This window comes from Peromyscus leucopus, chromosome 5 (genome assembly GCF_004664715.2).
Source record: "Peromyscus leucopus breed LL Stock chromosome 5, UCI_PerLeu_2.1, whole genome shotgun sequence".
In the NCBI taxonomy this organism is placed as follows: domain Eukaryota; kingdom Metazoa; phylum Chordata; class Mammalia; order Rodentia; family Cricetidae; genus Peromyscus; species Peromyscus leucopus.
In genome coordinates this window covers 29336971-29409059 of record NC_051067.1, presented here as the reverse complement: position 1 = coordinate 29409059, position 72089 = coordinate 29336971, and the positions used below count along the sequence as shown (strand labels likewise).

The following is a 72089-nucleotide window of genomic DNA, read 5'->3' as shown; positions in this document are numbered from 1 at the left end:
TGAGACTCCTCCAACTGCCAACTTATTGAACATGGTAGATGAGGCCACTCCATTCACGTGCTCTGTTACTATGTACTGGTTGGTCTTCAAGGCAAACAGGAAGGAGTGAGAGCTCATATTTCCTTTTTTTTTTTTTTTTAAATGTAACTATAGTTCTCCACCAAGATAAAATATTTTAAAGCAGTTAGTACAAATCCTCACCATTTTGCATATTGCCTCTAACTTCTCTAGAATACTGCTATTTAGCATAGTTATAATAAGTGTGTAAAAAGCTTTTATGTATTCTTCCATAAGATATCCGGCCATCTTGTATCTCAAAAGACTTCAGAATCACAAGTTTAATCCTAGCATAATAGTCCATGGTCTTGATGTATCTTACTTTACTAAACCACTTCCTTACTGTTCAACATCTGGTTTGAATGCATCTAAGTTTCAACAGATACAACTTCCAAGACAGTAGGATACTGTCAATGGTTGGCTTCTGGAAGTGATTTTAACATTAAAGTGCATCTGTTTATGACTCTGTAGTAAAGAAGCTCTAAAGAAAGACTGCTTCTGAAGTGGATGGCTCCAGGGAATGACACATATTAACAGAGTTTCAGGCAAATCAGGGGGATACATGAAATCCAACAGAATGATATGTATTAGGTGTAGGTGAGAAGAAAATGGCTAAATAAGCATAGAAACACAAAACATTGTGTTTAGTTTGAGTATGAATGAACCAGATCCATTGCTATAGTCTGAGTATGAAATGCCTCCCCCCAACACACCAGACTCATGTGTTTGCTTGGTTCCCAGCTGGTGGCTGCGTTTGGTAAGCGAAGGAAACTTCAGGAGCTAGACTGAACTAGAGGAAGTGGGTCACTGGAATCAGATATCTGGAAAAATATTAACCCTGACCACTTCCTGTGATTTGCTGGTTCCTGGCAGTCATGAAGAGACTAGCTCTCTTCTGCTGCATGCTCTCACTGACAGAATATCCTACCTGAGCCACTGGGACCAGATGACCATGAATTGAAGATTCTAAAACTATGAGTCAGAATAAAACTTTCTTCTCTTGAGTTGCTTTTCTCAGAAATCTTGTCAGAGCAGTAGCATAACTAATGCATACACGATGAAGTCATCTTAGTCCTGTTACAACTAATGTGGAAAGTTCATACTGTGGGAGATAAAGACTCTGATGAGTCCATATCTGATCTTGAAATACCATGTTGCTGGGGGATCACCTCTTCCACATCCTATAGCCCCTATACCGAAGCTCCCCTTCTCAGCTTCTATGTGGGATTATTTCAAGTTCACATTCCGAGATTTGAGCGATGGTGACCAGATTGGGAAGCAGAACAGAAAGTGCTGTGTGAAGCTCCTGCCTCACTTACAGAGAAACAGGGTGCTCACAGAGTGGAGTGTGTTAAGATACCTTACAGAAGAACAGAAAAGGAGAAAAACTAGTGTCGGAGGGTATTTTTTTAGTTAGAGGGGGAAATTAAGGGATACAAAATGCTGTGAATGCCTGAGTTAGATGCTCTCTGAAGAATCTTGCTGCATCTTCAGGGATGAAGCAGCCCTCTTATAAGAATCAGTTTCTCTTTCCTCCTAACTGTTCCAAGGTAAGCAGTGAAACAAACACCACCTTCTGGGATGCTCTGTTTCTGTAGTAGGAATGGCCACCAGTGACACATCACATATTTGGCTCTGTAGAAATGAATGATATGTAAAGATGAACTTCATTGTCCTTCCTCCTTTGCTGACCCTGCTGTGGCTTACAGTACACCTGGAAAATTCACCTAGACTTTCACTCAACAGGATTCTACCCATTAGAAAACATTCCCCACAAACAACTTCTTCATTCCAAGACTGTCTCTGGTTACTTGTGCAGCAAACAAATCCCAAGTCCCATTGCTGAAACAATACAATGTCATCACACATCCCTCAAAAATGTGTCTTGAGTGTGTTTCTAGGATGAAAATGTTTGCCTGCTCTTTGGGATTTTATCTACTTTGTTCAAATGACACATTCAACCAATACGCTAAGAGAACGATCAAGTTCTGTCATTAAATATGTAGACTTGGGGTTGGAGAGATGGCTCAGCTCTTGCAGATGATCTGAGTTTGATTCCCGGTACCCACATCAGGCAGTTCACAACTGCCTGTAACTCCAGCTCCAGGCAAATCTGATGCCTCTGGCTTCCATTCACATGCACATAACAACAACAACAAAGAAAGACAAACACACACAAAATTTTTTAATAATAAAAATAAATACTTGAAATTATGCAGTGCCATATACTTAGGTATGTATCGGCAGTCACCATAACAATCTATCAACACTGTGAGGTTTCTAACAGACTAGCTTTCCCTGTTTCTCAGAGGCAAGCTCCAGTTTTCTAAGAGAAAAGTCAAGTCATTGCATTTCTCTTTTTATTACCACGGTTACTCAACTTTCCGTCACTACACTGAAATACCTACAATAATTAAATGATGAGAGTGAGCTTATCTTGTATTCACAGGCATTGTTGCTCAGTTTACAGTTTCTTCATGTGCAAATTCAACTACCCTCAGACTGAAAACACATTTTTAAAAAAATGTGTCTGTCTTGACCATGTGCAGACTGGTTTCCTTGTCTTTATCCCCTCAACAATGCAGTATAACATCTGTTTGTCTATTGTACTCGGTACCACGTCGAGTCTGGGGGTGGCTGCAAACACATGGAAGTGTTACACTAGACAGGCATGGTGACACACACCTGGACTGCAGCCCTTCTGAAGCTGAGACAGGAAGAGCATTAGTTTGGGGTCAGTCTGAACTTTTAGAGTAAACCTTGTTTCAAAAAAGAAAATAAAAAAGCAAAAAAATAAAGACCAAAAGCCAAACCCTCCTCCCGGAAAAAAAAAACAAAAAAACAACAACAACAAATAAATAAATAAATAACCACACACAAAAAATTTCCTATTATTATTATTATTATTTTAATCACATGCTCCTTGTTTAGGACAGAAGTAGCAACAGGGTACTGGAATGGAGTTTTGTTGTAGAAATCTAGCAGATTCGCTGTATCAAAAGTAAATTATGAGAGTGGATAGTTGTTTTCCAGAAGTACTTTGACATTGAAGAATCATTATGGAAAACAGTGATTTCTTCCCATGATTTGTAGAATTGTTTTTCTGAAGGTGGCATTACAGCCTTTGCATGACTTTGGCCACAAGACACTTTGGGCACCCCTGAAGCTCTTGGATTATTGGGTCCTGCAACTGTACACAATAAGGACTAAAGTAGCAGGGGCATGTGCTGCTTTCCTTTATAGGAACACCTGAATTCGAATAGGGACCTTGGTATGAGGAAATACTTGACCCAAAAAACAAAAAACAACTTTTGTAACAATCACTAAAAACACCTTTGCACAGCTGTTCAAGGCTCAGGTCAGTTCAGTTCATCCGAGGCTAAACCTTCTTGCTGCCACACAAGCCTTAAAATTTCACCTTGGGGTGACCTCTTTCTTCGACCAACTCACACAACACAGAACACCCAGACAGAGTTTGGTAGTAATAGCAAACTACAAGTGTCTCAGATGGCTTCAATGCTACAGGAATTAAAATCTAAAACCTGGAAGTAAACAAAAGGCAGTTCTGTAGTTTTTCTTAGAAACTTCCCTACACATAAATCTGTTCTTACTTAACAAGGTAGTGAACATGACTTTGACTCATAACCAAAGTAGTGGGTTATAGGTAAAGCTCTTTAGGCCCAGCTGAGAACAAAACACAAGGGAATTTAGTTCTCTTTGTTTGGGTTTGCCTGAATGTTGTTTTGGGGCACTGCAGATTTCCACAGTTTTGTTCTCACAGAGTAATTATTTCCAGAAAAGATACTGGCTCAGATGACTGCCACGTTCCTCATGTGGTTTTTGAGTTTTGAGAACAGCAAAACCCAGAGTTCCCTGGCCTTCTGTGCACCCTGGAAACGTGGCAAAGAGAAATCATAACTGGCAAGGAGTTGTCATGTCAAGCTATGACGACGTGTTTCCAGAACAAAATACTTGTTCAGATTCCAAACCCACATGTGTGCAGACTGTAATTTTCTGTGTGGACAGCAACTCTCTTTTACAAACAGGATGAGAGAGGGGGCCACATTGAAGGCTTCCGCCTTTGGAATATTCCCTGTTGGAGGCAAGCCTGCCTTTATAGACAGTTCAGGGGCCTGTCTATGTGCCAGGGCAGGCAGCCGCCTATGCAGTATACAGCAAGTACCTCTGAGTCTTGACTAATTAAAAGACTATGTCAGTGGGTTTCTGTGTTTCCAGCCTCATGCAGACAGGAGAGGGTTGGAGGAATCCCAGGTTCATTGGAAATCATGGAGTCAGCTGCAGGCTAGAACAGTTTGTGGAATTTTGAAGAACCTGGCTTTACCCTGGAGACTTGGCTTTAAACTGCAAAACAGAAGAAATTCAAGGGACCTCTTACCTTAAAATTGAAAAGAAATGGAGCTTGTTAATGTTTCCACGTCAGCATTTTGCAAGTACTCAGAGTAAAAGAAAATGCCGTAACAATAGGGACTGTTAGTACCCAAAGCTTCACTTGCCGCTCTTCCACGTGAGAGCTTCCAGTTCCACAATGTCACTGCTCAGTTTCTGATGATGTGGCCATCCCACAGCCCCATGCTCTGTTTGTATAATTTCCTCCTGTGTAACCCCCTAAAGAAAATAAGGATAACGGAGAGGTCATAGTCAGTTAACTGTGCCTGACTGACCCATGCGTGGGTGGACACACACATGCGCATGAATGCACGCACGCACACGCACACACACACAGGCACGCACGCATGCGCGCGCACACACAGTTCTCACACTGGCTGGCTACCTTCCCCTGTCTACATTTGAGCCTCCTTGTTACCTTCCTGGGTATACTGTTTGGAAACAGTATTCAGTGCATAATCACCCCAGCTCTTTACTTTCCCACCTTTGTTTCCTTTCATGGGTTTTGGGGTTCCTTAGCTTGTCCATGTGCCCAGGAGATGATGTCAGAGAAGTCCACCCTCCATTTCGCCACACCCCCTGCCAGCATCATTGATCTTGTCTGCTGCAGATGGATTCGTCTCCAACCTGGATTCTGAGATTTGTTATTCCTAGTGCTTTTTCTCTCCAGATCTAAGGCAGCCATGCATCTAACCACTTGGTCTGCCTCTGGCTATCTCAGACTCACTTTCTTCTCACACAGGTCATTGTCTTTCTTGCAAGCCAAGTCTCAGCCTTGGCTTGACTTCAAACCTGATCAGAGTCAGACAGTCTTAGACAGACCTGGAATCCAGTCTAACATCATTTCAATAAATAAGCTCCAGCTGCAACAGATCTGTAGAATTTGAAAAGAATTTAGATAGAATTAAGCCAGAAATAGCACAGTTAAATCTGGCCATGTGACATAATTCTGGCAAGCTTGCAGACACGTCTAAGTGCACAGAAGTAGGTGACCCATAGCTAAACACAGGAGACTAGGATTGTGGGCCAGGTTTTTTTTTTGGGGGGGGGAGTGGGGGGAGACAAGGACTTAGCAAGTGTAAACTCAATAAAATATGGCCTGAACATCTCTGTCTCTAGCTTATGTGTCTTGAATAACAATCCTGTGAGTGAACCAACTTCAGACTTTTGGTAAGTAGTCCCTGAAAACCTCACATTGGTTCATGATGATACGATTGTTTCTCTAGTGGACAGTTGCCTTGTTGTGATGGTTGTTGCTACTTATCCCCATAGGCAGGGAATCCTTGGCTGTGAAATGAAAAAAAAAAAAAAAAAAAAAAAAAAGAGTAAGCTTAGCACTAGTGCACTAGTATGCATTCACGTTCTATGCTTTCTGATTGTGGCCACAATGTGAGCAGACACTTTAAGCTCCTGCCTTTTCGATTTTCTCACCGTGATGGACAGTATACTTAAACTGTGAGCAGAAAAAAAAAACCCTTTATCCCTTAAGCTGATTTAGTCAAGGTATTTTATCACAGCAACAGGAAAAGAAAATAATAAAGAAAATTGGTACCAAGAAGTGGAGTCATTACTAAAATAAACTTGACCATATAGCTCATTACTACGATAAACCTAACCATATGGTTCTTGGACCTTTGGAACTGGTTTATGAGAGGAATGCAGAAGAGTTTGGAACTTTGGTAAAGAAAAGTCCTTAAGTGTTGTAAGCAGAGCTTAGTTGAGCCATTCTGATGGGAGCTTGGAAGACAAGAATGCTGAGAGATGAACAGACAGTAGGATCCTGGCTCATTCAGAACAGACAGGAGGACCCTGGATCCTTCAGAGAGAAGCAAAGATGCTAACAGGAGCTAGGCTAAGAGTCATTGGTGTGATATTTTTATCAAGACGCTGGCTTCATTCTGCCCGTGTCTTGAGAATTTGAATGAAATTGAATTTAAAGATAATGGACTAATTTGTTTGGTGGAGGAAAGGTATATGAGCAGCATGAAGTTTTAAACAAGGAGAATAAAGACAACAATAAAGGAGATTAGTGCCATTAAAGAGAAACCTGGTGTTGGACAGTGGGCAGAGGAAGGAAGGCAAGACCCCACCTACAACTTGAGAAAACACGTCAGCTTAAATGGAAGGAGAGAATCCCAACTGAGAGTGTAGTGGGAGGAAAGGAGCTACCCGCGCCCTTTGGAGCCCAGCCAGTTTCACCACAGACTCCAAATAGCAGACACAGAGCTACAGGATCTGAGGTTTGTCCTGCTGGGGTTTGGTCTTACTTTGGTTTCATCATTCCTTGTTATACCCCAACTCCTCTCATTTAGAATCAAAATAGTTATTTTGTGCTATTACATGCTAGAAACATAACTTTTTTTTTATTTTATAGGAGCTCAAATTTAAGACTTTGGATTGTTATAGTGTTGGAATTGTTAAAGGTTATGAGACTATTAAGTTGGACTAAACCAATTTTACATTATAAATGATCATGACTTATGGGGACAATGGGTGGAAGGTTATAGCTTAAGAAATGTATTTGAGTGTCCAGTTGAGAAGGAGTGGAGTTGTGATGATTGATGCGCATTCCCATCCTCTGCTTCCTGGTGGTGGCTGAAATGTGACCAACCTCCTTGGCTTCCTTTGAACTGTGAACTGAAATAGACCTTTCTCCCTTAAGTTGCTTTTGTCAGGGAATTTTATCACAGCAATGGGAAAAGAAACTAAGACACTTGAGATCTTGAAAAGATGCAGAATTAAGTGAAAGAAGATCTGTGTCTGTGTCTGTGTTGGGGTTAAGAAATAGGTTATGGATATTCAGTCTTTTTCTTGTATTTGCTATGTTTAAGTGGATTTGGGGAGGGGACAAGAATGCTGGAAAAGGATCCTGGGATGTTATGTCAAATGTATAATTTAAAAAGTGCAATTTAGTAGTTAAGTATTTGAACATTTAGGACAGGATTTTTATATTGATATTTTAGGAAAATGTGTCATACTTCTAGATTTTTTTTTAAATCACATTTCAGGAAATATTATTGAAGTCATTGGGGAGATTTATTTGTTAATCAGATAGTTTTTTAAAAGTCAAATGATTACATTTATAAAGGCTATTCAAAATGTTTATTATAGAATAATAATATAACTCATAATTAATGAAACAAAAGAATAATCAAAGGCCTCTCTTAAAAATTATTAAACACTATTAGGGGGTTGGGAGAGGGCTGGGTGGGTAAGAGCACTTGCTCTGCAAGCATTAGCATGAAGGCCTGTTTTCCAGTCCGATCTGGTGCCTACAGAGAAGCCAGGCATGGCCCCACATGCCGTAGACGAGGGAGAGAGATAAGTAGACAGGAGTACTTCCCAGGGGTCTAGCAGGCCTGATCCCCAGCAGGTCTTTACATGGCTTTCTCCTCTGCTCCAAGCTCCTCCTGCACTGAGCATGACTCGGTCCCCATGTCCATACCTCTATTCTAATGTGGCCTGAACATCCTGTTTAAAGTAGAACAGAGCCACAAAGAAGTGCAGCCCTTCTGTGAAAGGGAATGACGACTGGGAAGTTACAGAAGGATTCTCCTGGGCTGGCCACCTCGAAAGTCCTCCCTAGAAGCTCGGGTATGGAGGACCTTTCTTTGTAGGTTGGCACTATTAAGCACAGCAGAGCAGGCATGTTTCCACAGTCATGTTAGCGTGATGGCAGACCGTGGGAGTAATACAGTCTACCTTCCTTCATCCATGGGTAAAAGGCCCCAGTTACCCCTGAAACATCAGGGAGCTTTAAATCCTACACATGCTATGTTGTCTCCTGGGGTATATACCTGCAATCAAACTAGTTTATAAACCAGACAAAGAACAAGGTTAGCAGTAACAATGTTGGTCTCTCTGGAACTTTCCATTTAATATTTTCTGTGTAGTGTTGACTCCACATACCTTACACCAAGGAAAATGAAACCATAGGGCAAGGAGCATCACTCTACAGAATAATGCCAGCAACCCTATAAACTGAAGCCACAGCCCCTGGTCAGGCAAGGCTCTGGGCACCCCACCTTCTTTCTCTACCCTAAATCTCATCACCACTTGCTGCACCAGTTTGACCCCAGACCTGCCTGTTCCCGTTTCCCACTGGACTGTAAGCATCACGAGGGTGGAGGCTTTGTAGACGCTGTCTGTATTCCCAATAGCCACAGCAGGGTCTGGTACCCAGAACTAGGAACAGACACGAGAGAGTGAGCCAGGACTCTGCTGTCACAGAGCTTTTAAATCCAGGTCTGAAACATACTGGCCTGGCGACTTCGTACAAATTGCCACCTTCTCAAATCTTCATTTTCTCTCCAAAATCGACATAGCAGGACTGCCGTGAGGACTAACTCAGGTGTAAATGCACATTTACTATCCAGCCCTGCAGAAACATGACAGGTTCATGTCATTTGATGGTAACATTTGCAAAGTACACACTGCTTAAAACGTATTTGGAATGTGGGAATCATCTCCCCTGTTGGCCTCACAGGAAATGAATTTATTGCTATCTCAAGAGAACAAGCATTCCCAGCCTTTGAGGATCTAGACCTGTGGTATGAAGGGAGGAAGTAGGGAAGACAGGCCCCTTGAGGTTGTGTCAAAGCTGGTGAATATCAGGTTGACCCAAAGATTCTGGAGATCTGTCAATGGGCCAGATTAATATTCTTGCCATTTGTCTCATCCTGTAAAAGGCCTGGGGGCAAGTGTGGAGGAGCCTTGGAAGATTGTATTGAAGGAAACTGATTTGATGCAATATATTATTTGTGATAACAGCCTATGAGTAAGCACACCCCTTAAGCAGCCAAAGGGGAGGGAAAAACATAAAGGATCATTTAAGAATTCTCCCCCTGGCTCATATGGGACTGCCCATCTGGAGTATTTTTATTAAAACTTTTTCTTTCACAAATCCCACAGATCAAAAATCTTTCCTCTGTAAATTTCCTCTCTCAAGCACAAAACTTGGCTGTGTTGACAGAGACCAGGTCAGTATGGCAGAGGGCCACGGCCACAACATAGAAGCTGACAACGCTCCTGTAACCAAGGCCACAGTGTCCGACGGAGCAAGTTTCTCAAACCACTCACCCTTGTCACCGTCCTAAGCACCTGTGCCCAAACTAAGGAAACAGGGTTTGTGTGACACACTGTGTCCCCTCAACAGGCTCACCAGACTTCTGTATCAAAGGTGGCTCAGCTCACCAAGTCCTGTGTCCCCAGGGGAAAAGAGCATTCAAATCTCTAAGGCAGGCTCAGAATGTACAAATTGGTCTAAAGGAAGTCAACATTCCTAATTGTTCTGGAACAATTTTGAAGTGACAGATTTTTCATGGCAGGAACTAAGACCAAGAGGTGAGCGCCACCTGGTGGAGAGGTTGCTGGCGGGGGCAGTAGGGTGCACATCCAACATCCCTTCCCAAACTTGGACCCAAACAACACATTGCGAAAGAATGGTTCTCAGCATTCTTTCTTCAGCACTTAAAACAACCACCACAACAAATTTCAAAGCCCAGTGTCAGACCATTTAATTTAAAAACAACACATTCATTTTGATTGTGTTTCTCTCTGCCTTGGCATTGGAGATACTGACATGAGCAGCCTTGGACTCTAAGGTCCTGAGTAGTGAGGAGTCAGAGACAGATAGGAAGCTGAGTGGTAAGTGTTGTGGTTACACACACACACACACACACACACACACACACACACACACACACACACACACACCAACAAGGACAAAATGCTGGCGGTGAAGAGAGAGGGTCTGGGTTTTATAGAACTGTCACCACCATGTACCAAGGTCCCCAGCGCCTCTGACACCAAATGTCCACCTCACCACATAGCCCCCACAGGCTCCTTATGAGTTCCTGCTGATGGCCACATTGACAAAGCCAGTCCTGGAGGGGCCCTCTGCTCTTCTTGGCTGGTCTGGTCTGGGTGTGGACACATGGCTTTTCCTCTTACTTCATCTGAGACAAGATCGGAATTTTCCAATGGGAATGTTTACAGGGCAACTCGAGAACAACACAATCACAAAATGAAACACAGAGGTATATAAGGACCTGCTTGATGAACAAAGGTTACTGAAACTCCAGCTCAGGTTTGCTAGGCAGGGAGAGGCATCTGGGGTGCCAGGCCAGGCTGCAGATGAACGCACATGCAGTAGATGAGAGAGTTGAAGGCCAGCCTGGAAGCTGTTTCCTGGATTCCATCCTGGGATGGGTTCGTAACCTCTATGTCCCTTGTTTGCATGACAGGCCCACTTGCCTGGCCCTGAAACCAGAATCTGTAGTTGTGGACGTTTTTGCTGTTGTGTTTAAGGATAATGGACTTTTTCTGTGCTGCCTCTGAACTTTAGTAAAGGTTTTAAATAGAATCTGTTTTCTAGCTTATCATTTGTTTCTGTTAGCTTCAGAATGGAAAGAATAGAATGCCTCTCCTTTAAGGTGGTATTAATTAGGACTAAGATATGTACTCCGGCCAACTGAGACTGACTAGACAACGCTGAGTTCTAGAAGTTACCATCAGGAATGTAACCACCCAGTGAAAACGTAGAGCAGTGAGCCACCAGTAAGCTATAAGCAGGGGTTCCTCGAGCTAGTTTGGGAACTGGGTCCGAATGCCAACTCTGCCATATTCTAGTTGCACCTTCCTTGGGCAAGGCTCTGCCCAGCTGAGGATCTGAGTGTGCTTCTGTAGCCAAGAACCTTGTGGCAGCTTCTAACAACAGAAGCTTCTTTCTCTCATTCTGGAGAATGGAGTCAGAGAACAGCACCAGAGGTGGCCAGCGCCATTGGCTTCTTATTGTCTTCCCACATCAGAAGAAGGGCCAGAGAACCCTTTGGGACCCCAACTCGTGGCCTGCACACTCCTTAAGGGCCCGCCTCCTAGCCACCACCTTAATGACTTCAGTTTATAGATGTTGAATTGTGGCATTCTTACCCATTAAATGGCGTAAACCACATGGATTGTGATAGGAGATGTACTTGTTATAGTACTTGGCACATGATAAGTTTGCAGTAAATGGTGATAAGTTTTCGACACTGTGGAACACAAATTGCTAAATGGTCTTTCTAATAAAAAACAAAACCCGGAGCCTGTTATTGGGGTAAATGTTGAAAGATCAGAGAGACAAAGGAACAAGCCACTGCCACGTCTTTCCACTAGGCCTCCTTAGCTGAAAGGACTTTCAGTTCCTGTCTCCTTACATCTTATATACCTTTCTCTGCCCAACCATCACTTCCTTCCTAGTGCTGGGATTAATGGCGTGTGTGTACTTCCCAAATACTGGGATTAAAGGTGTGAGATCTCAAGTGCCGGGATTAAAGGTGTGCAACTCCTAAGTATTGGGATTAAAGGTGTATGCCACCACTGCCTGGTTCTGTTTCTCTCCTAGGACTGAGTCAATCTCATGTAGTCCAGGGTGGCTTTGAACTCAAAGAGATCCAGATGGATCTCTGACTCCTGAGTGCTAGGATTAAAGGTATGTGCCACCACTGCCTGGCCTCTACGATTAATCTACTGGCTTGGTCTGTTCTCTGACCTTCAGGCAAATTTTATTAGGGTACACAATATATCACCACAATACTGTATTCTCCTTCACCTAATGCTGTTCCTACAGTTGCCAGATTGACATTCATGTCTCATCTTGGTGCTTTGAGGGAAACACTCTGTTTTATCCTGAAACATACCTGGATAGGGGTGAAAACTAGAGGTAGGTGCTACCACATTCCTAAAATGGCTATGGACTGTCAACATCTTTTTAAATGATTTTTCTTGAGACAAAATACAAAAACCCTCAAAATCCTAACTACCCAGCTCAGGAAGTCACCACAATGTAAACAGCTTGGAATCAGAAGCAAAGACCTGTGACCACAACCCTGCTGAAGCCGCTCTCGGCCCACAGGCACCCCTGGGAGGATGAAGCCTCAAATCAAACTTATCTCTGTGTTTCCTTATCCTGTCACTCTGATACCCTACTGTTGCCTGGTGTCACTCATGAGAAGAGGTTCAGATAGAGGTCTTTTCCAAGGCAGCAGACAGCCCTGAGGCCTTGGCTCATGGCTATAATTCTTAATGTTTTACTTCAGGTTTCTTTGGATATTAGGATATTTGGCTTAAATGGCTTAAGTAGCCTTTACCAGTGACCACCTGAACCTCCTCTCATAGCATGTCACTGACTGAGCTGTGACATACCTCCTAGCATTATATAGCTAGAAGCTGTAACCTCAGTGCCTCAGAATGACACTGTAATTAGAGACAGGGGTTTTAAAGAGATGGTTGATTTATACTGGGGTCATTAAGGTGACTGGTGTCCCTATTAAACAGAGGGCTGTAACCGATATCTAAATTGTTTCAGTATAATAAAAACTCAGGAGTCAGAAATTGAGATAAAGATCTGATAAATCCAAGGACAGTAGAGAGTCAATTGGCTGACCCCCTCTCCTCATTTTCCCCTAGCCACCTCTCCTAGAAATCCTCCCTTCTCTTTTCCTATTCTTTCTAGCAGACCTTCTCAGTCCTCCAAGAACTCTATGGCTAATCCCAGTCAGCCAATTGCTGACTCTGTCCTTTGATTCCAGGTGGCTTTATTGGGATAATAGAATGGCTGTACAAACAATTCTCTCACAGCATTTCCCCCTTTTGTCTAAATAAAAAGGAAATGTTTTAACTCTAACATAGTAAAACTGTATACAGTAAGAACACTTACCAAGTAAGAAATACATTCACAATGTCCAGTCCATTAGTATCTGGCAAATTCAGAGAAAATACTGTATCTTATGTTGGTGAGTCCAAAGTTTTGCACCTAATTTACTTTCTATCATAGCTAAGGAAAAACTGTTGTGGAAATTCTATCACTTCAGCCAGTGTCATTGGGGTAACAAGCCCTAGGGCATGGTCTTGTATGAGTTCATGACTACTTAAGAACTGAAGAGAGGGGTCTCGCTCACTCACTCACTCTCTTGGGTGGTTGGACTAGAAGCAAGCAGAAGCATGGTTTTCAGTTGGTTCTCATTGCCCTTGGGCAGAACAGCAGGACAAGGACAGCTGGATCAGCAGCAGTATCTACTCTGTTCTGTATCATGAGTATACCTTATTTGATTTATTTCCCTAATAAATTTTACCTGGTCCATTATATCAGTGTCTCACATCAGAAAACTGTAACTATAACTATCTAATTTTCAACCCCATCAAAGATCCAAGGAGGATATAATATTACCTGAGTAAACAGGAAGTGCAGAGCAAGCAACTTCCAAAACTAAGAAACAACAGTTACCGCAGAGTTCCTCTGCAATGTTGGGGCATCCATCTTTTTTTTTTTTTTTTTTTTTTTTTTTGGTTTTTGGTTTTTGGTTTTTTGAGACAGGGTTTCTCTGTGTAGCTTTGCGCCTCTCCTGGAACTCACTTGGTAGCCCAGGCTGGCCTCGAACTCACAGAGATTGGGGCATCCATCTTCAGCCTACAGGCCTAAAATAGCTGACAGACTTTTCTGTGAAATAGGAATTTTGAAGGACTGTCCTACCTTGTCTTGGCAAAGTTTGGCAGTCGCCTTCTTTTGTGTTCTGCTTGTCCAATTTGGACAGCATGCTGTCAGCAGTCAAGGCAAGATCATGTTCTTTGTCCATTGGCTAGCTTTGCCACAATTCTCCCACAACAGAGGATTAGGACATAGACACACTTAGAGGGAAATCATGTGAGTACTGAGAAGGCCTTGGCAAGCCTCTCCAAGGAGACAGACCTTGGGACAAGGCAGCCCTGTCCACACTTCGACCTTGAGTTGTCACCCCCTCAGGAAGAAGAAGAAGTAAAGTCCTAGTGTTTGAGATTCCCAGTCTGTGATGCTTCCTCATGACAGTCCAGCCACAATCACATGGAGGAGAACAGGGGAAGAGCACTCTTGGGGTCTGGTAGTTTTGACCACGTGTTGAGGAAATGAAGCAATTAGAATTACCAAGGACTGTGTTTGTGTCCCTTTGGAATTCATGTCAAAAATCTCTAATGGGGCAATGTTGAGGGGTGGAGCATCCAGCGTGAAGCTAAACCGTGGAGGCTGGGTGCTTGTGGACAGGATTTATAAAAGGGCTGGAGGGAGGGGCTGGGGGTCCCTTCTGTCTCTTTTCCTCCCCTGCCTTCCATCACAAGAGGACACAGGGTTTGTTCTTTCCAGAGTATGGGTAACCAGGTGCCATCTTAGAAGCAGAGAATAGCTCTCATCAGGCACCAAACCTATTAGTGCCTTGACCTTGGACTTTCAGCCTCCAGAACTCTGAGAAGAAAGTCGTTTCTATTTGTGAATGACTCAGTCTCACGTGTTTTGTTATCCCAGCACCAATGGACTAGAGAAGCCCAAGCTTAAAGAGCAAGGTTGATTAGAGTGAGCTTCCTATCCTGCTCAGTGGAAACCACCTGGGCTTCTGGGAGGAAACATGGATATCCAGGTCCCATTCCAGAATTACTAATCCAGAATGGCAGGCACTGCCCTCCACTCCCATGCACACCAATGGAGGGTCACATTTTGTGTTTTTGAACAAGTACTCGATGGATTTTTTATCTGCACCGAAGTTTAAGGACACCTGTCTTAGAGAGAAGGCAACAAGTTTTAAGCTTAGGCGTTGTCAGCCCTGCATGGCTTGGAACTGGGACCCTACAGAAACACAAACAGATCACTTACCAGGTGCCCTGTACTGACACTAAAAATATAGCTACAAGGACAGCCTCAGACTCAACCAATTGAATCAAAATATTCAGAAGAAAATAGTCATATCTCAGACCCAGAAGATGGCTGAACTGGCAAAGTAAATGCCACACTGCCTCGGTTCGTCGCAGCACGGGTGTGTGGGTTCATGAGGATCCGTGGAAAGGAAACTCAGGAGGCATCTTAAGAATGTATCTAGCCTTTTAGGCCGGGCGGTGGTAGCGCATGCCTTTAATCCCAGCACTCGGGAGGCAGAGCCAGGCGGATCTCTCTGAGTTCAAGGCCAGCCTGGGCTATCAAGTGAGTTCCAGGAAAGGTGCAAAGCTACACAGAGAAACCCTGTCTTGAAAAACCAAAAAAAAAAAAAAAAAAAAAAAAAAAAAAATGTATCTAGCCTTTCAAGGCTGCGGGGGGGGGGGGGGGGGCCGGGTCCAGCCTTGAAGGACTGAAGCACCTTCCCTTTGCCCAGGGCATTTTTATTTTCTCTCTACTTACAGTTTAGCCAATTAATTTTCATATGCTCAAAACAACCCAAAAGGAGCTCCCAAAGATACAACGCCAAGTGCAAATTCCTCGATTTCTCCGGTACCATGGTTTTCCGGGTTTCCTGAACTAAATTTTGCATAGGCTTTGTATCCTTAGGAGACTCTCAGACAAGATTCACATAGGGCGGCTAGTGAAACAAAAGGTATCAGTTAAACAAAGGATGGATTAGGGCTAGGTGCTATGCTCTGGAGCCAGGCCAGGTGTAGCTCAGCAGGGATGCAGCTGCACCACACAAGCCTGAGGATCCTCTGCAACCATGCCAAAAGACAGGAGTGGTTTATGTCTGTATCTCAGTGCTGGGGAGGCAGAGACAGAAGCATCCCAGGGTCTGGTGACCAGCCAGCCTTGCCGAATCAGTGAACTTTGGGTTCAGAGAGACACCTGTTATTAAAAGATAAATGGAGAGAGATCAAGGAAGACACCTGGCATTGACTTCTGGCCTCCACAAGAATGCAGGTGCTTGTACACAATGGATACATATTTACTCTCTCTCTCTCTCTCTCTCTCTCTCTCTCTCTCTCTCTCTCTGTGTGTGTGTGTGTGTGTGTGTGTGTGTCTATCAGTCTGTCTCTCTCCGTGTCTCTCTCTGTGTCTCTCTCTGTGTCTCTCTATCAGTCTGTCTCTCTCTCTGCCTCTGTCTCTCTATCAGTCTGTCTCTCTCCCTCTCTCTCTCTGTCAGTCTGTCTGTCTCTCTCCCTTGTTCAAACTTTTCTGTTCCCATTATTCCTTAAACAATACTTGGCAAGAGCATCCACATCACATTAACATTGCATCAGATATTATAAGGCACACGGAAATGATTTCAAGTGCAAAGAAGTGTCTGGGAAGATGGCTCCGCCTGTAAAGTACATGCAAGCATGAGGAACTAAGCCCAGATTCCCAGCATCCACTAAAATAGACGGGCATGGCAGCCTGTGTGTGTCTGACCAGTGCTGGAGAGGCAGACACAGGAGGATCCCTGGGACTTGCTGGCCAGCTAGTCTAGCTAGGCAAATCAGTGAGTCCCTGGTTCAGAGACCTTGACTCCAGAAAGAATGTGGAGAGGCTGGTAAGATGGCTCAGTGGGTAAAGGCACTTATGTGTGCAATGGCACTTGTGCACACACACACACACACACACACACACACACACACACACACACACACACACCATGCATGCATGCACACATGCCTACACACACACACTAAACAAATGTAAAAATGATAATAATGACAACAACATACAGAACAATTGAGGATAAACATCTATCACACAAAGTAGGGTCCTGGGAACCAATCCCTCAGAGACACCAAGGGTCAATTGCATTATAAAACCATAGCTGGAAACATTCCTTCAAAACACTGTGAATCTGCCCATGCAGGTTAATTATGCAAATACCTTTGAGACAGAAGCATCCAGCCTGAGGAGAAACATCCAGCCTGAGGATGGAGAAGGAAGGCAGGGGAGAATGAATACTCCAAGTTCTACCCCCAACTACAACGCCCTTCCCTGTGAGATCCCACAAGGCTACATGTCAGGCTTGATTCGAGTAAGTCTTTCTTTAAAAGGATGTTGTTGGTTTTTACAATTCACACACGATGTAAGAGGTTTCATTGTGGCACTTGAGACCTACTCTGTCTGGCTGGCGCTTCCTCCTTGCTCCTCCCACCTAGCCCTTTGTCCCTCCAGCACCCTTTGACCTTCTATTGTCCCCTTCCCACTCCTGTGTCACATGTGCTTGCTGTGTGATGTCCTGTATGCTGTGAAGGTATTGCTATGATTAATTGATGAATGAAACGCTGATTGGCCAGTAGCCAGGCAGGAAGTATAGGCAGGACAAAGAGAGAGGAGAATTCTGGGAAGTGGAAGGCAGAGGCAAGGAGACGCTGCCAGCAGCATGTAAAAAAGTACCTTAAGCCGTGAGCCATGTGGCAAGGTATAGATTAATAGAAATGGGTTAATTTAAGATAAAAGATTTAGATGGCAAGAAGCTTGCCACGGCCATACACTTTATAAGTAATATAAACGTCTGAGTGATTATTTTATAAGTGGGCTGTGGGAATGCAGGGGCTTGGACCCGGAGAGAAGCTCTCCGGCTATATGTGCTCAACTTTCCCAACATCTTCCTCAAAGCCTCTTTCTTCTGTCTAGATCCCCTTCCAGTTCTGTGGCCTCTATGCAAACTCAGCTGCAGAAACACACACACATGAAACTTAAATCTGTGGCCTCTATGCAAACTCAGCCGCATAAACATGTACATGAAAACTAAAAGCTAGGATTCATATGAGAGAAACATGTGGTATTATCTCTCTGAGTCTGGTTTACCTCACTTAATATAATAGTTTCCAGAGCCTCCCATTTTCCTGCAAATTTTATAATTTTACTTTTCTTTATGGTCAAATAAAATTCCACTGTTTCTGTGTTTTCATTATCTACTAATCTATTGATATATATTAAAGCTGGTTCCAGTTTTTTGCTATGGTAAATAGGGTAGCAATATATACGGTTGCTAAATATCTCTGCAGCATAATATAGAGTCCTTTATTTATCTGGGATATATATCCCATCGTTTTTAAAAAACCTTTTGGAGAGATGGCTCAGGGTTCAGAGCACTGGCTGCTCAGAGGACCCACACGGCAGCTCACAACTGCTTGTAATTCCAGTTTCAGGAGAACTGACACCACACCAATGCACATAAAATAAAGTTAAATAAATTATTTAAAAAAAAAAACCCTCAGGACGATTTTCGTGGTGGTTATGTTACTCTAGCTCCCACACCAATGAGTAAAGGTCCCTTCCCCCACATCCTTACCAGCATCTGTTGACACTTGTTTTCTTGACAGCCTTCTGACTGGGTGAGAGAGACCCCAAAGCAATTTTAATTAAATTTATTTTTTATTTTTGTTTTTTTGCTCTATCTTACAAAATACATTTTTCAAAATGTTTTAATTGAAATAAAATTGTTCCTTTCCTCTTCTATTTCTTCCTTCCAATTCCTCCCATATGCCCCCTACTCTCAAGTTAATGGTCTTTTTTCTTTGATTATTATTGTTATATACAGATGTGTGTGTGTGTGTGTGTGTGTGTGTGTGTGTGTGTGTGTGTGTATGAATGCACAAACATATATATAAATACAACCGAGTCTGTTCTTATTGTTTGTGTGTATATGGTTTCAGGACAGACAACTCTGCATTGGACAACCAATCAGAGGACTCATCCCTGGAAGAGATGAATTCTCTTTTTCCTAGCAGTTATTAGTTGTCCATAGTTCCTTGTCTAGGGTAGAACCCCACAAAGTTTCTCGCTGCACATTAACATGTCTGTTGATGTTGCCATTGTTTGGGGCCTGTTTATGCAGCCATTTCTAGGAGACCCTTTTCACAGTAGACTTCTGGTTGATCATTACATCCTTTCTGCCCTCCTCTCTACAGTGTTCCCTGAGCCATAGCTGCAAGAGCTGTGTTGCAGCTGTATCTGTGGGGGCTGGACTCCCCTTGATCCATTGACGGCTGCATTGTGTCCAGTGGTGGTTTTCTGTGGTGGCTTGCATGTGCTGGAAAGAGAGGCTTCTTTGATGAGAGATGGTAGCTACACTTATCCAAGAAAGCTGACTCATACCCGAAGAGCTGGTTTTAATTTGCATTTTCCCAGTAACTAAGGATATTGAACACTTTACTTTTTATATGGGGGGGGAGCATGTTTAACCTTTGACAACTTAAAATATATATATTCTAAATATTAACCACCTTTGAAGTATAGTTAACAATATACTCTCTCGCTCTGTAGTCTGTTTGCTCTGCTAGTTCTGTACAGAAGCCTTTTAAGTTCACGTAATCCCAGTCGCCAATCCGTGGGGTTCTTCCTGTGCTGCTGGGGTCCTATTCAGAAAGTTCTTGCCTATGCCCATATCGTCAAGTATTTTTCTTATATTTTCCTCTAGAAGTGTCAGAATTTTAGATGTAAAATTAAGGTCTTTGATCTACCTTGATTTTTGTGAGGGTGAGAGACATGAATCTAACTAACTTCATTCATTTACAAGTGTATCCAGTTTTGACAGCACCATTAGGCTTTTTTTTTCTTTCTATTTCACATTTTTGAGCCTTTGTCAAAAATTAATTGGCCATAGTTATATGGGCTTCTTTCTGGGTCCCATTTGTCTCATTGCACTACAAGGTCTGTGTTTGTCCCAGTGCCATGCTGCTGCTGTTACTATATTGTAGTTTGAGGAGAGGTATGTACGAAACCTCAGGAAGTGTCTTTCTGCTTAGTAGTTCTTTGGCTGGCTATGATCTATTGTGGGTCTATGTGATTTTTAGAATTGTTTTTCTAATTCTGCGAACAATGACTTTGGAATTTTATCTGTATATTACTGTGATATAGATATTTTCACAATATTAATTACATGATGCAGAAGCATAGACTTTTTTTTCAACATCTAGTGTCTTCTTCAATTTCTTTTCTCGGTGTCTTAAATTTCTCATTGCTGAGGTATTGCACCTCATTGATGAGTTTTTCAGATTTAGTCAACTTGGAGGATATCATTTTCAAGCATGTGTGTGTGTGGTGTCTTTCCTTCAGGAAAGAGCTGGCTGGGTGAGTAGCTGGATCTTTTCTCCAGCGAAAGTTAGGATGAGCAGGAAAGAGGCTAGATAACTGGTCTTTACCAAATCCCATGGCCTGCCCTCCTCTGGGCTTCCAGACAGGTTCTTGTCTGAAGTCTCAGAATCGTCTGTACAAACTTTCCCATGCTGTTGACTTTTTTAACTAAAGAAAGACCCACCGGGAGAAGGAATGTGTGATTTTTTTCTTTTTAGCAGACTTCTTCATAGCTCATGAGGGCCAGGAGTCTGTGTTGGTTATTTTAATTCTGTGCCATATTAGAGATTTATCTGTGGCTGTAAAGCTGTCAGGCTTACAATCTAGGCATCTATTCAGTCTCTTCGTGTTTCATCTGAAAGGAAAATAATGATATTCATTGCTTCCTACCCCGTGGAGCTCACTGAACAGTTCTTGCCATGCATAGCTGCACAGCTCTGGTTACAGCAGTGGTATCTTCCATTCTCCATCAATTTTGTGAATAAAAGCTGGTTTTACAAAGTTAGCATGAGAAAGAGAGCTTCATTCTTGTTTTCCTCTAAGTCTCCAGCTGGGAACGGAGAGTGGTCACATCTTCTTAGTCATCTGTGGCTCCCGCCTTTCTTTTTGAAAAGAACTAAATCCGCCTGCTTAGTTAGGCTCATTGTTCAGTAAAATCATATCTATTTTCTCTGGCTGTTGTTGGTGTGGATTGTTGATGTTGCATGCTGCCTGATGCATTGAAAATCCAGCTATTGAGGCAAGCCTGAGTTTTGCTTAGGCTCTATTGTTCCTTACTATTTCAACAGAGCTCCTGATTGCACTCCTATTAATCATTCTAATATGCTTTCATTATGTGGATACTTGTCATTCTGTGATGGCTTCCAGTGTAACTGAGTTAGGAGCAGCTTCCCTCAGCTTCAACCCGAATCGCTTGTGCATCTAAACAATATACACTGCGGCTCATCTGCCCCATTATGTAGTCTAGAGTGATAAGTTTTTGTACCCCGATAAGCCTCTCCACTGACACAGCAATCCAAATAAAACCAAATCAGACCAAATTAGAAAAAAGCCCTGGTTTAATGGGTAAAGTGTTCCTGGATGATTCTCCTGACCCCTAGAGAGGACACGGGGACAAGAAACCAGAAAACCACGTGTCTGTTTTCTGGGGTGCAGCTTAAATACCCTGTGGGAGCGGTCTTGAGCATCTCTGGGGGAGGAGCTGTGTTTGGTGGGCTTTCAAGAGGCAGGTTTGAGGAAAGAAATGGGTGAGGGGAGTTGAGGTGGATCTTTCACCAGAACATTCCAGATTCTTTGGGTCTATGGATGCCAGGGTGCCAGGGGCTGAGGTGGAGCTTCCACCAGAACATAGAGGTTAGGTCTCTTCACTCACAATCTGTCACACATTCCCTCTGGTTATCACTTTTGTATTAGGTGTTGAACCCACAGGCCTAGAGGAACTCCACACCTCCTTAGGGGAGAGGGCCAAGGGTCATATCCTCAAGCAGACCCCTTGCCAGTCTCCAAAGAGCAGAGAAACCCCCTCTCCTCAAAAGAGAAGTCAAGGTCAGGGGTGCTCCAAGGCTCAGCAATTTCAGAGGACCATCCAGGACTCATTTTCATCTTCCTGCTTCTCTATCCTCCATATTCTAGTTCCATCCTTGTGCTTATGAGATGGCTGCAACAAGGAAAACATCCGGACATCACTGTTTCCCAGAAGCAAGGGAGTATGTCGCATTAGCAGTGAAAAAAAAAAAATATTTCTGAAAACATGATTCCAGCTGTCCCTTGGGTCTTACTGGACAAAAACCATCATGTACGCACATCTAAACCAATCACTAGCAAAGAACATGGAGTTGCCAGGACTGTTTCCAAACGTCAGGACCTCAGGGCATGGAGGTGGCAGTCTCCTTTAAACAAGTCACTGCAGGGAATGTGGAATGGCTAAACAAAGTTATGAGTCTATTAAGAAGCAGAAAAAAAGCCAGGCAGTGGTGGCGCACGCCTTTAATCCCAGCACTTAAGAGGCAGAGGCAGGTGGATCTCTGTGAGTTTGAGGCCAGCCCGGTCTACAGAGCAAGTTGCAGGACAGCCAGGGCTACACACAGAGAGACCCTCTCTCAAAAAACAAAAAACAAACAAACAAAAGAAGCAGAAAAGGTAAGCTCTGTGGCCTGAATGTTTATATCTCCCTGAAATTAATACATTTGAAAACCAAGACCTGCTATAATAGTAGTAAGAGGTAGGACCTCTTGAACATGGTTAGTGCCCTCTTTCATCAAAAGGAGACTATTTGCCTCTGCCACTGTGAGGACACAGCAGGGTGGTGCCATCTGTGTGGTGGAGAGCAGCTCTTACCAGACCCACATCTGCTGGAACTGAATTTAGTACTTGAGGGCTCCATGAGCCATGTGTTTCTGCTGTTTCTTACTTTCCCAGCCCTAGGTGTTTTGTTATAGTATCCAAACAGACCTACATGGAGATAATGGATGTCAGGCCAGCACCAGTGGAATCCGCTGTGATCACTTTCCATCAAACTGGAGTTTAATGTCTTCTAGATAATTGGCAAAAAGAATCCACAAATCTGTGGATTTTTGATTTTTTATTATGATAGTGTGTCTAGTTATTTTATAACTCTAAATCTAAAATCTATTTCTACTGTTTATAAATTGAGTATAAAATGACAAAACTAATGAAAGTAAAATTGTCAAAACTGAAGCAACAAGCCGGGCGGTGGTGGCGCACACCTTTAATTCCAGCACTCGGGAGGCAGAGGCAGGCAGATCTCTGTGAGTTCGAGGCCAGCCTGGGCTACTGAGTGAGTCCCAGGAAAGGCACAGAGCTACACAGAGAAACCCTGTCTTGAAAAACCAAAAAGTAAATAAGTAAATAAATAAATAAATAGTCCCAGGAAAGGCACAGAGCTACACAGAGAAACCCTGTCTTGAAAAACCAAAAAGTAAATAAATAAACAAATAAATAAATAGATAAATAAATAGATAAATAAAATAAAATAAATTTAAAAAAAAAAACAAATAGATTGGCCGGGCGGTGGTGGCGCACGCCTTTAATCCCAGCACTTGGGAGGCAGAGCCAGGAGGATCTCCGTGAGTTCAAGGCCAGCCTGGGCTACCAAGTGAGTTCCAGGAAAGGCACAAAGCTACACAGAAACCCCCCTCAAAAAAAAAAAAAAAAAAAAAAAACCTGAAGCAACAAATGGCCTCATTTTTGCCAAAACCAAGGGCTACTCCTGACACAAATAAGTGCCACAGCAGCAAGCACTGTGGAAACCCATATCTCTGTCCATCCCTAATTCATGTAATTACATATATTATATGACTTTCTTCACCCTTAAACTGTGATGTCAGCAACTGAAGCCACATCTGCCCCTTTCCTCCTCAGCCAACAACAGTGATGCAGTATTACCTGATGCCTACTGACCATGCTCTACGAACTACTGCTTTAGATGGCTTTATACATTAAATCATACCTGTGGTCAGTATGGGAATTTTGTCAAATATAGGCAAAAGATGAAGAGGGGAAAGGGAAACTCAAGGAGAGAGGTGGGAGGGGGTTGTACATTGTGACCAGATAATACACAGAACAAGGAATGTAGTTTTCCACTATGGATAGGCCTATAATCCCTCAGTTTATTCCCAAGTGGGATAGAAATGACCAATTTCAAGGGGTATAGAATACAAATGGTACAAAGAGAGGAGAGGTAATAATGGAATAGGAAGGGTTAAATGGGATGGGGGATGGAAGGACAGTATGAGGGGAGATAATTAACAATATAGACCTTTGATAATGTCATATTGAACATACTACTGAACTTCCTAAAATATATACATGAACATATATGAATGGAGTTTAAATAGAGTTACCCTATAGCAGAGGGAAAAATGACTCCTCATATACCATATACTATAGAAAGCCCAGTGCCAAGTATGGGTTACTTCTTTTTGACTTATTGGTTGCAGGGGGGTCACATAAACCTCCCCAAACATTACAGGCTACTGCCACTGTTTTTGGTTGTCCTCTAGAACTGTATATTACGGTAAGACCTTTGCTAAGAATACTACATACTTGATCATAGGGCACAGAGAAATCAAGCTGGTACTGGCTAGCTTTCTTAGAGTTGGAAGGTTCAATGCATTCTACCAGAGGAGAAAAGTCATCAACAATCTTACTGAGTTGAGAACCCTGTAAACTACAATGACAACTGGCCTGGCAAGGTATATCCACTTGTGTAATAGTGGCATGACCATTATGAGTAACCAACCACTTTCTGATTGGATTCCAGGCCTGATCCAAAGAATGAAATTCATGTCTGGTACTGTTAGCTGGGTCAAAAAGTCCATGGTTGGCTAAATCATAGACTCTAGTGGAAAACCTAACACTGCTAAATGGGCATAGTAATAAACTGTGCCCCAAGTTCTAATCTTTAAGTTCATAGATTAGTATATCTCTCAACCCTCATCAGAAAAGATTCTTTTTGCAGTAGATGGTTATTAATTCAGAGACCTCTCCCTACTAGTCAACTTGAAGAAATTAAGAGACTTTGTGGCATGCTGAGCTCTAACTAGGACATCTCTGTCATGACCTTCCCCATCAAGGCTCAGGGATCATCTCAGAAGAGAGGGTAGAAAGACTGTAAAAGCCAGAGGTAGTGAATATCTGCACTGGAAGAACATTTGCCAGACATGACATGGACACTGCTAACATGAGCTCACAGCAGCTGTGACAACAGCACAAGACCTATACAAGATCAAGACAACCAAAATTCCAGCATGAAGTTCATGAAGTCCCACCCCTAGATGAAGCATTATTGGCAACTGATAAAATTCTAGGGGAGGGAAAGTCAGTTATACAAGCCTGAGAGGCTAGCTATGCTCCAGAAGATGGAACCTCCGTGTGCATGTATATGCTGCACTAAGTGGACAAAACAAATGTGTGTTCTAATGAGATGAGTGTGTTGTCTAAGTTTATTTAAGTAATTAATTCTCAGCTGGAAGTTTGATACTAAATGTTGGTGGCAGAACACCACCAACATTTTTCACAGTTGGTCAATATTTAGATTCCATAATCACCAATGCTGAAAACACTGCTTTGCATAAATACATACAACAAGATATATACTACAAAATGACAACACCATATTTAAGCAATTTCAGAAATTATTGGAAATTCTGTCCTAATCCTAGGCCACATTTTATCTAACAATTATTTTATGAAACTCAAGTCAACAACTCAAATAGCAGTTTTTAAACTCAAACATTTGTATACAGTCCAGTCTAAAGATGTACTAATTTGATATTAATATGCTGAAGAATGCCTGTAGGAAAATATTGGTTTTTACCCATACTTAAACCATTATGTTTTGATAAGAACAAAATCTTTGCATGTATAATAAAAACACTGATCTCCATGACTACAATAGGCTCTAATCTGAGCTGAGATGGTTCAGGCAGTGCTCTTTGGAGTTGAGTGGCTGGAGGGCATGTACAATGTTTTAAGAATCAAGTGAAGTCGTGAGACGAAAGATGAACAAGCCCTGCCAGAAACTCCTCAGACACATTGTAAGTTTGCTTTCTGTTTAATTTGTGTGTACACATGTTCATGTGTGTGTTCAACTGTGTAAGAGTGTGTACACGTGTATGTGGAGGTCAGCAGTCAGTTCCGGGTGTCCTCCTCAATCACTTTCCACCTCATGTGATGAGACAGGGTCTCTCACTGAACCTAGAACTCACTTATTCAACTAAACCACCTGGTCAGTGGGTCCTGTAGACCCTCCTGTCTCCGCCATCACAGTACTGGGATTATAAACACATACCCCTATGCCTAGCTCTTTACATGGGTTTAGGGGGATCAAACCCATGACTTTATGCTTGCATGACAAGTCTAGTACTGACTGAGCCATCTCCCAGCAGAAAGAATACTTGGAGTATCCAAGTTTATTTTTCTTTTATCTTTTGTTTGTTTGTTTTGTTTTGAGACAGGGTTTTACTGTGTAACAGCTCTGGCTGTCCTGTAAGTAGCTCTGTAAACCAGGCTGGCCTTGAACTCACAGAGATACACCAGCTTCTATCTCCCAAGTGCTGGGATTAAAGGTGTGCACCACCGCCAAGCTATCTCAGCTTCTAACTCTTGCTCTCTCAAGAGAATCACCAGATAAAGCCAGACATCTTTGGAAATCACAGCTCTGGATGAACCCCTGTAAAAAGGAGAACTAGGTCACGGTGCTGAGGCCAGAACTCACTACCCATCTTCCATGGTGGAGCTGATCTCTTTTTTCTTTGTTGAGACAGGGTTTCACGGTGAGCTCCAGGATGGCCTGGAACTATGTAGACCAGGCTTGTCTCGAGCTCACAGAGGTCTGACTACCTTTGCCTCTGGAGTGTTGTGATGCAAAAAGGATGCATCATATTATTTGAGACTGTCTCCTTCAGTCATTCATTGATTCTCTGTGGGGTGGTGACCCAGTTCAAGACACTACAAATCAGAAAATACTTCAGATGTTTAACAGCTGCTTGTAACAATTTGACCTTTTATTGATCTTGATTGGAATAAACCATTTAAAAACTCCATGAGATAGCAAATTTTGAAAAAAAGTTATTATTTGTTAATTAAGTATGTCAATATTATGGTTTTTGAAAGAGGTTTACTATTTTAGAAAGTTATACTATAAAATTTACAGGTGTAATGATATGATACCTAGAATTTCCATCAAAATACTTCAAAGAAGCAATAGATGAGCAAAGATGTTGGCCCTGTTAGACTGAGATGTGGCTCAATGAGGAATACATTGAACTGCTCTTACTCTTGATATTTATGAAAATGTAACAAATGTTTTCCTAATGAATCTGTTCCTGAAGGAATAAGCTCTAGGCTCATTAGTTGATTTTCCACTCAATAAATATTTTACCAAGCTTGTGTCCATGACCCACCAGCTCATGCTAGGGCTGACTTGCCTAACATCTACAAAATAAGAATTCAATTCACCACCCTATCCATCGTGAGACATCTCTAAGAGGTGGCTTTTTTATTGCTGTTTGTTTTACCACAAATATCTCAGCATTCAGCTCACGAGCAACAGGAAGGCACATAAGCCATGATACTGATCCATGTAACATCAAATGGTGATTTCACATGAGCCCCAGTAGAGGCCATCTCTGTCATTTGAGATGACACACCCAGTTCTAAGTGCTCTTCTGACTGAATGGGTCATCTTCCGTCTCAAAATCCTTCTTTCTAGCTAGTTAATTCTGACAGCAAGCTTGTCTTTGGTTTAATGTCAGTGCAGATTCACTAAAACACTAGTACTTTTTTAACCAAACATTTTGGCAGGTGGTGTGGGGGGAACAAAAAACAAACAAAAAAGACTTGGGGACAAAATGAAGAGAGAAGACGGTGAGAATATAAGGACAAAATTTTAAAAAATAAAATAATTAAAATAAAAATAAAAAACAACAAAATCATTCTGATTAATAGGTTTGTTAATTTATTAATGGATTAATAAAATAAATAAATTATTAATAAAATTACTCTAGATTTTTTAGACCTGAAAGGCTAGGAGAACTCAAACAAAAAATAATGGGAAAATAGATAAAATTGGATGACAACAGATAATAAAATGAAACAGAAGACAAGATTCTGCAGCAGATTCCACACACACACACACCCAAAAGACACTCATCCTGTGGCCCCGGGGATGCTGAACCATAGGTAGCGCTGAACTCAATATACCCTATATAGTTCTAGATTATATGTAAGTGTGATAAAGTATAAACAGGCACAGTGAGAGGCAGCAAGAATAACAACAGTAAATAGAACAGCTATAACAACAGATTGTACTGAAAAGCTGTTCAAAGCTTCTGAATTGTTCATTTCTGAATTGTCCACTTACTATTTCAGACGGTGGCTGACCCAAAGTCACTGAAACAATAAAAAGTGATAGCAGGTCACTAAAGAGCTGCTGAGAGGTTCCAGACACAAACAGAACAGAGGGATTTGTAACAGAACCCTAAATATAGTGGCCAAATTATGTCCACTGTTGGGGCTCAGGGTTGCTGTGTCATTAGCATTTTTTTCACCCCCAGTGGGGCGATTTAGGAAAGAATTCAAGAAGCAACAGCTAGAGATAGTGGAGAACTCTTAGAGAAGCCTTGTCCTTCCCGGAAAACCCCAAAGGATGCTGGTTTTCTGGAGCTTTGAGGACCTTTATTTCTCTTTCAGGGCCTCCAATGACCTCAGCAGGTAACAGACAATTGGATGCACCTCTGTGTAGGTCCAGGACCTAATGCAGCAAAATCTGTGTTGAATTAACATGGTTACTACAAAGATGGGGGCTTAAAATGGGCAACAGTAAAACCTGAATAAAAAAAATCTGAATAAAAGTTGGTCTGTTCCTTTCCAGCCTGGAGGCTAGCTCGCCAATATGAACTTTTTTTCCATTTGGCATAAAGAATGATGCATTCAGAAAGGTTCTGTCAAGTGGGTCTTGCGGAAATACTGGTGTCGGCATAGCTAACACTGTGCTCACTGTGTGACATGAGCCTGGCAGATATCCTGCTCGCGCTCTGCCCTGAGGTTTTATTAATCATACCTCACAAAGGGCTCCCTATTTGCCAAGAGCTGATGCAAACCCACAGGCCTCAGGAACTCTGTCACGGTAGTGCATTTGTTTTTCTTTTTCCTATAATTACGTTTAAAAGAAATCTAAATCTGTACTTTTTTCATTATAAAAATAACATAGTCATAAAATGTAAAAAGCCAAGGAAGAGAGAAGCCATGCATTCTTTCCTTGCTGCCACAAACAACAGTGAACGTTTTGATACACTTCTTTACCATTTTCAATTTTTTTGAAAAATTATAGAAGCTGTATTTTTGATTCATGAAACATTTCAAATACACAAAAAGTAACAACAATGAACGTTTTGATATACTTCTTTACCATTTTCAATTTTTTTTGAAAAATTATAGAAGTTGTATTTTTGATTCATGAAACATTTCAAATACACAAAAGGTAACATAACAGATATCTATATGCTGTATCTAACTATATCTCACCATTAAAATAAAAATATTACCATTTTACTATATCACTGCCATGCTCTCTTCCCTTTAAAACACGGGACCTGATTGTAGCTCTGTAGGGACTCTCATGTGCAAGGCACTAGGTACCATTTCCAGACTCAGGATAATAAACAAGAACAGGCATAGCAAAGCACCCCCAGGCTGCAAAGCACCCCACCTGCCTGCAAAGGTGACAATTGTGCCATTCAGCATGTCTCAGTGTCCGGCTGCTTTTTCCTGGATTGTGCACGGATCTGACATCTATTGCTATTTCAACTGTCCCTGAGATGCACACAAATGGTAACCCACTGTATTTTCTGCTTTTCCCTCTCAGCGTCATGTTACCTAGACATTGTTGAAATATTCCCAGACTGGAAACCTTCATTCTAACTGCTGCACTGAGTGAGTAAACCAGCTAATTCTCCTCCCCAGGGAGGGTTAGGTTGCTGCTGCTTTGTTGTTACAAACATTTTGCACAAACCCTTTCAGTGACTTCTTGTGGACAGGACTTACTGGACCCTGATATGCATTCTGTCTTCTGTGCCACATCCTCACATTCAGCCAACTGCAGACAGAAAACACCCCAAAGACAACTGCGTCTGTTTGGAGCTTGTCAGTGTGTTTGTTTTTTTTCCTTGCCATTATCCCCTAAACAGTCCAGTACAATAACTATTCACATAGTCGCTATTTACAAAAACTTATATTGAGTTAAGAATTATGGGTAATCTGGGGATGATTGATGAGTAGGGGAGGGTGTGCATAAGATAGGTGTAAATCTTACACCGTTCTGTGTAAGGCACGTGAGCATCTCCAGATGTTGGTGTTTATAGAGAGTCCTGAACCAACTCCTCCACACATGCCGAGAAGCAACAGCACATGCATCTTTGTTCTTAAGAGAAAGTGACAGACTGCTTGCTCTCCAAAGGATTTGCATAATGTATACTCCAATTTTTCAAAGTTTCATTTTCCCTAAGGGAAGGTAAGCTATACAACTTCATCATACTACAACAGGCCATCTACACCATGAACCAACAAAACATGCTTGCCAGGGTGTGAATATTGGTGTCCTTTCAAAATTCATGTGCTGGAACTTAATTATAACGTGGTAGAATTAAGATGTGGAACCTTTAGGAGGTGCTAGGTAAGGAGGCCACACAAATGGGATTAGTGCCTCCCCTACTCCCAGTGCTGGGAATTGACCCCAGGACACTATATATGCTAGGCAAGCACCCTACCACTGAGCTACACCTCAGCCCTGAGATTAGCACCCTCATAAGAGAAGCCATTAATCATTACATTTGCAAGTTCCTTGACCTTGGGCTCGCTTGAACCTCAGAACTGAGCGATAGACTTATGTTGTATATAAATTACCCAGGCTGAGGTATTTTGTCATAGTCACACAGACCATGTTCTTAGTAGAACAGGAAACATCCATATAAAAGTAAGCCATTAAAACTAGTTCCTTTGTAAGGGAAACAGGAAACAGCACTATCATGAAGAAAAGGCATAGAAAAAAGCTGCCCACCTCACCTTGGCACATGGAGGAGAAAAGAAACTCCTGTGAGAATCTGAATCACAAAGACGTCTGATAGGCTGGGCACTGAACTGCTGATCACAGCATTGTTGGTGGTTTGTAGACGAATTTCTGATGGTCTTATTAAATAAAACACACGGAGCCAAATATGGGGTGAAAGCCTTAGAGAGATCAGGGAAATAGGGAAAGCCACCAGCCAACCTTACCTCACCAACTCTGCAGCTTTCAAATGCAAGTTACTTCCTGTCTACCCACGTCTATATGTCTTGCTGTTCTGCCATATGATTTACTCTCTCCATTTAGCTACAACACTTCCTTTTCCTATACAGCTCTATCACTTCCTGTCTGTCTATACAGACCTTCATACCTCCATGGTTAACTAGTTTTGGAATTTAAGGCATGAGCCACCACACCTGGCTCTGTTTCCAGTGTGGCCTTGAACACACAAAGATCCTGCCTGCCGAGTAATAGGATTAAAGGCGTATGCTACAGCTGCCTCACTTCTTTGTTTACTTATAATGGCTGGCCTTTTTCCTCTGATCTCCAGGCAAGCTGTATTTATTAAAGCACAAATAAAATATCACCACATTTCAGCACAAATAAAATATCACCACAGTGGTTGGTTGTGCCAGGGGCTTATAGAAGATTCAAATGTTGATTCTCATTCATTCATTCATTCATTCAGTCAGTCAGTCGGTCATCAAGATGTGGTCTCTCTATGTAGCTCTGACTGTCCTGGAACTTGCTATATAGACTAAGCTGACCTCTGCCTTTCAAGTGCTAGGATTAAAGGGATGTGCCACCACACCCTGGCCCTCAGATGTTGATTCTTTATAGATGACTGGTGGTAGATGTTGAAGTGGAAAGCATGCCTAGCACATAATGACTTCAGTTATTTATAGCCACTACTGAGCCATGTGTCCCTCCATGCTGTATTTATGAGATTTCCTCGAGTCGCTCAAGTTCCTGTTCTACCATCCTACTGACCACCATGAGCTGTGGTTTGAATGTAAGTGTTGTTCCCTAAACATCCATACACCAACAGTTTGTTCCCCAGGGTGGTTTATTCAGAGGTGCTGTGGCTTTTTAAGAGGTAGTGCCTATTGGGAGGACCTTAGGCTACTGAGGATATACCCTCAAAGTGGACTGTGGGTTTCTTATCTCTCAGTCTCTTTCTACTTCCTGGCTTTCACTATTAGCTGGTTGCTTTGGCATACCCTTGCCATCTGGTACCCTCCATCAGAAGCCAAATAAATAAGCCATTCAGTCTGATTTATATCTGTAAATTGTAAACCAGATAACCCTCTTCTCTTTATAAATTAATAGCCTTAGATATCTGAACACTTCATCTCCAGTTGGTTGCATTATTTGGGGAGGTTTAGGAGGCACATGAAATGAGTCTTTTCTGTCCCACCAGCCAGTTCACAAATAATGACAAGGAGACTTCTTATTAATTATGAAAGCTTGGCCTATAGCTTAGACTTGTTCCTAACTAGCTCCTATAACTTAAATTAACCCATATTTTTATTAATCTACATTCTACCATATGGCTTTTACCTCTATCCCATTCTGTGTGTCTGACTCGTTCTGCGTCTGGCTGGCTTCTCTGCCTCTCTTCTTCCCAGAGTCCTCTCTGTGCCTGGAAGTCCCGCCTATACCTCCTGCCTAGCTATTGGCCATTTGGCTTTTGAATAAACCAATCAGAAGGCACCTTGACAAAGACACATCTTCACAGTGTACAAAAAGATTATTCCACAACAGGTACAACCATGTTGGGAGAAGTATGTCCCTGGAGGCTGGCTTCAAGAAAGTATCTGTTCCACTTCCAGGTCACTCTCTCTGCTTCGTGCTTTGGTTCAAGATGTGAGCTCTTCGCTTCCCTGTCCAGCCTCCAAATCTACCTTCTGCCATTCCTTCCTGCTGTGATGGTGATGATGAGGACTCTTGTCCCTCTTGAACTGTAAACCAAATGCACTCTTCCTTTTAGAAGTTATCTTTGGCATTTTTTTTTTAATTATTACAGCAACAGAAAAAAAAATAATACAAAAGTACCTGCCTAATTTTTTTTTTGTAGGACACTTGAGATCGATTGGCAGTGCGATTTCAGAAAGGAAAACGTGAACCAAAAGTGCCTTGAACACGTAACTGAAATGGCCAACACTGCTCCTGCGTTAGTGAGCTTTATATCACTGTCACAGAAGCCCTGAGCTAGTCACTCTAGGAGAGGAGGGTCCTTTGGCTCACTGTGCTGGTCATGGGCAGTTGGTCCTACTGCTTGAGGCCCCTGATGAAGCAATCGTGTCTAGCTGGGAAAAGAGATCGAAAGAGGAAACAGCTGGAGTCTCATAATTCCCTTCAAGGGTGTACCCTCAATGACCTAAAGACTAGGCCCTCCCTCTTAAAGGTGCCACCATCTCCTGCCAGTGCCAGGATGAGAAAGAAACCTTTAACACGAGGGTCTCTGGGTGACATTTATCTACACCACAGCAATTCCCAGAGAAGAAAGGACCTATCGGGACAGGAAGTGAACAGGAAACAGACAAGAGATGAGGTGACATAAACACAGACTTGTGGGAGATGCTGCTAATGTGGACTCTTCTCCACACACAGTCCAGCTGCAGCTTCCTCCTTTTCAAACAGTATTCAGGCTCCCCGTAAGCCCAGCTTGACAGCCCAGTGCTTAAGACATCGATGAAATGCTACTTCCGCAAAGACCCACAGGTGTTAACACAAAAACTTAGCTCTTGTCCCAGTTTAGCAGTTCACTCTGTAGTCAGATATGCATGCCCAGGCCCCGGAACATGGATTCAAGCTCCCCCCAAGTACCACCTCCACCTAGGAAGTGGATACATGATGATGTTTTATTGCTTACAGAACAAAGAAAGTCGTAAATCAGAGTGTTTACAGGATGCAATGATGGGGGCCACATCTGTGTCACAGCAAAGCAGGGGAATGTCTGCAGGTGCTGCATATCACAGCTGTAGTGCTGGGATTCGTAGAAGCTAATGGCCAGCTGAGAATACATTGTAAGATTTGGGTGGTCACTAGGATGTTGGGTCAGACAGAGGTGTGGGCAGTGAATGGCCTTCAAAAGAACTCAAAATAGCCCTAGATAATTTGGCTCTGGTGTGAAACATTTTAGGTCTCCATAATCTTAAAGTTTAGTTATTTGGCCTTGTTAGGTTCTCTCTCTCTCCCTCCCTCCCTCCCTGCCTCCCCCCGCCCTTGCCCCTGCCGTGTGTGTGTGTGTGTGTGTGTGTGTGTGTGTGTGTGTGTGTGTTTCTTTCTTTTGGGAACTTCACAGGTAATGCTACAAAAAAGCCTGATTATATCCAGAGACAGCTGGCGGCTTTTCTCCTGGCCTCTGGGTTCTGCCGAGATGCAGGATGAGACTCTCATTATGAGACAACAACATCAAAAACACTGCGTGGCTTGGGGGTGCCCTAGATATCTGGTCTCCACTGACTATGGATATCTCTGTGCATCTCAGCTGAGCAGTCAAGAGGGGTTCTGGGCAGCCAACCTAGATACAAAGAATCATTCTTGGACTCACCCAAACATTTTATGGCCCGACTTTTCCAGTCAGGAGTGCAGCTGCCTGGAGACACTGGCAATGTTATCAGGGGTTACTTCACCAGCTCGCTCCAGACAACAGGAGATACCTCAGACTGTCTGAGAAGCTAAGTTTCTGAAAAGAGTTGACAGCAATTTTGGGAAAGAATCCACATGGCTGGCCAAGGTCACTCGCTCCCTGAATTGCCTTGCACAGTGTGCAAGGCTGGGTGCAAACACACACCTCCCCTCCTGGTTCCCCAGGGATGTAGGGTAACATTTTGTAGATTCTTCTTTCCATTTACAAAGAGCCTGTGTGCAGGGAAGGAATGAAACCCCAAGCTCTAAGGATTTATGCTGGGGCCAGGATAGGGGGAGGGGAACCTAATCCCAAGACCAGCTGCCCCTGGAAGGCTGTTTGCAGTGCTAGGGAGCCTGTAAGCATCTTTGTTTGCTGGGCAAGGCTGGGAAAATGACTTGCCTGAGCCCTGTAGCCAAAGGCTCCGGGAGAAAGCTGACATTCTTCTTCCTGTTTCCAGGGGAAGGGGAACAAATCCATTCAAGGTTCAGCTTCCACACACTGGCTAAACACTCACTCACAGGCTGGTGCTTTAGCTTGGCTCCTGAGCCACTTAGAACTACTCATTAATTGGCACTGTCTTATCGGGGACAAACAATCCCATAAGTAACGCTCATATCCCATAATAGCAAGTAACTGACAGCTACCCTGTCCGGCGTGTTCCCCCTCCCCCTTTTGGGAAATGACTTCTGGTCACTCGGGGCCTTTCTCGTTTTAAGCAGGCTGAGGCCAAGGTGTGAAGCTCCTCATTCCCAACATACATCCCACTGTGCAGTGTTGGGAAGCGGTTGCTTTGGAGCACGTGGCAAAATGTGTCCCCCAAGGGCCAAATGAACAGGCCTCTGCATCCTGGCCATACTGTCTTTCATTCAAAGCCAGTGGCTTGCGGGGGAGGGGAGTGTCTTGACTCAGGGGACCAGGGGACAACATATGAGCTCTCTTTGTGTGAGGGAGGCCTCAGAGGCTGCTGCCGACCCTGCCGTGGAGATGTGGCTTCTTGAACCTTCCAGGCTGTGCAGGTAGAGGCAAACCAGCTGTTCCTCAGGGCAGCATGCTTTTCCTGGGAAATGTGAGGCACAGCCCTAACAACAGTCATTGAATCTTGATCCCTGTAAGGCCGTTGGGCTGTGAAAATGTTGGGCTTGGAGCACATATGAGTTAGAGTACTTTCTGGAATAAGGAAACAATCTCTTTTAACTCTCCTTTCCCGACCACAGGTGTCTGACAAGTTCAAAAGTCAATATCTCAGCCATATTTTTTTTTTTTTTGGAAGGGGCACAAAATCCACAGTGGAAGTTCCACAATGATGCACAAAAATTCAGTCCTCATCCACAGAGGCTCTCCCTTCCTTCAAGTGGTGTGTGATAACCACAGCAGGAGCTGTGGAGCCAGGAGCCTTGGAAGCCCAGCTCTCCCCCACTGTGAACAAACTGAGTTCTCCAAGCGATTGTCTCCAGATCTGTGATGTGAGGGTCCTCAAATGCATGATTCAGAGAGAGCCAACAGATATGAAAGTATTTCTAAACAGCATGAAGTTGATTGTGATGGCACCAGGCAGCTAACTTTGTGTCCTCTCTGTCCCTGTAAGTAACCCCTGGAAACTCACTGGTTCACCAAGTTGGACTTGGTGATACTGTTGCTCTAGTCTGCCATCATTGAACTTGGGGATACTGCTGCTCTGCTCTCTCATTGTTGGACTTGGTGATACTGTTGCTCTGGTCTGTCATCAGTTCCCTGGGTGGGGTAAGTAGATATCCATTCAGATAGTCCCCAGAAACAGTGTCTCATAGCATTCAGCCGCCTCCAAGGTTCCCCTCCCAGGGACCCTACTCACCCAAAATGGCTCAGGTGTTGCAGTGTGGTTTTTAACCTGGGAAAGAAAAAGGCATGGCCAGCAAATCACTGATGCCAAAACCTGGCAACATTCACAGCATTAGGAGGGCCTAGCGGGTAAGTGCCCCTGAAGGGGACTCACCCTCAGACAATGTCACAGAGTAGAGAATAGGGTGCATATCCATCATCTCTCATTAATCTGGCATCACTCCGCTCAGGCCAGTGTTTGGAAAAGCCTTCCTCTCTGCTCCCAATCTCTCTTCTTCCTTCCTCCACAATGTTCTAGGTCTCTTCTATCCCTCTGATTCCCTGGGGGAATCCTGGCCCCATAGCATGGCTCTAGAGGTCATACCAACTATGTATTTTTGTCCTCAGGGAAGAGCATCGGGAGCAGGAGTTAAGGAAGTTTTCCTGCTGTGTGGAAGCTTCTAGAAGTAAGTTTCTAGACACTATGTCACCAGTTCCTATACCAAGCCCCCTCATCACTAGAACAAAGAAGGGGAAGAGAAAGCCAGCCTCACCATATACCTCAAATGTTTTCTGTGACTGTAGCATCAGACACTGTCCCTTTTGGGCACTTCTGGCAGCAGGAGCTCTTCTGATGTCCATAGAGTTCCAAGACAGAGATGCTATTGAATCCCCTTCCCCTCCCCTGACAGCTCATTGCCAAGGAGAAATGGTAACTCCCCCCCCCCAGACATCTTAAAAATAGCAGAAGGGTCAGGGGAAGGTTAAGTGACCTCCACAGGGCCATGCCAAGCTCAGGAAGTTCTGATGCTGAGACGTGTCGGTCTCCAGAGACCTGGGAGCTTGACACAATGGGGTCCTTTCTAACATCTGCTGCTACAGGCTGATGAGCTAAATCAATCCCGGTTCCTTGTAATCAGCGGAGGCAAATGGCCTGCCCTTCAAACCAGCTGTCGGCAGTGACTATAAATTGGTTCATTTTATGCAGAACGATGCCCTGTGATAGGCTGTCAGCTAAATAAATGCTTTCTTCGATGCCACTTGAAACAGCAAGTCAAAGAGGGACAGTATATGAACGGAAGGAGCCAGAGCACTGAGCAACCATCTCCTCAGTTGTGTGGAAGCTCTATAACAGTTAGACAGGGGCTAAACTTTGAGGTTTAACTCCATCAAGGGCATCATCCTTACAGTGACACCTCACATCTACAGAGCAACTGTGTCCCAGGCTCCAGACGAAGGGGATAGCTGAGCTCTCTGCTTCTTGATGGACCAAGATGGTGCTGCAAGCTCCTATTAACATAAGCCAAGCTTTCCCGGGCTGCCATGATGGACTGTACTACAACCATTAAACTGTCCTGCCTTAGGCTCCTTCTCTTAGGGCTTCTGTCACAGGAGTGAGAAAAGTAATACAGATTGAAGGGAGGAGAGTTTTTATAGCATTTCGTACCAAACAAAAGCAAAGATAATTTGGAGTTATAATCAGAGGTGTAATATTAATGTTATAAACATTTCAAGTTCCCTGACACCAGTGTTGCCGCTGGGTTTCAGGAAACAGCATCACATTCTGTAGCCCAGGCTAACCTAAAATTCACGAAGCATTTTAGGCAGGCCTTGAACTTGCAGCATCTTCCTGACTTAGCCTCCCACATTAGATATGTGTTTATTTGGGGTTTTGGTCAAGTTTCTTAATTCCTCCTGTCCTTCTGTTTTTCCTTAGACCTGTGCCTTACAGAAAGCTGTTCTCTAATTCCACCCTGGATATCTTAGGCGTACAGCACTTCTAGCCTTTGCAGGAGGAGACCACTGAAACTTAATGAAGTTACAGACCACACATCCAAAGGGTCTTCTCTGTAACGAGTTATTAACTACAAAGAGGTAAGATGTAACATCCTTCAAATATAAGGGAGATGAGGACTTTTTAAAAACTTAGTGTAAGTTGTATAAGTTGGCCAAGGGGATCTGAATAAAGATGAGTTAAGATCTGGATAAGAATGACACCTGCGCCCAAGCTAGGATTTGAAAGACACCTGCTTGAGGCTATAATCCCTCCTAATTAAAGATGCTATGGGAGACTCATCATGGGTATGAAATTTCTACAGAGACCTTCATAACGAGGCAGCATCATGTACTTTCAGAGTGATGTATGTGTCACAGTTTTTATGAATGACAGCTATAACTTGAAAGGGAAATAGGAGTGTCTTGACAAGCCTTTGTGCCATGGCCTTAATTTATGCAGAGATAAGTGTGGTTTTGATTTCACATGTAGGGATATATGGAGCAAGAGATTTTCAGAGGCTTTCTACCTGGGGCTGGGAGTGGGGCTGGGGTTGATGGGAAACTCTTGGGCAATGGCCCAACAATTGGTAATAAACATGAAAGTGGAGCATTTGTTGACCAAATTCTCAAGTGTCAACTGCTTGAAGCTGCCCCATCTTTCATTAGGAATGTCCTGGCCAGGGAATTTTTTTGGTGGAGGCAAATCTGTTTCTATATTTTCTGAGCTCCAAAGTAGTTCTCTCAGTTAGCCACAAGGGAGTCCACAAGCAGTCTAGGGAAGAGGATGTCCTCTGGCACTGTAACATCTGGTAAGGAACTGAAGACAGGTAAGGCCACCTCGTGAGGGTGGAATATGCGAGAGGACTTGCATCCTGTCTTAAGGAGGACATGGTAGACTGGTGAGCTTTAGGGTTATTTCTATGTTCCAAAGTGCCATAAACAGACAGATGTGGATGGGCACAGGCTCAGGGGCAGGAAGAGGATTTCTAAGACACGTTGTGTGTGCCCAGCCACATTCACTTAAGTAGCGTAAAACACGGGGTTGACAGGGGCTGTATCTTACGTTAGAAGCCCGTGAATGACTTGTTGCCATAGAAAGTGATCTGAGGGAGGCTGGAGAGATGTCTCAGAGGTTAAGAGCACCGACTGCTCTTCCAGAGGTCCTGAGTTCAATTCCCAGCAACCACATGGTGGCTCACAACCATCTGTAATGAGATCTGTCGCCCTCTTCTTTATACATAATAAATAAATAAATCTTTAAAAAAAAAAAAAAAGAAGAAGAAAGTCATCTGGGAGGCACTTTGGGAGACACAAGAAGAGGGAGTCAGGGCCTCCTCAGGGAGGCTAATAGAAGTGCCTCTTCGTTTTTTAATTATTAAATTAAATTTGATTATTTTTGAGTTAGTTTCATGTAGCCTCAGCACTGAGTTGAACTAGAGATCTAGCTGAGGATAACCTTGAACTTCCGATGCTTCTTACTCCACCTCCTGAAAGCTAGAATTAAAGGCATGCACCACCATGTTAAGGTTGTATGGTGCTGGGCTCCTGGGCTTCCTACATACTAGGTATGCTAGCTAGTTTCTGTTGACTTAACACAAACTAGAGTCACCTGAAAGGAATGACCTCAGTTGAAAAGTAGCCTCTGTCAAATTGGCATGTAGGCAAATCCTTGGGGGCATTTTCTTGATTGATGATTGTAGTGGGAGGGTCCAGCATATTGTGGGTATTGCCACCCCTGGGCAGGTAGTCCTGGGCTGTATAAGAAAGCAAACTGAGCAAACCATGAAAAGGAAGCCAGTAAGCCGGGCGGTGGTGGCGCATGCCTTTAATCCCAGCACTCGGGAGGCAGAGTCAGGCGGATCTCTGAGTTTGAGGCCAGCCTGGGCTACCAAGTGAGTCCCAGGAAAGGTGCAAAGCTACACAGAGAAACCCTGTCTCGAAAAACCAAAAAAAAAAAAAAAAAAAAAGAAAGAAAGAAAGAAAGAAAGAAAGAAAGAAGCCAGTAAGCAGCATTCATTCCTCTATGGTCTCTGCTTCAGTTCCTGCCTCCAGGTTCCTGCTTTGGCTTCCCTTGATGATGGACTATAACTGTAAGATGAAATAAACCTTTTCCTCTCCAAACTGGTTCTGGCAAGCAGCCCCAACTGTGCCATGTCCCTGTTAAATAGGCACCTCAGGTTAGAGTTCAGGGTGGAAGGCAGGGTATACTGAGATTCATACCCTGTAACAGGTAGGAACTGAGGTATACTGGGAGAACATGCCAGATCTGCTTTGACATGTTAAATAGGCACCATTTGTCCCGGGTTTGAAACTTAGCAGTCCCCAGCCTCTATTTTAAAAGTTTGAACAGATGTCAGGGCCTTTTGTGGGAGAAAAGGCAGGCTGTTTTGTAAGTAGCCACAACACTTAGCTGGGTGTAGAATTTGTGAATGATGAATATGTTGCCACTGGAATCTGGAGAGGACTCACTGTGGACTTGCTTTCCCTTAATGAGTGTGTTATACAGGTTACCTTGGTAGAATGTGTCATTAATCTAATGCCACCCCTGTGTCCTGGATGAAGGGGGATGTGGGTAAGATATTGTATAGCAGCAAAGCTGTTCAGGTCCCCGTGGTGTGCTGTGTCCCTCCAGAGAAGACAGATTGTGCCTGGATGGCTGTTGTGGGAAGCTGTGTACAGAACATACTGGCCAATCTATAAATAACCACTTGTGGCTGTGGATGAGGTAAGATGGGCAATTTTAATAGTTCTGGGTACTGGAGGCCGTAGTAGAAGGAACCACAGGATTAAGTGAGCCCCCAGGAGTTCTCATTTATCTTCCTCCAGGTTCAAGAACTAGCAAAGCAAAAATTGGGTCTACTAAACAGATAAGCAGTGGGAAAGTCATTTCCTTTTAATTAGATATTAGGTAATAAGCTTTAATTATTAAAGGTCATTTTAATTAACATTGGGCAATATTAACTACTTTAACTGAGAGTCTGTGGGGCCTAGTTATCAAATTAATTTGTAATTGCCAATGACTTAATTTAATTTGAATTTATCACTCATTGTCTGAAAGTTTCTGTGCTCAATATAGAATATTTTAGGTCTCTGGATACTATATAGGACTATACGAAAATTGTAATTAAATTTATCATACCTATTTTCCCTCTTTCATATCAATTTTTTTGAAGACTACAGGGTGTTAATATTCTGACCTGTCCCCTTGAAATCCCACCCCTTGGGGCCACCCTGCGTCCTGACGTAGAAGCCTCTTCTTAAGGAAAAACTCCTTCTCTTTCTCTCTCTCTTTCTCTCTTCTCTCCATCTCTCTATTATAATAAGCCATTTCTGCGTGGATTGTAGGATCTGGGTTGTGAATGTCTACCCGCTGCCCCACCGCCATGCCTGCATGGAGTGAGCCGCCTGCCAGCCCACCAATGCATCTGCCCAGCATGTCAGCATGTTTCCCTGCATACTCGGGATACCTTCGGGGGGTCCCCACATACTATTTCATAACACAGGGGGCCTCAATGTTTACACTTACTAATATTCTCAGGTGTAACTAATATGAGTCCCAATATTAAGTCTATGACATTTTGTCAATGAAGTCCCTCCTCTTTTTCCTTTTGTAGTAAGCACTGTGTCATTGGGTTCCAAGCCTAGGATCCCTGTATCCACACTGATGCCACCATAAAAGCCATTCTGAAGCTCGTTTTCCTACTCCTCACTGGGACAGGCCAATCAGGCTTATCGACCACTGGTCAGTACTGTCTGGCCAATTGTTGTAGTTCATTTTTTTTTATAAAGAATACAAGTATATTTGCCAGGAAGTTGAAAAGCATGGCATTGGCATGCTTTAGAATAATTCATAGCAACAAAAAGAGTTGTTGGTTAACTTTTGCACCAAATTGACAATATATTTGGTTAAAATCAGCCAACTAACAAAATTTCATCGTCTTAATCAAGACTGTGGCTCAAATTATAGGGTTTCTTTCTGGGTTATAACATGGCCGAGAACATGTATTAGGCCATGTAAATCCAGATAGCTTATTATCCCACAGATCCTGAGGCTCTGTAGCATGATGCTAGAGCTGGGATCTGGTGAAGACCTTGTGGTAAATTGCATCGTGGTGGGAGCTTCTTTGAATGGAACAGATCATAGTGAGACAGGAATCCAGAGAGTCATTGGAGTTCTGGGAGATTTATGTCCCAAGGACAGTTTTCCTAATGACCATTTGTTTTGCTTCTTTTAAAAGTCCCACCACCTCTTAATTCTGGCAGGCTGAGGACCAAGATTTCAACACATGAAACTTTGGAGGACACACTTAGAGAATATCCAAGTACTGCAGCATTATGTGAGTGAGAGCAGCCTTGAAAACCACTAAATCCTGTCCTGGGGGCCCCTTCCTGAAACCTCATCTAATCCTGATTCTCAAAGACTTCAGTTCTAAATACATTAGCTTGTGAATTGAGGACCTGAGTTGCAGATTGAGTTTTAACAGAGACAAACCCTAGAAAGCACTATCCTGGCCTGTCTCACATACTTGGAGAGAAGTCATACCTTGACAATAATAATCATTGTTCAGGTGGCCATAGTGTTAGGGTTTCACGGCAGGTGGTTGGCGGGGGGGGGTCGGGGTTGGGGGGGTGGAATGGGAGGGAGGGAGGGGCAGCATCCTTGTATGGCTAGAAAACAGTTAGCCGCAGGTGTCTCAGTCTTCTGGCTTTTACAGTCTTTCTGCTTCTCTTATGGTATGTTCCCTGAGCCTTAGATGTAGGGTTTGCATTGTAGATGTCACCGCCATTGGGGCTGGCACCTCGCGGTCACTTATTCTCTGTATTTTAGTAAGTTGTGGATTTCTGTAGTAGCATCTGGCTGCTGCAAAGAGAAGCTTCTTTGATGAAGGGTGGGAACTGCACCCACCTGTGGGTATGAAGATTAGTAGTTAGAATGTAGTTAGAAATTATATGGGTTCAGGAACACATCAGTAGTGGGTTCTACTCTAGAGTCTGGGACCTCTTTGGCCACACGTAGTTTGGAAGTGGTGAGGAAGGGTAATATAGGGAAAGAGGAAGGAAGGAGAGATAACACTACAGATGTCTGAAACAGCCACTGTTGGAATTCCTGGCTACTCTCCCAGCTATGTGGCTGCACATGTGCTGTCCAGTAGCCAAGCAAGAGGCTTAGTCATCCCAGGGCCTTACATCCTGTGTAATCCATGCGCTGCACGGCAATCTATGCACATGCATGGCATAGCTCTGTAAGCCTGAATGCGCATGTGTGGGGAGAATCCATAAAAAATGGGTCACAGACCCGTTCCCCACCCCACCCCCATCCCTGCACAATCTTCTACAGACCTAAGCACCTTCCTCTTTGTTCCTTCTCTTAATAAACTCTTATAGTGGGTTTTGTTGTGCTTCGTGGCCTTTCTAACACGGTGAACAAATAACATTGTGCCGCATAATAACTAACAGCCACAAGGAAACATTATTTTACAAGCTAACTTAAAAATATCTATATAGTCAGGTGTGTAGCACATGCCTTCAATAACAGCACTCAGAAGGCAGAGGCAGGCAGATGTTTGTGAGTACAAGGCCAATCATGTCTAAATAGCTGAGTTCTAGACCAGATACAGCTACACAGTGTGAGACCCTATGCTCAAAAGCAAAAGCAAACAATGAATATATATACATATATTCATTGATATACACATATATACATACATTCTACATATCAATGATATATATATATAGAGAGAGAGAGAGGGAGGGAGGGAGGGAGGGAGGGAGGGAGGGAAGGAGGGAGAGAGTTTAGAGTTATGCCATACAGAATGATAATGCTGCCCACAAGAGCCATAAACTATTTGCCAAAGCCCCAGACACAGAAAATCTTCCTTCAAGTTGTTAGTCAGGGAGACCAAGAGACTTCTAAAACAATATAAGCTATTGCCATTGCCTTTGTTGGCCTCCAAGAACTTGACAAGAAGACTATACTGATAAACAGAGGACTTAGAGGAATTGAGCTAGATCTGACCTTGAAGCCTCCTTCCTGAGAACGAGCTCTTGTGGTATCTAAAGGCACTATGCATGCTGCTGTGGGAGAGGAGCAATTAGTAGTCCTACCCAGCTATGAAGTCTATGAATCACAACAATGACCAGCACAGAAAGAGACCTCCAATGGTGCAATGGTGACACTGCTATCTTGGGGGCAACCAACGGCCATCTAATTGGACTTAAGTCCCATTCTGTTGCAGGCTATTTGATCACACTGTGAGCACCAACATTGCATTATTTACTGGAGGAACCTGCTTCCAGCTGTGGTGTGGCTTAGCCCTAAGCACACACCTTTAATCCAAGAGCATCCTGCTGGACTATTGTGAACAGGATTAAATAAAATCAACCATAGATCAAGAGGTAGATCAAGCAACCAGTTGACAGGAAAAAGCCATAGATGGTAGGAGGAAGTCAGGAGGATGAAGAGAGATACACACAGGAAGTAGATGGGAAGTTCATCCAATTGACAAGAAAAGGCCATAGAGGGTGGGAGGAAGTCAGGAGGATGGAGAGAGGGACACACACACAGGAAGTAGAAGGGAAGGTCATCCAGTTGGAGGAGGGTTTTTTTGTTTTTGTGTTTGTTTGGTTGAGACAGTGTAGGAGAAAGCTCTCTTTCTTTGATGATGGCGGAGGAGAAGGCAGCAAGGAGCTTTCTTTGCCTCTCTGAGCTAGCAGGATTTCACCCCAGCAACTGGCTCCAAAGTCTTTATTGGTAAGATAGAATGATAGAGACTTAGATTAAGCAACACCATTCAATAGGAAGAACTTGTCCCATGGCATCTTGCTGCCACTGGTGGCACCAGTCATCAAGCCAAGAGCTACATGATGACATATCATGTCAGTTTGAGGTAAAAATATATCCTGCTTACCATGTCAATTGGTCTACTACCCTAAAACACACTGTTCTTCTTTCTTTCTTTTTTTTTTCTGAAAATTTGAGATGTAATGAGGTCAGTAAGTCAGGAGGCAAACAGCAAATTACCCAGAAACTATAGTTTGTTACAGTTCCTAGGAGAGAGAAGTCATCACAAAGAATACATTGAGATGTGAACAGAGCAACACAGGGGGCAATGGGCAAGGCCTTGTGTAGTGTGCATATGTATGTGTGCACACATGTGTACAGGTCAGAGGTCACTATCAGGTGTCTCTCCCATCATTACATACCTTAGTGGGGACAGATCTCTAACTGAACCTGGGACTCATTATTGGTAGAGTTGGTGACCAGAGGCCCTGAGATCTTCTTATCTCTGTCCTCACAACATTGGGGTTGCAGGTACATGCTGCCACACTTAGCTTTTATGTAGATCCACTGAGGATCCACTCAGGTCCTCCCTCAGCCTTCACAGCAAACATTTTACAGGCCGAGCTATATCCCTAATTCTGTGGGCAAGGACTTTTATTGGGGTTTCTATGGGAGATGAAATTCTGATTATTTTTTTTTATTTGAATAGAGTAAAATTCACTTTTTGAGGATATGGTACTCTGGGTTTTGACAAGTTTACAGAGTCACGCATCCACCACCACCAGTTTCTTCACTCCCAGCATTCTCTGGTGCTCCCTTTGGAGCATCCTTAACATCACTAATCCCTTTCCATCCCATTTGATTTTGCCTTTTCTCAAATGTCGTATGAATGAGTTGTATAAGGAAAGCAGTTGAACAAGCCAAGGGGAGCAACAGAGTACACAGCAGTGCGCCTAGGACTGTGCTTCAGTTCCTACCTCCAGGTTCGGCCTTGACGTCACGCCCTGACTTCCAGTCAGAATGGACTATAACCTGACATAAACCCTTCCCTCCCCAAGTGGCTTAGTCACAGCAACAGAAAGCAAACCCAGGACAGATTTTCTGTTCTTAATCCAGGAAAATGGTAAGCAAGGAGAGAGGAGAAAAAGAGCACCTCCGAGCTGGGAGTACAGTCATGCCTGCAGCCCCAAGGGAGACCTTCACACACACCATGTGCAGCACACACTTCTCTGCGTGTTCTCGGCACCCAGCAACCAGACAGCATTCCCATGAAATGACTGAGTAAATGTGGGCACAACAGCTACACAATCAATGACTTCCTTTCCTTCCTAAGTATTTCTTTGTGTGTGTGTGTGTGTGTGAGCATGCACACACGCGTGCACACCGAAGCCCTTGGAAGTCCGAGTCTAACTTTTGTCCGTTTTCTCCTTCCCCCATTGGTCCCAGGGGTAGAATCAGGCCCTCATGCTTGCACATCCCCTTTACCCACTGAGCTCTCTTGCTGGCCTCCCTTTTCCTCCTTCGGGATTGAAGCAGGGGAATCACTCAGCTGTCACAAAGGAACAACTTTTCCTGGAATTTGCTAGTTGAGATATCACTGCAGCAGGGCTGAGGATGTAATTCAGTTCGGGGACTGCTTGACTAGCATTCATGAGGCCCTTGGAGAGAGAGAGAGAGAGAGAGAGAGAGAGAGAGAGAGAGAGAGAGAGAGAGAGAGAGAGAAAGAGAGATCTCACATTAGGGCTGAGAAGCAGCTGCTGCCAGCTGCATTTGTGAATGACCTAAGCTGATTTGCAATTCCATGGTTATGACTTTACAGATCTATTCAGACTTTCATGTGTGCAAAGCTCTCTGTGCTGGGTTGGGCTGCAACACTGGTTAGCTGCTCTAATTGGTTGAATTCATAGAAGAATATTTGGAGTTGATTAAGAGAGGTTGATATGTAAATTAATGTAAAGTCTATGTAAATCCATTTTCTAGTGGCAGAACTAACCCCTATCCCACACTCCCCACCCCCACCTCCCTTTTGAACTCATGGGCTCAAGCCGCCCTCTTGTCTCAGCTTCTGGAGTCCCTAGAACCACTGGCACACACCAGCAGACTGTGCTCTACTTGATGCCAGTAGGCAGTCTGACACATGCCACCCAGGAGGCCACGGAGGATCACCTCCCTTCTAATCAGCTTCAGATCCCACCTCCCTTTTCCCAGGAACACACTGTGGAGTTTCAAACCTGAGACAAATGGCTGAGGTGCCTATCAAAGTGGGCCAGCTCGCCAGATTCTCCGAGCACCCCTCAGACCCTGCCAGTTACAGGGTATGGCTTGCACACCACACCTTATACACTGAACTCTCCTGCCCAGGGGCTTGGTTGCCCTTTCCCCGGAGGCTCTTCCCTGTATAATCCAGACATTATGATTGTCTGCCCATTTTGTACCTTTGGCCTCCTGGCTACTACACTTGGTTTCCCTCTCTCCCCTCTGCCCCTCTCCCCACATGGCCCAACTCAGTCTGGTCATGTCCACTGTGGACTCTCCCGGATGTCCCTGCCTCTGACTATCTCCCTTTTATCTGTAATAAACTTTCTCCTCCACCATACCTAGGAGCTGTCCTGTGTTTTCCTTCTTATTTCTTTTTTCTTTTTCCTTTTTCTTTTTTTCATTCACACACAAGAAAGGGAAGCATCACAACTGTCCCTCTTTAGAGTTCAGAATATCATGTGACAAGGAGGAGGGTGGGGTGTCAGGGCTTTGTTAAGGATCACTGAGGGAAAGCTACTTTCTCCTGCTCAAAAGAATGAGCTCTGAGTTCTCCCTCTGCCTCTGGGTGGAAACTTGACTTTATAAAGATCTGTTTAAAGGGCTTGGAGGAGCATGGAGAGAATGCTCAGTGGGTAGTGTTGTTGCTGAAGCATGAGGGCCTAAATTAGGATTCCCAGTGCCCATTACTAAGGTGGGAGAGGGGAGACTGGAGGATTCTGGGGTATACCAAATCAGCCAGTCCAGCTGAGTGGGAACCTTTGGGCTCAGTGAGAGACACTGTCTCTTAAAATAAGGTGAAGCGCAATTGAGGAAGCCACGGAATGTCAACCAACAGCCTCCACACGTGCATGTATATGAACACAACCCACACACTCACACAAACGCACACAGTGAGTGAACACAAGTGCACAAAGTGGGGGCCGCTGTGAAAGAAAGAGTGTGTGAAAAGGTAATAGCGTCTTGATGGTGTTGAAGGTGGTGTGTGCTTTGTGGGAGATCCTAACAAGACAGACTTTTCACCCAAAGTCGTGCCCTTCTTTTCTGGCCACCTTGGCTTCTCATACCCAGCTGCAAGTCCTTTTATTTCTTCCCAATAGAGTTCCCTGTAGATGTAACCAACTGTCTTATTAAATAAGAAACACAAAACCAATGCAAAGAAGAAAGCCAAGAGATCAGAGCTAAGAGCCTTACCTGCCTGCTGCAGCTAGCCAAGAGACCTCTCAGAAAAGGGACCTACTTCCTGTGTGGTTGTCTTTATATAGTCTTTCTGTCCTGCCTTCTCATTGGTTGTAAACCCAAACACATGACTGCCTCGTCACTGCCTGTCTGTAGAGACTTCCAGGTCTTCTATGGTATTGAGATTAAAGGCGTGTGTCTCCAATGCTGGCTGTATCCTTGAATACACAGAGATCTACCTAGCTCTGTCTACCAAGTGCTGGGATTAAAGGTGTGCGCCACCACCACCACGCTCTTGCTATGGCTCTAATAGCTCTGACCCCCGGGCAACTTTATTTATTAACATACAATTAAAATCACATTTCAATACAAATAAAATACCACCATATTTCCCCTTTTCTATTTTAATAAAAAGAAAAAAAGCAAAAGGTTATAACTAACAAAAGAAAAACTATATACAGAAGTACAATAACTATATACAATATATACAAGTAATAAATACCTAAACAATGTCTAGTCCGTTTGTATTTGACAAATTCAGAGAAAATAATTTCATTATCTATCCTAATTTGTTAAGTCCAAAATGTATCTAATTCACTTTCTGTTCCCAACCTTGTTGTTTTAATATTACCATTCCTTTGAACCCTAAGGTCTGTTTTGACAGAAACATAAGGAAACACATGTTTTGCTGCTGGTACTCCTTAACAAGCTCTTTGCAGCAAGATGGGTAGCATCTCAGGAGAGAGTGTATGTGACTCAGGGAGCGTATAACCTGCTCCTGGTGGAGAACTGACCGATTCTTGTCTTGGGGTCCTTTAGCCAAGCTGGAAAAGCCAAAGAATTCAGTTTGATGCACCAAACTGTGGGTGTGAACACACTTTTCTTGCACAGTGTGTAAGTGGGTACACACTCGTCCCATACGGGTAAATGAATGCTATTTCACAAAGCAACTGCCCCTATACTGACATATTCGAAGAGTATGCCCTTTCAAGAAGCAGATCAAATGCTGAAAAAGGGAAGGGATCAGTGGAGGAGATGGCCAGAAAGTTCGTACACTAACAGAAGGAAGTGAAACACACACTGTAGTAGAAACATCTTAGAAACATCATAGCCTCTTCCCTTAAGCCACCTATCTCTAAAAGGAGCAGTGATTGGCAGCTGAGGGAGGAGGGGGGAATTGATTATAAATGACCAGATGAAGAGGGGGGAAATCCCAGAAACAAGTTGCTGCTGTGAGCAGTGGAGGGTACTTGGGAGCACTGACTGGAGCAGCTATTGCAGAACCAGAGAGGGCTGTGCAGGTCCTGAGTGAGCTACTTAACTGCCTTCCCTCTCTGCCTCCTGCACTGTCCTCCTGGTCACCTGTCCTCTCTTTTGGCCCGTAAGAAACTTGGGAAAGATTCAGGGTAAGAGCTGCTGACATATTCTAGGGGTCTTGAAATGATACAGTCTAGGGGTCTTGGTTGGGTGTGTTTTCTCTGCCAGTAAAAGAATTAAAAGGCAGGAAAAATCTGAAGTGCAACAGGTGGCAGAAGAGAACTCCCAAGTACTGCAGACAGGATCAGCAGTTGAAAGACAGTGTTTACTGGGGGTGAGGAAATAAAGGCACACAGCAGACATAGAGAGAAAAGGTCCTCTGCAAAGCAGAGGCAGACTCAGGAAGCAAACATCCATTTTCCTGTCAAGGGCTGAGGGTTTGAAGGCCTCTGAAAAGTTTTCTTTGGCTAATTTAGGGTTGATCAATTTGAAGAAAGATAGGATGGTTGGTTGGCCCTGAACTGATGAATGGCATGTCATGATCCAGTCTTGGACTTGTTGAACCAGCTTATCAACAGGGGCTTGCTGGTGGGAGAAAAAAAAAAAAAGCTGCCAGGCTTTTTGTCTCCAGTGAGGAGGAAGAAGAAGCTGGCCATCTTAGAAATCCACTATCTTTATTACCTGTCTATGGCCCCTCTCCCTATCTGCTTGCCTACCAGGGAGTCTGCCTAACCCCTAGTTTTTCACTGCAACAGAAACTCACAATACAAGTCTGAAAGACTGGAAGTCCTGATGCAGGTGGCACATGGTGGCATAGGCTAATCACAACACTCAAGTTTGAGGTCAGCCTGGGCTACCCAGTGAGTTCCACACTAGCCTGTGTTCATCCCAAAGATTCAAAGAGGAAGACCACTGACCCAAATCATCATGGCCAAATTAATCAAAGCAAACTATTTTTAAAAAATTCATGTATACAGGCTGACTCTCCATAAAAGTGGGGTTCAAGAGCTCAGCATTGGATGTGGAGGTTTTTATATGTCAGGGGTAGGGGCTTTCTCAATGAAAGGTTTGCCTGGCAAAATAGGAGGGATTACAGAAGCAGAACATAAGCATAACAAGTTGGTCATAATGATCTCCTGAAACAAAGACATGATTGCAAGGTGGTGATATCAAGGTTGTCATAACAACAGGTAGTTATAACAAGGTATTGAACGTAAAAACAACAGTAGGGTTGCAAAATGATTATAATAACTGTTTGAAATAAAGACATGTTTGCAGTTTCCCGAAACAGGAATACAGAACCATTTGCAGTTAAGCTTACAGGTGGGGCATAGCCCAGTCCTTGAGAAACAGAGGTTTGATCATAAACAGGAATGAACCTAGTTTGTCTTTACTATAACATGGCTTTTAAGCCTAAGATGGAGGCAGGCTGGCTTATCACCTGAGCTATATAGAATCTATCTCAGACACACAGTAACAAAACTATGACAATCAAATCTCTTTTTGAGAGACATCATTTTGAGAACTACTGGTATAAGGAAAACAGGAAGAAGTCTTCAGAACCACATAAATAATAGCACAGAAATAGACTGTCATGTGTCAGTAAGATTGCTCAGTGGTTAAAGGTGCTTGCTGTCAAGTTTGATGACCTGAGTTTTAACTATGAGCCCCTAATGTTAGAAGAAGTCTTCTGACTTCCACACCTATACTGTGGCACATGTGTATAAATAAATGAATAAATGTTAATTTTTAAAAAGTCCATAATCCTAAAGATAATTCCAGCTACTCAGCTATCTGTTTCACAGTCAGGTAAATCCAAAGAGACATAATGTAGGCTCACATGTAGTATCCCCAGTTCAACAAATATGCCTCCCTGTAAGTCCCAGAGGGTCTTTAACGTGGATAGATTATATACCATAAAGAAAGAGGCTTTCTTGAATGGAAAAACACATATATTAAAAGAAAAGCCAGAGTTTCCACATCTTATAACAAATAAATTATATACTTTACCCTATCCTTTTGGGTATATCATCATCTATAATAAATACTTTCAATTTTAAGCTTGTAATTTTCCAACTGACTTTAAAAAAAATCAAATCCAAATCTTAGACACATATCAAGGTAAAAGAAAGTGGACATAGAGTATTCAGGGTAACAGTGACTGGTGCCATCACCAGGACTGTTGTACCAAAATGAGCCTAGCAGAAGTAGGAGGGAGCTACAGAACTTCAAAGGAAGGGAACAAGAGAGAATAGCAGAGTCGTGGACTGTATCTTGTCTGGGGTGAGAGGGGTGAAGGTTCCTTTTAGCCAAAGTTTCTCCACAGCTTCTAAAAGGCCTTTTGCAGATGTATCAGGAGCACATGGAGCAGTTTGTAGGGTGAGAGCTATTGAGGGAGTGTGTGTGGAACATTTTGTATGGGTATAGAGTGAAGTTCAGTAAGCAAAACATTTAAAAGACAAGCTAAAGAGAAAATATGAAGATAATAAGGAGGAATGGAGTGATCAAGGAGCAGAGCCATAGGGTGGAGGGAACCAGAAGGAATTTCTGTCTGGTCCCTGTGTGTTTAGGCTCCATTTCAAACCAGTTGGGAGTTGTTGGCATGGAGGAAGCAGCATCGTTCTAGGAGGGCACAGATCCCATGCTCCCTTTCATGATGATAATGGATTGAACCTCTGAAATGGTAAGCTGCCACCCCAATTAAATGTTTTCCTTCATAAGAGTTGCCGTGGTCATGGCATCTCTTCACCCATAATCTCACAGACAGCAGATCCTCAAGACAAGCTGGGTAATTATGGGTAGGCTACCATACCTGTCAGGCTTTTACCTCAGCTCCAAATTGCAGTCCACATTACCCACTGATTAATCTCCTATCCCCATTGCTGGCATTTTCCCCTTAAGATTTATTTATTTTTATTTTATGTAGATGAGCATGTTGTTGGCATGTATGTATGTGCACCATGTGTACATATATACCTGGTACCCACTGAAGCTGTAAGAGGGCATCAGATCCCTTAGAACTAGAGTTACAGATGGTTGTAACCCCCATGTGGGTGTTGAGAACTGAAACCGGGTCCTTTGCCTAGCAGCAAATGCTCTTAAGAACTGAGCTGTCTTTTCATTGTTTTTTAAAGTCCATTTCCATTGCTTTTTAAGTTGAAAAATGGTAGTAAGATATCAGTGGATTCTAAGCCAAAAGCTTTCAAACAAAGCAGTCATTTTCTACGGAAATGGTGGAAGAATCACAGGCATGCATCATCATGCCCAATTGGACTCTTCGTTTTGTTTAAAATTTTCACATGCAAGTGAAATTATGCAATGTTTTCGTTTCTGTATGTGGCTTATTTCTCTGAACACAATATCCCCCTGGGTTAGTCTGCATTGCCTCAAATGGCAGTATCTCCATGTGAAGACTGATGTGTTTCATTTTGCAGAGTTTGAAATATTAAAGTATGTGCACCATACCATAGATACTTAGTCAGGATTTCCATGGGCAACTGTTCTGAAAAAGCAGACTGTAGTCACACATTTATTAGAAGTTATGGCCATCATGGGGATTCCCATACAAATTAAGACCAACATTGTTCCAGATATGTCTCTAGTAAAATGAAACCATTTTTTTCATATTATAATATAAAGTATATTATAGATATACCACACAATCCTATAGGACAAGCAGTTATAGAAAGATCTAATTGCATTTTAAAAGATATGCTTAATAAACAGAAAGGGGTAATAAAGACCCCCAGAGTTAGATTGCACAATGCTCTATTAACTTTAAATTTTTAAATGCTAATGAGAAAGGAACGACAGCTGCAGAAAGACATTGGATAGTAGGAAAACAAAAACAAAAACAAACCTGCTGAATTAAATCAGCCTGTGTACTTTAAAGATGCATTGACCTCAGAATGGAAACCAGGGTATGGGTAACGCTGGGGAGGAGGTTTTGCTTTTGTTTCCACAAAAGAAGAAAAGCTACAGATACCGTCAAGATTGACAAGATTAGATTTGAATAGGAGAGACCCCTTAATTAGGAGAGACAATAGCTCATCAAATAGAGTGGTCATTCAATCTAAACTAACTTGTAAGACTAACAATTACTTTTTATTTGATCAGATATAACCTACAAAAAAAAGCAGGGCTTTGTTTTTGTGTTTCCAGGATAATAAAAGCATCCAACAAAGGAATCTAAGGACCACTGGACAAATGAGACACTAGAAAAAGAAGGACGAATCATGAAGAAAAAATGTCACAAGAAAAAGAGTAAATTGGCCATATGGTACAGCACACTTCCAAAAGGATAAAATCTCATAAATCTTCCCAAATGTTTGTTTCTACTGCTCTCTATAGAAATATAAAGCAAATTGCCTTTTTGTGGTCCCAATTCAATTAAAAATCAAAGCTGGCTTTGGAGTTGGAGTGTGGTTCTATCCTTCTTTAAAACCAAGCATGCTTGTTCAAAGAAAATCCAAAATCTCTGTCTCATGTCAGAAGAGCCACCTGGTATGAAACAGAAGACAAACCAAAATTAAGAGACTGTTCTATTGTCACCAACCTCATAATCCTTTGGTAGTGTTTTGACTCTTTAGAACTTTTCTTAAGGTATAAATATTATCTCAAAATTTATAAGATTATGCATGTATACACACATATATTACACACACACACACACACACACACACACACACACACACACACACACACACGCACGCACGCTTTCTGTTATATAGAGCACTAACCAATTCTAGAAATAGGTTCATTTAGCTTCCTGTATGTGATTTTTGTCTTGAGTCTGAAATAGGTAACTGGGAATTAAGTTTGTATACCCCAGATGTCCTTAACAAATTGTGGTCTTTTAACCTCTTGAAGATTTGCTGCATATGACATTTAAAGTGTTTAATTCTCTGCAGTGAACCATGACCATTCCTAACCTTTGAAGTTTCCATAAAGATGATGGGGCCCCACAACAACAAATCCACCTGGACTGTGGTAACACCACTAAGCTGACAAATACCACCCAAAGATCAGCTTAGGACTACAAACTGCTCAGGACAAGTTCAAAGTGGTTAGTGAAGATGATCCAGCTTCGTACACTACTCCAGTCAGGACTTAAGATAAGCCCTTCTTCACTTTCCCATCACAGGGACTGGACAACAGCTAGCCCTCTCAGGACTTGATCATTATCTCAATTTTCTCAAGGTCCCTTAAAGATGTTGGTGCCCCCAGACAACAGGAAGTAATTTCAAGAACAAGACACCCAGGCCAGGTGGCAGTGGTGCATGCCTTTAATCCCAGCACTCGGGAGGCAGAGCCAGGCGGGTCTCTGTGAGTTTAAGGCCAGCCTGGTCTACAGAGCAAGATCCAGGACAGGCACCAAAACTACATAGAGAAACCCTGTCTTGAAAAAACAAAACAAAAAACAAACAAACTAAAAACCCAACAAAAAAAGAACAAGACACCCACATTCTCCAGAGGTGGGGTGGGTGGTTTTTGGTCATTTGGTGAATTATCAATGTTTATCATAATTTAGGTGATTAGTTGCAAGTTGTTATTGGTCATAGTCAGAGAGGAAACTAAGGAAAGGGGGTTTGGTTCAGGGATCTTGTTCTGAAAATAAAAAGGAGGGATATAGAAATGATAGGATTAAAAGTCAGATTATTGAATCTACTTTTTTTTTTTTTTTTTGTTATTCAAGATAGGGTTCTTTTTGTAGTTTTGGTGCCTGTCCTGTACTCACTCTGTAGATCAGGCTGGCCTTGAACTCACAGAGATCCGCCTGCCTCTGCCTCCTGAGTGCTGGGATTAAAGGCGCGTGCCACCACTGCCCAGCTAAATCAACTCTTAAACTAAAAAGGCAACTACTAATCTCAAATATTTCACATTGGTATGGATTTTTGTATATTGATACAAATTTAAGGTTATTTTTGTTATACTGTATATATGTTTCTATTCTTCTTTAAGATATTATACCTATGCAGCTCATTTGAAAAGTTAATGTAAAGTTCTAATCCTTGAAAGCTATTTAGGATAGTAAATACTGATTAGCAATTAGTCATCTATAACAATCAAAGTTAGAGTCATGTTAGGTATGTTTTCAATGTCAAACAAAGATATATTTTAAAAATAGATAGATGGTCTTCAAACACTTTGGAGACCTACAGAATATGCCACTTAAAACATTTTTGTAACATAAGGCCTTTTATAACAGTGAGACATGTGTGCTCTTGGCAGCACTAATTTACTTCAAAAGAGGATGATGGACATTGAATAACCTCCATATGGAGTTTGCTCTCTTTGTGGCAAAGTTAGCCACTGGGCAAAAAACTGTCCTTGGCTTGACTGCTGCCCAAAGTGGACAAGCAGGACAGAAAAAAAGGCAACTGCCAAACTTTGTCAAGACAAGGTAAGACACAATTCTTCAAAAATGTTGCTTCACAAAAAGTCTGTCAGATATTCTAGGCCTATAGGCCAAAGATGAATGCCCCAATGTTGCAGAGGAACCTTGGGGTGACTGTCCAGGCAGCTAGATGTCTCTTTCCTTTCTATAGTTTTGGAAGTTGATTGCTCTGCATTTCCTATTTACTCAGGTAATATTATATCCTTCTCAGGTCTCTGATGGGGTTAAAGACTAGATAGTTATAGTTAACAGTTTTCCTTAGTTATGATAGAAAGTAAATTAAATAAAAAAACTTTGGACTCACTAAGATAGGATAGATAATGGAATGTCTTCTCTGAATTTGTCAAATACTAATGGACTGGACATTGTGAATGCACTTCTTAATTGATAATTGTATATAGTTTTACTATGTTAGAGTTAAAACCTTCCCTTTTCATTTAGACAAAAAGGAGGAAATATTTTGGGGTATTTTGATTATATACTAACACTCCCAAGACTAGCAATAAAGTTTACCTTGAACCAGAGGGTGGAGCTAGCTACTAGCTGACCAAAATAACCAGAGAGGTTTGGAAGATCCAGGACATATAGGAAGACACAGAAAGTAGTACAGAGGGGCTTAGGAAGATCACAGGGCCTTTGGGGTCAGGGAAGTAGAGAGAGAGAGAGGAGGTCACTGATCAATGCTCTGCCACTTCTCTGATCAATCAGATTTTCCCCCCATATCTGACTCCCAAGTTTTTATTAATAATAGAATAAATCATGCTAACAAGTGTGAGGTAAAAAACCTCATTATAATAGTGACTTGTTTGCATTTTTCCTTAATTTTGGTGATGTCCAACTTCTTTTATATTTTTTTTGGTGGTTTTTTTTTTTTTTTGGTTTTTCGAGACAGGATTTCTCTGCGTAGCTTTGCGCCTTTCCTGGAGCTCACTTGGTAGCCCAGGCTGGCCTCGAACTCACAGAGATCTGCCTGGCTCTGCCTCCTGAGAGCTGGGATTAAAGGCGTGCGCCACCACCGCCCGGCCATTTTTATGTTTTATTTGGGAAAGTGTACATTTGTGCCCTTTGCCTGTTTTTTTTTTTTTTTTCAACTGGTTATTTTGTTTTTCTGACTTTTGAGTTGTGTGTGATCCTTACATATTTTGGACATCAATTCCCTATCATGGTTTACAAGTATTTTCTCACAGCCTGGCGTGTGCCTTTCATTGGACTGACAGCTTCCTTTGCTGTGTGTGGTAGTTTGAATGTAACTGGCCCCCATAATCTCATAGGGAGTGGCACTATTAGAAGGTGTGGCTTTGTTGGAGTAGAAATGGCGTTGTTGGAAGAAGTGTGTCACTGTGGGGTGGGCTTTGAGGTTTCCTAGGCTAGGGATACCACCCAGTGTCTCAGTCCACTTCCTGATGCCTGCTCAGCTACTACTGCCTGCACGCTGCCATGCTCCCCACCATGATAATAATGGACTGAACCTCTGAAACTATAAACTGTCATCCCCAGTTAAATATTTTACTTTATAAGAGTTGCTGTGGTCATGGTATCTCTTTACAGTAATAGAAACCCTAACTAAGACACTGTGTGAAAACTTTTTTTTAAATATAGTAACATTTGCCTATTTTTGCTTTTGTCATCTGGATATTTGTTGTCCTAACTAAAAAATTATCACAAAGACTTACGTCAAAAAACTCTTCTGTCGCATGAATCCTAACTGATCTTAATAAAAACCCAGAGCCAGACACTAGGGTAAATGCTGAAAGACCAGAGAGACAAAGGAACAAGCCACAGCCACCTCTCACCTCACCAACTCCTCAGCCTAAAGGACACGGAGCTCCTGTCTCCTCCCGCCGTATATTCCTTTTTCTGCCCAGCCATATTACTTCCTATCTCAACCTTCCTAGTGCTGTGACTCCCCAAGTCCTGAGATTAAAGGTGTAAACCATCAGCATCTGGCTTTGTTTCTCTTTTGGACTGGGTTAATCTCATGTAATTTAGGGTGACCTTGAACTCACAGAGATCTGTCTGCCTCTGCCTCCTGAGTGCTAGGATTAAAGGTGTGTGCTACCACTGACTGGCCTCTATGGCTAACTCTGTGGCTGACTCTGCCCTCTGATCTTCAGACAAGCTTTATTTGTTAGAGCATATATAAAATATCACCACACTTTTCCTTTCAGGAGTTTTAGACTTTCAAATCTACATTTATATCATTAATCCACTTTGAGTTGATTTTTGTATATGGCATAAGATAGGGATCCAATTTCACTCATTATCAAGTGGATATCCAGTTTTCTTAATACCATTTACTGAAGAGACTCTTCTTTCTGTACTGTTTCCTTTTGGTATCTTGTTAAAATTAATTGATTTGGGGTGGATGATCAATTAGTGTTGTGTGTCTGGTTTCATGCCAGTACCATATTGTTTTTACTGTGATGGCTTTGTAGTAGATTTGGGGACCAGGATGCATGACATCTCCAACTTTGTTCTTTTTGCTCAGTTTTGGTTAGTCTATTCAAGGTTTTTTTGTGGGTCATTTGAAGTTTAGGATTTCATTTTCTATTTCTGTGAATCATATTATTGACATTTTGCTGTGGATATTGTTCTATATAAATAAAACACTGATGGCCAGTGACCAGGCAGGAAGTAGGTTGCCAGGCAGGAAGTAGGTGGGACAAGGAGAGAGGAGAATTCGGGGAAGCAGAAGACTGAGGGGAGAGACACTGCAGCCACCGCCAGGATAAGCAGCATGTGAAGACGCCGGTAAGCCACCAGCCACGTGGCAAGGTATAGATTTATAAAAATGGGTTAATTTAAGATATAAGAACAGTTAACAAGAAGCCTGCCACGGCCATACAGTTTATAAGTGATATAAGCGTCTGAGTGATTATTTTATATGTGGATTGTGGGACTGCGGGGCTTGGGGAACCTGGAGAGAAGCCCTCCAGCAACAACATTTTGATGGAGATTATATTATATCTATAAGTCATCTAGGACATTTTAACAAGTTATTTTTATAATCTGTGAACATGGAATGTCTTTTTTCATTTATTAGGGTATTTTTTTAAAATTTCTTTCATTGGTATAGTTTTGTATAAAGCATCTTTCAATAAATTCATTCCTAAGTATATTAATTTTTAATGTTATTCTAAGTGAGGAATGTTTTGCATAGTTCATAGTTAGTATATGGAAACCCTATTCATATATATATTTTGTACACTGATTTTTTTGGGGGGGCGGGTAAAGTGCATTTATTTTCTTCCATGTATGTTTTTAACAACAAAAAAGCTCCTTCTTCTAACACTTACTGTCAGCTGGATGGGGGAGGGGGTGCAGGCCCTAGAAGGTATAGGAAAAGAAGGCAATGGCGTTGATGCTATAGTCTAGGGGAAGCTGGTATCCAATGTGCTTGGCTCCTAGGCTGGCACCTCCCAGTGCAGAAGAATGCTATAGCTTCATCAGGGTAAAGCTGGAAAAAGGATTTCTGGGCCTGCAGCTCTTGGCCCTGAGTCAGTGCCAGGAGACAGCCTTCCTTCAGCATCTCCCAGCTCTTCCACACTGAGCCCACACACACAATGGGGAGGCCAAGCTTCCCTTGGAACAAGACCGGGTCAATTACTGGCAAAACTGCCACAATATGTTTGCCCAGTATCTCCCCAGCCTTCTTGAAGATGTACCGGGAAAGGAGATCTCCCTGCTTTGCACCTTCTGCAATTTTCTGGCAAAACCCAGCAAACTTGGATTTATCAAAGTCCCTATACAGGTGGGTGAGGATTCCTAGCCGATCTGGCACCTGGAAATAGTTGAACATGGCCTGCCTGACATAGCCAATATCATGAGGAGCTGCCTCCAGGTTGTCCATGGAGTCAAACACAATTTTTATGGCTTGGTGTGAAATCCAGAAGGCTGAGCCCTCATCTCCCATCATGTGGCCCCAGCCACCACAACCATTCTCGGAGCCATTGGGATTGACAAGCCTACAGTTGGAGCCGGTTCCAGTGATGAGCACAATCCCACCATTCGGTGTAGCTGTGGCAATGGAACCTGCTGCGTCAGTGGTGATAATGTAACTTTCACTCAGGTGGGGAAATCGGCCCTTCAACTCCTCTATCAGGAGCCTCACTGCATCCGCCTGCTCCCCACCACTCAGGGACAGGCCCAGGCTTTGAAGGGGTACCTGAGGATCCACTCCAGCCTTCTGTTTGGCAGTGGTCACCATCTCGTTGATCCTCTCCACACACTTGTCTGTGCCAATCAGCCAGTGGTTTGTGCTCAGTCCATCTGCTTCTGACAGGATCTTCCCATCCTCAGAAAGTAAAAGGGCTTTGGACTGTGTGCCTCCCCCTTCCACGCCGCCATAGAGCGCGGCCATGGTACAGTTGCCACCGCAGGTCCCTCTGAGGCAACCTCCCTCTCACTGGGTCGATTCTCTCCTGTACACTGATTTTATATTCTGCAACCTTACCCAATTTGTGTATTAGTTCTAGTAGATTTTGGTGGGGTCTATAGGTTATAGTGCATATCATGTACAGATAGAGACGACTTAATCTATTTCTTTCTAATGTGAGCATGTTTTATTTATTTTCTTACCTAACTTTCTGACTAGGACATTAGGGAATGTAGAACCGAATGGGCCAGTTGGGGGTATCATTGTAAACCCCTGACCGGATAATCAAAGCTTCCCCCTTTTTACTACTGCTTATAGCACTGCATGTTAGCTAATTATGTATGGACTTACACAGGGCCTTAATTGTGTTGAGATACATTACTTCTATACCTTATTATTCAATTTTAATTTGTTTTTGTTTTTGTTTTCAGACAGGGTTTCTTTGTTTAAGGCCCATTCGGTTCTACATTCCCTAAGGTCCTAGTCAGAAAGTTAGAACTAATACACAAATTGGGTAAGGTTGCAGATATATGTGAGTTCAAGGCTATCCCCACAAGCTGGGGCTCAAGTGTTCGATGAATGAACCTCACAGTAAGCACAAACAAACAAGCGCAAGCCTGTGAGGGTCATTTCACACTCAAACAACAGCAGAATTCTCTCCCTCCTTCCTCTTTACCTGTTACGTATCTCTGATATGTGTTTGCTTTGTGGTTACTACAAGGCTTCATAGAACTTATATTATAGTTTTTTTAAGTGATGACAACTTTAATCACATACCAAAACTCTGCACTTTCCAACAACTCCCTCCAGTCTATGTTCTTGATGTCACAATTTAATCATTAGTATATCGTATTTCCCTTAGTTAATTATTGTGGCTGTATTTGCTTTATAATAATAATACTAACAAAATGAAAGACAAACTATAATAAAAAAATTTAAAGGCAAAATGCATTATTAAGTAAAAGCAAGACAAATATCAGAAAAACAGAAGTAAATAAATTAAAAAAAACAATAAAAAGGGAAAAATATAAGAGTAAAGGATAGGATTTTTTGTTTCTTTGGTTTTGTTGTTGCTGTTTTGTTTGTTTGTCTGTTTTTTTATAAAATAAGAAAAAGGAAGAACAAAGGGGAGAAAAGCAAAATAGATGTGTATGTGCGGGGTGGGGTGGGGGCCTAAAGAAAAAATAGTTGAAAGCACCAAGTCTTTGGGTCACCAAAAATGAGCTTCCAGGTTCAAGGGACCAAAACCATAGCCCAGCTAGGGACTTCTACAGATGACTGGAATTTCCTCACAGGAGGTCTTTAAGAGGCTAACGACAGAAAAGAAGCCTGAACCTGGTGGGATGGATTAGGGAGTAAACATGCTCACTGCCAAGCCTGATGACCTGAGTTTGAGCCCCTATATGAGGTAAGTTGTTCTCCGAGCTCCACACACATGCTGTCATTTACACACGTGCGCGCGCACACAGAAACAAACACACTCAATGTAATTTTTAAGAGAAAAAAGAATAGAGTCAGTTATGGCTGGGAGCTAGGGATAATTCACAGTGCCTTTCTCACTTCTTAGTCTCAAGAATCCTCTGTTTCCTAGAAGGAAAGGACATAGGAACTAAAAGGGCATTTATCTATGAGGACTGTGGCATTCAATACTCCCTGTGTTAGAATTATAGCCCACACAATGCCTTAGTTCTTTTGTGTTTCTAGTTTGAAATTTTTTTTACACCTGTAGCTAGAGTTTTCCTGCCTTGCCCACAGTCAGGACAAATCTCTATCACCCGCCAGTCCCGCAGCTGCTCAGACCCAACCAAGTAAACACAGAGACTTATATTGCATACAAACTGTATGGCCGTGGCAGGCTTCTTGCTAACTGTTCTTATAGCTTAAATTAATCCATTTCCATAAATCTATACCTTGCCACATGGCTCGTGGCTTACCGGCGTCTTCACATGCTGCTTGTCATGGTGGTAGCTGGCAGTGTCTCCCTCTGCCTTCCTGTTCCATACACTTTTTAAGTAGTTTAGTTTGCATATACCCCAACATAATTCAGTTCCTTTCCTCATTGAGTAATTGGTCTCACAATGATGTCTGAACATAACTAGCACGATGATAGTACAGTGAGCATGATGATTTACCATGGTCCTTGGCGGTGTGGCCTCAGGAGATTGCGGAGCCCCATTCCCTCCCTCTCTTACTCACCTTTCCACCATAAGTGAATGGTTTTGCTCTGTGACACATTCCTGCCCTGACAGGGCTGGATCTCCACAACTGAGCCGAAGTTGACCTCTTCTTTTTTGTGAATTCAGTTATAGGCCTTTGTTTTAGTAACGGAAAGATGGCTAAAATAATAGGTTTTGTCCTTGCTTGCATGGTTTCTGAAGAGAATTCTGATGTAATTTTCATCCTCAACCCCTGTAGATAATATGTCTTTTTACCTCTGGCTTCTTTTAAGGTTTTCCCTTTCTCTTTGATTTTCTTCTGCTTCTTCAGGACAAGCCTAAATGTCTATGCTTTTTGTCTCTTTCTGCTTTTGGTTTTCTAGGCTCTGTGGTCTGGTTCTTACCATTAACTGTAGAAACTCCTTGGCTGTTATCATTTCTAATCATATTCACACTCTCACAGCTCATCACTTCTGTCGATTTCTTGCCTTTTGTTAATCCTGTGATGTATATGTTACACATTCTTTTTGATGCACTCTGGTGTTAAAGTATTAGCTCTGTGACCTCTATTCCTCCCATCCACCCCCCCACCCCCCCACCCCACCCTACTTCTTTCCGATTGGTGATGTTTGCAATGACATGTCTTTGAGCTTACCACCTTTCCCACTGAAGCGCTCACTGTTACAGACAAATCTGAGATGAGTTCAATTAAGGAAGTTTACTTAAGCAAGAAAGTTTCTGGGGCAGCATTCTGGAGCAGAACTGGTCCCAAATTCCTCCCATTGTGGTGGTTATATTTACAGTCTGAGGAAAGGAAATGGCTTAGGGAGATAACCTGTTTGGCTACAGTCAGCACTTACCCCATGTGGACATGGTGTGTCAGTTGGCAGCCTGTGATTGGCTGGAGCTAGACTACTGTGATTGGCAGAGAATGAGCTGTTGCAAGAACATACTTCTAAATTAGCTTACAGTTTATTTACATACCAAGGCTACAGTTTGTTACACACAGAGGCAGCTTTGGACCAAATTTTAATCTTGATACAGATTTAAGCCAAGCTTATCACCTTAACACTGTCAGAAAATAAACAGATAAAGAGTTGAGGGAAAGAACTTAAATAGGAAATACTCTTTTGGCTCACTATGTTCAATTCTCTCTGTTGTTTCTTGGCCCATGGTGAGGTAGAACATCATGGTGGTAAAGAACTTGAGAAGAGTAGGAGGGTGGGAGGAGGAGGTGGAGGAGGAGGAGAAAGAGGGGGAGGAGGGGGAGGAGGAGAAAGAGGGGAAGGAGGAGGAGGGAGAGGCTGGTCAAATCTTGGAGGCAAGGAACCAGAGAGAGTGAGAGGAGGCAGCCAAGGATGATAGTATATTCTTTCCAGGGCATGCCTCCAGTAACTTCTACCACTCAGGCTCTGCTTTCTATAGTTCCACTAACCCTCCAGAGTCTGTTCACAGTTTTCAATTCATCAATGGAGTAATCCATTGTTAAAGGCAGAGACATGAGAATCCAGTCAATTGCTAAAAGCTCCATTGTGATAGGAGAGCTGAGACAGGAAAAATCCACAGGATTAGCACAGGAAAGAAGTAGTTGGCAGAAAAAGACCAGAAGCTCTTCCCTACTTAGAACAGACGAACCTGAATAAAAGCACCTCCCCGTAGTCACCTCCACCCCACCCCAATATACAAATGTGGGAGAGGCCTGTGCTGTGTAAATGGTCATGTATAAAGGGTCATGTAGTTCATGGTCCAGTGCCTTCAAATGTGGGCTTTCCCCTCAGCTCACTGGTGTACTCCATTCTCAGGAGTACTGTTACCTTTCTTAATAAACTGTCTCTATTTCTATTTCTAACCATGTATCCCTAATACAATTCTTTACCCTAGGACACAAGAGCTTGTAAAACATCAGTACGTGCTTCTGGTCTGTAGCCTTTGAACACTGTAGCATTAGGGGCCAGTATATGGAGTTTCAGAGAGATGCTTCATCTCTAAAAACCACCACCAAAACCCACATTTTCCTATTGTTAGAGTGTTTGGGATTTGGACTGATTCCTTTTGGTTCTTCTGCAGTGTCTTCTCTTTACCCACCCCATCCCCCACCTGATCTTGTGTTTTGTCCACTTTTCCCAGTAGCACCCTTAGCATGCTATTCTTGGTTATTTTAAACCATAGATCTGATAATCCCAAACTTTCTGTCCTATTTGAACCTAGTCCTGGCACTTGCTCTGTCTTTTCCAGCTACGTTCTGCCTTGTATGGCTTGTGATTTATTTTGTGAAGGCTACATGTGATCAGCTGGGTAATAGAAACAGGTTTGTATGGAAGTGAAGTCGTGTTCATCTGTCCAGAAGTTAAACCTTTTTTGCTCTTTGTAGGTGTCAGAGGCTAAAATACCTTCTGATGTCACTGCTTTTCTCTCCTGGTCTCTTTGCAGTTCCAGAGATTTTATTGAGCAGATTTCCATGCCTTTCTCCTAGCTGTGCTCTGCTCCTATAGAGTCCTGACGTGGAGGCCAGGCGAGGCGTGAAGAGTGTCCTACAGGTGTGTGTTTAAGTCTTAGTCTCTGCCAGAACCTGTGCCCCGCTACCATGACCTTCAGGAGCTCCTCACCCCGACCCTCCCAAATGCACAGCTTAGGTGGAGACAAGGGCTGCAGCTCTCTGCCCATTCAAGCAATAGACCCGAGGGAACGGAGATTTCCCGAGGCATCACACACCGAGAGAAGGAAAAACTGAGACCTGGTATCAGCTGGGAGTAGGGGGCAAAACGTGTCTCCCAGAAAGAGATTTCACATGCCTGACAGGTTGTCAGAGCACCTCAGCAGGAGAGACTGGGTCTGAGACTAGGATAGACGGGACCACACCTTGACTGAGATTGCACAGCTACGCATACCTCTCACCCTGAAATTGAACCTCAGTCCCCTGTGTCAAGGCCCCCAGCATGGTCTTGGAAAGGAGTGGTGGTTCTGGACCTCTTTGTTCCTCTGCCCAGCAGGACCACAGTCACTAAGTCTCTTCTTTCCACTCCTCACTATTACTTATTGAGGATGAGAATAGATGGCCAAGTCTGGCTTACTAGGGGTTGGCAGGGCCAGGCTCCTCTTAATCTAACTGGCACCTATCTCTATCTTCCTGTGTTCTTATCACTGATTGACAGCACTTTCTTTATCATAGAAGTCCACAAACATAGAAGCCTGCGAGATTGTGGCCTATTGTCTCTTCTTGTTTCATATTTACTATAAATCCCGTGGCTTTATATTAAGTGTATGTATCCATAACATAGACACAGCTCTTTAATTTAGCTCTTCATTGATAAGAATTGTTTGGCCCTTTGCATCTCACATAAAGTCTAGAACTGGATTGTCAGTTTAATGATAGTAACAGTAAGATAGCCAGGTGGTGGTGGCACACGCCTTTAATCCCAGCACTTGGGAGGCAGAAGCAATCTTCTTAGATGGTACTGAGCAGTTCATCAAGCTCCCAGTCAGCCCATGAACATCAGGAGAAACAATTGACACTCTGCTGTTCTCTGTTGCTAAGCTATGATGCTCACTACAGTAGGTTATGACATAAATTTCTCACTTAAGATCAGTTGCCCTAGGGATGTGGCCAGGAGATGTCCAGAGCATGAGTGTCTGAGGTTTAAGGTATGAATCTAGGTGAGCAGATGGAGAAGGGGCAGAGACAGCCCAGGAAAAGCATCTTAGGACAGGCACAGGGAGCTGTGGGGCAGTGGAGCCCACATGAGAGCAGTTTGAAGCACCATTCATTCTTATTAGTCACAGTAGGGAGGTTCTCTGAACGTTCTTTTATGGTAACTAGTGACTACAAAACCATTCCTTCTACAGAAAATATAGAATTAGATTCCTCTGAGCTTCTGGTCACAATATCTAAGCCAACCAAACACCACCATGCTACCTAGGGTCATTTGTCTACATCCTAGTACAACAAGCTGGTCTCCTCAGCATAGAAAACCTGACCTTCCACACAAACATCCTTTATAGCACTTATTAATAAATGTACTTCAAGTTCTTCCTCAGCTCCTAATATGAGGCCATGCCTTGCCTGAAAACTCAGTGTCTTACCATCTTTTGAAATGTGGGAGCCAGGACTAGCAAGAAGAGTTTAACATTTTTGTGATCATAAACTTCTTTGGCATTCTGCTCCCTACACACACACACACACACACACACACACACACAATTACTCACTGTATCTAGGTCTGTGAAGTTAGTTAGTTAGCTACTTGGTTGGTTAGTTGGTTAGTTACTTGTTACTTGGTTGGTTAGTTAGTTACTTGATTGTTTGGTTAGTTAGCTAGTTGGTTACTTAGCAATGTCTCATTGCTTTAACAAATTACCTGACAAAACAACTTAAGGCTGGGTGGCAGTGGTGCACACCTTTAATCCCAGCACTCGAGAGGCAGAAGCAGGAGGATCCCTGTGAGTTCGAGGCCAGCCTGGTCTACAGAGTGAGTTCTAGGATAACCAAGGCTACACAGAGAAACCCTGTCTTGGAAAAACAAAAACAAAAAACTTAAGGAGGAAGAGTTTGTTTGGGGTACACAGGTTAAACATCTAATCCATTAATCCATTATGTCTGGGAAGCCATGGCAGCTGGCCACAAGTGTGCATCATCCCGAAGCAGAGAAGGTAACCAACTTACTTTTTTCTTTTTATTCAATACAGGATCCCTTCCCACTGACCAGTGCTCCTCACCATTAAGGTGGGTTTTTCTGGTTCAACTAATCTAATTTACACAATCCCTCACAGTCATGCCAAGGGGCTTATCTCCTAGGTGATCCTAGATCCTGCCAAGTTGGTAATATTAACCATCATACGTACATCCATATACATTAACATATGCAGATGCAGATATACATATGTGTTATACTTGTAAAGCAAGCACTTTACCACTGAGCTACATGCCCAGCGCTCTTTTGATAAAATCAGAAATCATTCCATGAATGAAACTGCTTTCTGTCCTTCCCCTAGTTTCATCGTATTGTGTTGATGTCACATTAGCACCTGCTGAATGGGTGAATGAAGCCGGTTTCCTTTTTCTGTCCAGTGAGTTTGCATGTTGTTGATTCATTGACATTGAGCTTGTTTCCATAGCTCTAAACTTTTACCTGAAGAGGCAAGCACATCTGTCAGGCATGCTGCAGCCTTTTTGTACTAGGAAACAGCAGCCAGCACCTCAGCATGATGCTGGAGGCCCATTAGAAATAGTGAAATACTACAAGAAGAACAAAAATGGAAAACATGGTACAGAATAGGATGCAGAAAGGACGGATGTTCACAGTGAGAGCTGGAACAAGCAACGACCGTGTCGCCCGAATTCAGCTCACCTAGAACTTTGCACTGTACATGTCTGCAAATTGCTGTAATATACCAAGTACTCTTTTGGAGATGTTAGGCTTAGGCTTCTCAGATGATCCTAGCTAACAAGATTCAGGCAGGAGGAATTCTGTGAGTTAAAGTAAAGGCCAACCTAGTCTACATATTGAGTTCCAGGCCAGCCAGAATTACAAAGTGAGACCTTCTCTAAAAACAAACAAACAAACAAAAAAACTAATTGTTTAAGAATCCCTATCCTGTTCAGATTTTGAACTTATACTGGTTTCTATACATTTTTCACTATGTTATATGCCTACAAGTGACACAGAACAGTGTGTGTCACATGTACTGTGCTTAAGGCATTGGGAGTTTTGTCTGATTCTGATAAATAGGCATAAACAGCTCAACACTGCCTCTAATGATTCCATGTTGAATAGCAAAGCTGTAGAAAATATGCTTATAAAACCAGAAATAGTACCGTACACACAATGAAAATACTAAGGTCCCAAAAAGTAAAAAATTACTTTAGAAAAAATTATTTGGGGGTGAGGAGATGGCTCAGTGGATAAAGTCCTTGCCTTGCAAGCTTGAAGGCTGAAGTTCAGATCCCCAGAAGCCATATATGCTGGGTGAGTGAGGGAGCCCATCTGTAATTCTAGTGCTCAGAAGGCAGAGACATGGGATAACCAGGACAAACTGGTTAGATAAACTAGCCATGTCTACCACAAGTTCTAAGTTCAATTGAGAGATCCTGTCTCAATGAATAAAGTGGAGAGCAATCAAAGAAGACGTCCTGTAGTAGTTTGAATGTAATTGGCACCCATAATCTCATAGGGAGTGGCACTATTAGGAGTTATGGCTTGGTTGGAGTGGGTATGGCCTTCTTGGAGGAAGTATGTCACTCTGGGGGCGGGCTTTGAGGTTTCCTATGCTCAGGATACCACCCAATGTCTCAGTTGACTTCCTGTTGCCTTCTGATAAAGATGTAGCCAGCACCTCATCTGCCTGCATAATACTGCCATGCTTCCTGTCATGATGATAATGGACTAAACTTCTAAAACTATAAGCGAGCCACCCCAATTAAATGTTTTCTTTATAAGAGTTTCTGTGGACACAGTGTCTCTTCACAGCAGTAGAAACCCTAATTAAGACACATCCAATGTCAACCTCAGGCCTCCATATGCATGCCCACACATATGCACCTGCAGCCATATACATATGTGTATACATACACATACAGAAAATTTCCTTTGGAAAAACAAGACTTACCACTAGATACCATATTTCATGGTGGTACATGTGAACATGCTCGTTCCATGAAGGCTTCATCTGAATCTAGCTGAGCTCTTTATACATCAGGAAGAGAATGGATACTTTTTGTAATGGGTAGCTGTTCCAACTTTGTCCTGGAAGTACTACCCCCATTGAGGCTTTGGTAACTGTCATACCTACAAGGTGGGGCCGAGACAGGAGCCCTTGAGACCCGAGATCCGGATGTGCCAGCTCTCTTAATTCCTGGATCCTGGACGCTGGAGGAAGATTGAGCAGAGTTTTCCAGAGAACACCACTGGTCTGTGCTACATCTTCCTGGACCCTGTAACCTATCCCTTTACTTGTAAGTTACCCCACAAAATAAACCTCCCTTTTAACTATGTGGAGTTGCCTTAATACTACAACCAATAACCTTTGTCAAATTTGCACAAAAACTCTAATGGGCTGGTTGCAGCTCTTGAATCAATTTTCACTTAAAAGAAACAAAAGTATCTATTTCCTTTGAACAGAAAAGAAACCTATTTAGTAATTCAATTTCTAATTTGTAATAATGTGCATGCGCACATAAATGCAGTTGCCAGTGGAGGCCAAAGGTTTTGAATCTTCCTGGAGCTGGTGTCACAGGTGGTTGTGAGCTGCCTAAAATGAGAGAGGGAACTGAACTTTTACAAGAGCAGTATGTACTCTTAATACTGAGATTAATATACAGGCTTTAAAAATTTTTTGATGTAACATTGGCTGACCTGGAATTTACTATGTAGATCCAACCAGATATATGCCTGCCTCTGTATCCCCAGTGATGGGATTAAAATCATGAGTTACCATGCTAGCTATATGACCTTTTAAAAAATGGAATTATCAATCAAGCATGGTGGCACACACCAGTAACCCCAGCTCTCAAGGGGCAGATGCAGAATGACTAAGATTAAGGCAAGCCATAAGTAAATACATAAATAGAATAAAAATTTAAAAAGAGAGAGAGGACAGGAGATATAACTCAGTGGTAAAGAGTTTGCAGGGGGCCACTTCTAAAATTAAGTACTAAATATTTTGAGAGGCTCAAAAGTTGACTAAAACGTTAATCTTCAAGTGTTGGCTCCACCCTCCGAAGGCACACAGCTTATTCCATGTATATGTATATGTATATTTAAAAATTGCACTCACAATTTTATAAAACACAAGAGTGACTCTGTTATGCCCACATCATGAGCCCCCCAGAGACCATCAGGAGTCCGAGTTCACATGCAAAAGCAAAGAGTCTTTACTGCAAACTTGAGCGTGGGCTTCCCATCCGTTCTGACACAGGGGTTGGATCAGGGAGAGCATTGAGCTCAGTTATGGCAGGGTTTTTAAGGAGTACAGGATCGGGGTAGGGGAATTCCAGATTTAGATGGGTTTTGAGCTCCCGATTGTTCAGGAGTGAGGTAACAAAAGTCTTGTCAAACAGGGATGGGTACTGGCATTGCTGCAAGAAATTGGCAACCTATAAACAAATAACGTAAGCTATCCTTTGTGTCTTGGAGCACCTAGTACTTGTTTGTCTCAATTCTGATTAGTCTCCTGCAGGGTACGGTTTGTGGCTTTTCCTGGTTATTGTAATGGTGAGGCCTGGTCTAGCACTGGTAGTTTGTAGCCTGTCATGGCTGCATTAATGTTAAGTTAGACCTCTTCAACTCTTCAGATTGACCGTTCTCCATCCTTTGGTCCTGAAGTTAAGCAATGAGGACAGCAGCCCAGATGAGCTTATGGAGTCTGGAGCTTGCCCGGGGATGATGCTTGATGTCAGCATCACAGCCCACTCTGAGTAGTGCAGGAGCCTCTCTGTGAACCACTCACTGACATCGATGCACCCCAGCAGCCTCCCCTTTAAGCATTTCCTTGTTTTTCTGTACTCTGTATGTTTTGTTGGGTTAAGCCCCAAATAAATAATCTTTCCTGTGGAGGGGGATGCTATAAGAGAACAAAAAACAAGAAAAATGAGAAGAAGAACTAGGAATACAATTAGTAGAAGGGCTTTAGAGGCAACAGCCCTATATTTTATTCAGTGGACCACATCAAGGGATAGAGATGTTGGTCATGGGACACATTTTAGTTGCATAACAGCTTAGAAAGCCTACATTATTTACGAGCTCTGTCAAGAGATTATTAAACTCCAGTGGACATGGTGTATGCCTTTAATCCCATCAATGGGAGACAGAAGCAGGCTGATTTCTATAAGTTCCAGGCCAGTATGGTATATCCAGGGCATTCCAGGCCAGCCAAGGGTACATAGCAAGACTTTGTCTCAAAAAAAAAAAAAAAAGAAAGAAAAGAAAAAAAAGAAAAGAAAAGAAAGAAGAAAAGAAAAAAATTAAAGGAAAAAAGGAAAAGAAACAAAAGCAGAGGAGTGAGGGTTATTAAACATTAGTAAGAATTAGGTCATGTTACATACAAAGCAGTAGTTTTCCCTAATGTATCAAGAGTTTAAGGTTGAAACTGTATCTATGAAATTGAAAGATTCATCCTGTTCATTAGCCTCTAAATGCTCACTGGTCTCTTCATTAAAATTTTTTTTTTCCTTACTGAGTTTGTTGAAGTGAAATTCATGCCCAATTAAAATGATGCTATTATACCTTTGAAAGGAACCTAATTAAAGATCTTCTGTTCCTGGAAGTATAAACGTGACAGATGACTAACAATGCTGCTTTGTCAACATTGTAGAATTATAAATACAGCAATATATCTACACATAACTTTCCTTCTCAATATCTGTCCTTTTTAATAGCCCAAGAACACAATATCACATTTTCTAAGAGAATAATAGACCATATACATAACAGAAAATCCACATGGATTTTTTTCTTGTGGCCATTGTGATAAGCTAGCTTTAACTACCATGAAAAGACAAGAAATCATCCCCTCACACACACACAATTTTAAATTTTATTGGCGACCTTAAATTAAAATTACAGTATTAAAATTGTTTACAGTGTTCACACTTGAGTCTTCATGGTTTGAATGTGAAATGTCCCCATAGAT

General features: G+C 42.7%; 1 pseudogene; it reads right to left on the bottom strand.

The window, feature by feature from the left end:
- Positions 1 to 59160: 59160 nt before the first annotated feature.
- LOC114701935 lies at positions 59161 to 60350 on the bottom strand (annotated as a pseudogene).
- Positions 60351 to 72089: the final 11739 nt, after the last annotated feature.